Source organism: Periplaneta americana, chromosome 4 (genome assembly GCF_040183065.1).
Source record: "Periplaneta americana isolate PAMFEO1 chromosome 4, P.americana_PAMFEO1_priV1, whole genome shotgun sequence".
Taxonomy (NCBI): domain Eukaryota; kingdom Metazoa; phylum Arthropoda; class Insecta; order Blattodea; family Blattidae; genus Periplaneta; species Periplaneta americana.
In genome coordinates this window covers 164,360,700-164,419,264 of record NC_091120.1, presented here as the reverse complement: position 1 = coordinate 164,419,264, position 58,565 = coordinate 164,360,700, and the positions used below count along the sequence as shown (strand labels likewise).

General features: G+C 36.0%; 1 protein-coding gene across 2 annotated transcripts; it reads left to right on the top strand.

Moving 5' to 3' along the window:
• The first annotated feature begins 5,319 nt into the window (after nucleotides 1-5,319).
• LOC138698389 (lipase 3-like) lies at nucleotides 5,320-56,044 on the top strand. Of its 2 annotated transcripts, none has more exons than XM_069824260.1 (8): nucleotides 5,320-5,691; nucleotides 27,609-27,756; nucleotides 32,535-32,817; nucleotides 37,740-37,854; nucleotides 41,715-41,964; nucleotides 44,735-44,893; nucleotides 47,211-47,295; nucleotides 55,649-56,044. In XM_069824260.1, exons 2-8 carry the CDS (start codon nucleotides 27,652-27,654, stop codon nucleotides 55,798-55,800), a joined length of 1,149 nt encoding a protein of 382 aa, XP_069680361.1. In that variant the 5' UTR covers nucleotides 5,320-5,691; nucleotides 27,609-27,651; the 3' UTR covers nucleotides 55,801-56,044. The 2 variants fall into 2 exon arrangements, with proteins under 2 accessions (XP_069680361.1, XP_069680362.1); XM_069824261.1 differs by lacking the exon at nucleotides 5,320-5,691 and adding an exon at nucleotides 9,777-9,917.
• Nucleotides 56,045-58,565: the final 2,521 nt, after the last annotated feature.

The window sequence follows — 58,565 nt, the reverse complement described above, 5'->3', positions numbered from 1 at the left end:
ATTTAAAAATGGTCAGATATCAGTATTTTCTTCTAACACAAAATAAAAAAAAATATTTATTAAGGAATGTAGTTGAAGAGCATGATATTGTAAACATGAGTTTCAGCAATAAAATAAAAGAGAGAGAACATGAAAAAGTTAACAAGTTTATGAGTTATGAGGGAAACGCTTCATCACTGCATAGTAAACTGCCACCATTATGAATTTGGAAAATATATATATATAATTTTTTAAAATCGTAAAAGTATTTTTTCATATAGCAGAAGGACAGTGTTTTACACATACAAATTTTTATCATTGTACAATATACAGTAATGGAAGAAAAAAATGTTGAATATTTCCAAAAATGTTACTGCTGTAAGCTGTATCTAACTCCCTTAATGTTTCAATAAAAATCATAATCATTACAGTAAGTAATTGATGTTACCATCGTCATAATACTGACTATGGTCGATATTGCCATCAAAGTCACTAATGACGTCATGTCACGATCGACATCGTCAGTTTAGCCATTGTTAAGTTCAAAGTCATCTTTGACAACGTCATGTTTATCATCCTCTCCGTCATACTTATCGCTATCGTTACAGTCATCGTCGGCATAATTGTAGTTATCGCGGACATTGTTAAAGTGATCATTATTGTCACAATCATCGTCAGAATCGTCATAATCAACGTCCACGGTGTCAAAATCATAATCGATATTGAAGCAGTCAATATCGACAGAATTAACATCGTTATAGGCGCAGTCTTTGTCGTCATCATACAGATCGTCAAAGTCATTGTCAACATTAACATAATCATCGTTAGCATCATTACGATCACCTTCGACAATGTCAAAATAATGCCAACATTATCGGTCATCGTCAGCATTGTCACAGTCATCAACAAAATCTATTCATATTTGAATATTCAGCCAAAAAAATTAAGGCAAAACCACCACTTCTATATTCAACATTAAAACCAGAAACCAATTCAGATTCACCTTCAGCAAAATCAAGAGGAGTTCGATTGGTTTCAGCCAAACAGGTACAGTCGGTGACTCAGGAGAAGACGAGAGCGGACTGAGGAGGAAGGGATGTGAACAGATAACGTACGACAACAAATGAAATATTTGTACTGCAGTAAGCGGAAACATTAGGTCTCCTTCTGTTCAACGTAGCTTTAATTTCCATACGCATTGTTACTCATGTTTCCTGCACGAGTAATAACCTGGCTACTGGGATGCTTATCTGAGCGATGTTTATAATAATCAGCAGCATAGTCAACAAGGTCACATTCTTTCCGCTTGTCTTCTCCTGAGTAACGGACAGTAGTAAATCAAATTATTATGTCAAATTCATCCACATCGACACAGATATCGTCGATGTCGTCAAATTCATTGTCGACGTTGTCAATATCGCCACAGTCATAATTATTGGCATCATTACTACTACTGCTGCTGTTGCTGCCATTACTACTATACTCATAGGCGGATCCAGAGAAGGGCCAAGTCTTTAGCCCTCTCTTGAGTCAGTATGACAATTATATTTAAGTTTATGGAGTTATTTTATTTTTATGAAATTGAACCGAACAGTTTTATTTCAGCTTTACATATCGATGGCTGACAACCAGACTGTTCTAAGTCCAACTTTTTATAAGAAGTACTGTAAATCTGTGTTTCATTGTGTTCCAGTTCTTCTCTGCATATATGAATCGAACAAAATTGTAAATATTCCTCTCCATAAGGTTGCTATGAAGCTATTCCAAATTGTTTCATGAAGCTTTGAATGTCAGGAGCTTAAAATAGCTCTCCTGAAAAAAAAAAATAGTAAAATGGACTTGGAACAGTCTGGTTCTGGGCATCGATATATAGGTCACTAAAGCGTTCTCTAGGGGTGAGCGTACGAGCTATTCCATCTCAAATCGACCGAAATATAGAAAAAATTGATCTTACAATTTCTAAATACAATGAAACTTTTTTTATACGTAGAGAACTGTGGTACAATGTTTTGTGCAAAGTTTGAGGCATCAGAACTTCATAGTGCTTAAATTAAAAATATTTAAATTTATCGTATTTTCATAAAATTAGCAACTTTAAACTGTTGTAGCTCCGAAACCCTTTCACCCAATGATCAAAATCGTGGTTTATTTTGATGCTGAGAAATTAAAGTTTATATTGACATATAAACAGATTTTCTTACTTTTTATGGAAATGGAGAAATTGAGATTTTTCCTCATTGAGACGCCTTTGCCTAGGACAAAAATATTTTAAAAATATATAGTTAGATTCCGCATTGAAAGTACAAATAAACACATTTTTTACTGATGGTATGTTGATAAAGTATTGAAAATATCAAATAAAGAAAATAAATAGTACGCGCGTGAACTAACCAACTGACTGTGAGGCGGGAGCTAGCCGAGACAAGCAATGCCAGGAGACAAATACGTGATGTTTCGTCTAGTAGCGCATAGCTGGGCTAGCTTTATCACAAGTTTTCATAAACACAGAAGTAAAATGATTCCCAACGCTCGCTTATCTTCAGCTCTCGGCCAGTGCATGCAGTACTGCGCCGTTTAAGTCCAGGCGTGTGAAAATAATCTATTTAATATCCTCGAAATTATTGCCATACCACTAAGCAAACAATGCCGAATCCCTCTTAATAATGCAAGGTTTTTTCTCAATATTTTTTTACATTTTTAAAAATTGGCAAAAAGCCTAAAAGCAAGTAAAATCAGATTATCTGTCTCTCTGTAAACAATAAAAATAAGGATTACTTCTTAACATAACCAACCAAATGTCAGGTTTAAAATGAGCTCCCGTTCAATGTTCTGCAGTAAATGATTCCAGAGTTCTGAGCGCTGAAAGAGGCTTGTTTTTATAAAATACGCTAAATTTGTCGCTCAACAATACGAAAACCATTTGACTTTCGATAGTATATTTTTGAAAATACACTCCCCTCGGCACCTTGTATAAATAGAGAAAGGAGTATAAAAAATGCGAGGTTTTTTACTGATCGATTTCATATGGAATAGCCCGTACATCCCTTGTGAAACAAAATGTATGAGGTGTATAAACAATTTAATATCCTTTCAAATTTAAGCATGAGAGGTGACATTCGAAATTTTAATGGAGGTGGGGACTGCAGTATTGTAATATCTTTAAGTCAATATGCAATTACATAATCAAAGGTTTGGTTTATTGTTCTATAGCGCAAATTGACCGGTTATCCCAGACATCAAGGCTTGCATTTACCAAACTGAACGTTTCGAGACAAGGGTTTGTTCTGTATATAAAAATGGTTGATATCGATCACCTCTACGACCTCCAAAATTTGTAACACAGTCACGTTTACACCATATATATATATATAGATTCGTTTTTAGCGTGTACTATTTTGAAGACTTGGATTGGTGATTCTTCTGTAGAGTACACCAGAATAAATAAATAAATAAATAAATAAATAAATATTTATGGATTTGATTCATACTGGCCTCATTTAGTTATTTTCAAGGCCGAACTAAATGTTTGTTTATTTTCATCTTTATTTATTGACATATTATTATCTCTTAAGTAGAATGCTATCGCTACATTCTTGCTCTTCATAATTCATTGAATAATGCATGAAACAGTTCAGAATTAACACTGCAGCCAAATGTCCCACTAAAAGTGGATGCTGTACCATTAATACTGTCAGAGTTGTATTACATATTCTAGTAGAGCAAGTTTAGACTTGAGTTCTTGAAGCAAAGGATTTGAATGTTGTTTTAAAGAGATCAAGAATGTATCTCTTTTTTTTAGGTTTATATCTTCATAAAGCTTATCTTTCTGCTGAAGTAGTCTATACTGCTAATAGTAATACAAATTAGTCATTAAATATATTGAGGCATTGAATGTGGTTTCTGTGTGCCTGTGCAGTTCCCTTTCAGAAATGAAGGCAATGTGTTCTCGGATGCTATTTTTTATTTGTTTCAGGATATGTAGATTATTTTTATACAATTTACCTTTTAAAGTTCCCCTGAAAAAAAAGTCTCTGGGGGTTAGGTCTGGGAATCAAGAGGGCCATACATTCTTCTTGTTACTTCTACCCTCTAACACTATGAATTTAGTTCACGGATGCTATGTTTTATTTGTTTCAGGATATTTGGATTATTTTTATACAATTCACCCTTTAAAGTTCCCCTGAAATAAAAGTCTCTGGGGGTTAGGTCTGGGGATCAAGAGGGCCATACATTCTTCTTGTTACTTCTACCCTCTAACACTGTGAATTTAGTTCACGGATGCTATGTTTTATTTGTTTCAGGATATTTGGATTATTTTTATACAATTCACCCTTTAAAGTTCCCCTGAAATAAAAGTCTCTGGGGGTTAGGTCTGGGGATCAAGAGGGCCATACATTCTTCTTGTTACTTCTACCCTCTAACACTATGAATTTAGTTCACGGATGCTATGTTTTATTTGTTTCAGGAGATGTGGATTATTTTTATACAATTCACCTTTTAAAGTTCCCCTGAAATAAAAGACTCCGGGGGTTAGGTCTGGGGATCAAGAGGGCTATACATTCTTCTTGTTACTTCTACCCTCTAACACTATGAATTTATGCGATGAAAGAGTAATGGAACGGAGAAAAATTCTCTCCGGTGCTGGGATTTGAACCTGGGTTTTCAGCTCTACGTGCTGATGCTTTATCCACTAAGCCACACCGGATACCCACCCCGGCGTCGGACAGAATCGTCTCAGATTAAGTTCCAACTCTTGGGTTCCCTCTAGTGGCCGCCCTCTGCACTACGTCATAGATGTCTATGAACGTATGTCATATGTACTTCGGTACATTAAAATAATATATATGATATGCGTAAATCACTTCGTGATTTAAGACGGCGCTTATTCCGTCGGATCCCGGCCAACTAGTCACTCATAACGAGTGCACCTCAGTACATATGTGGACTTCAGTCCTACGTTCATAGACATCTATGACGTAGTGCAGAGGGCGGCCACTAGAGGGAACCCAAGAATTGGAACGTAATCTGAGACGATTCTGTCCGACGCCGGGGTTGGTATCCGGTGTGGCTTAGTGGATAAAGCATCAGCACGTAGAGCTGAAAACCCGGGTTCAAATCCCGGCGCCGGAGAGAATTTTTCTCCGTTCCATTACTCTTTCATCGCATGATGACGCAGAATATCTGCATGGAAATATCATATGTACTTCAGTACATTAAAATAATAACTATGAATTTAGTTCACGGATGCTATTTTTTATTTGTTTCAGGATATGTGGATTATTTTTATACAATTCACCTTTTAAAGTTCTCTGGGGGTTAGGTCGGGGGATCGAAAGGGCCATACATTTTTCTTGTTACTTCTGTCCTCTAATACTATGAATTTAGTTCACAGAATAGTTGACTACATGTGTTGTAGCAGAATCCTGTTGAAAAAAGACGAAAATTGTTCCCTCATCAGAACCACTTTCTAAGTCACTTATTTAACGACGCTGTATCAATTACTAGATTATTTAGCGTCCATGGAATTGGTATTCGGCGAGACGGGGCCGAGAATTCGCCATGCATTGCCTGACATTCGCTTTACGGTTGGAGGAAACCTCGGAAAAACTCAACCATGTAATCAGCCCAAGCGGGAATCGAATCCACATCAGAGAGCAGCTCCGGATCTACAGGCAAATCCTTTACGTCGGTGGCCCTCCTTTCTCAATTTGGGTAAGTAAATCATGTTTTACTTTCTTATATTTAGTTATCGTTTACGTTAATAGTTTGTGGTTTGTTGAATCACCGATACTGCGCCGTCTCCGTAAATGGCGTATGGGAGCGCGCTGCTCGTTAGCCGAAGTTGCCGCTTTCCGGTCGGGAGATAATTTGCGATTAGTGATTGTGTTTTATTTGTGTACTGTTTTCATATGATATGATAGGAAACTTATTTACTGTAGTATTAAATTGTAAAGTAATACAGCTTATCCAAATTAAACCCCAGTAGTTTTAATTCTGTGTAGCCTATATTATTTTTCTATGTTTGTACTAATTTTATTAAAATAAACATAATGTGATCTGAATCGTTAATTATGTAAATTCATTAAAATAGTATTAGAAGATGTAGGCCTACTATTAGAAATGTTTATACGAATGATATCAATATCGTTTAATATTTTTGTACGTAAATTAACACGAACGTTACTTAGCTATATTCCATTATATTTTAGCATTAAAAAAAATATTATTTTAGTTATGTTCGTATGTCATAATAAGTATTATAAAAACGATATAATACATATTGTATCTTAGATTTTCAGTAGTTACAATGTATATTCCAAAAAATGATTACACGCAGTTTTCTATAATTCCAAGATGCAATTTGAGTGCTTAAATAACACTGCTCAACAAATTTGAACTTTTTTTTCCATAACATTAATAAAATAGGCTGATCTTAACTAATTTGCATGCACTGAACACGAAAATGACAATGGAAAGTTCGTAACACGTCATGTTTTTGTGTTAAAGATACTTACTTGATACATTGAAAAATCAGGATTTTTTACCTATTAAAAATTACTTTGTTCTCATTTTTTGTGTTAAAATTTCCAAGGGCAGCTTAGATATGATGAAACTGATACATTGAGAACTGAGCAGCTATTAAGACTTATAGAAACCATTCTTCGTGCAATAAAATAGAGAACGATAAAAAAATACCTTCATGTTTTCTCTTTTGAGATCTGGAATCTTCCCTTTTTAAAAACTAGCAATAATCGCCCATCATCGCTGGATCCCATCTTCCTTGATACCGTTGCACCATTGTAGCAATTTCTTGGTGAAATTGGTCTCCCTGTTCATCACTTACAGTCCCCAAGTTCTCAGGAAAGCAGTCTAAATGTGAATGTAAGAAGTGGATCTTCAGTGACATACTGCAGGCCATTTTTTTGTAGTTTCTTAGTAACATCTCTATTAATTGGCGATAATTTTCTGCCTTGCGATCCCCTAAAAACTCTTTGATGTAAAAGATTTCCATGCTGGTAATTCCTTGGTGTTAAGTCTTTTCTCAAAAATGCTGTCGTTAAAGAGTTTTCTAATTTGTGGACCGACAAATATGCCTTATTTTAATGTAGCATCACTGATTTTAGGGAACAGAGTCTTTAAGTATTGAAAGGCTTCTCCACTCTTATCTAGAGCTTTCACAAAAATTTTTCCTTAGCCCTAGTTTTATATGAAGTGGAGGAAGAAGTACTTTTTCACGTTGCACTAGCGGAGGATATTTAATATTATGCTCACCAGGAATATAACCTTGTCTGATAGGCCAGTTCTTCACCACATAATGTTGTGCTGTTACTCGACTGTCCCACAAACATAAAATACAACATAACTTAGTAAACCCTCCTTGTAATCCAAGCAACAAAGCTATTACTTTCAAATCTCCACAGATTGCCAAGCGATGTTCATTACAATTTATTGCATTCAAAATTAGTGACATGTTTTCATACGTTTCTTTCATAGTGACTGAATGAGCCACTGATGGAAGGTTTTGTATTGCCATTGTGCAATAAAACTGCCTTTAAGCATAGTTTTGATGAACAGTCTCCATTCTTCTGGATTATATTCAATATCTAATTCATCCATAAGCCCGTTCACATTTTTGCAAGCACAAACATAATTTAGAATTACAAAATAACTAGTCAGTTTATCCTTTCGTTTTCTGAACACGGAAATCTTGGTATCTTTTGCTAATAAATCCCATTCTTGTAATCTAGAAGCTAATAGTTCAACGTGTTGCTTGGAAAGACCTAAATCCCTAACTAGGTCATTAAGTTCTGCCTGTCGTATCAGATGTGGTGTTTTATGATGTTCGGGGATGTGGGTGGGATCAGCGGAAGTTGAAGGGTAGTCTGAGGATTCTGATAGTTCGTGTTCCTCTGGAATGGCATAATCTTCCCCACTGGGCGGAGGGATAGGGACAGGAAGTTCAGGAAAATTTGGCACGTGTCTTATGGCTGGTGAGAGATTAGGATACACAATTTTATCTTATTTTTCTTTGAAAATCCCTATGGTTTAGTAATGCAGAAGTAACAATCTTCCAGATGACTGGTAGGCTGTCGCCAAATCATTGGAACAGCACAAGACATGTTGTTATTTTTCCCCCGCAACCACTCTGTTAACTTCACGTAACATGTTACAAAACACACGTATGGTGCGCAATTTATGTCTTGTTCACCCACTTTACAGCCAAAATACAAGCAATATGCCTTTTTTTACATTGTCTGTTATTGATCGGCGTTATGATTTCAAAGTTAATTCCCCACAAACATAGCAGAAACTATTTGGAAAATTTTTACGTGAACGACGATTGCGATCTATTTAACACTATTACAGGATAACTAGTACCGCTCACAATACTTCCACAATCAGAACTAATCGCTAAATTGTTCATTTCTTGTCTAACGATACAACAGCGACCGTATTTCCTCCTTTCCCTTAGTCCTTTATAGCCAGATGTAACCTACCCTCCATGCAGCTGCATAATAAGGGTAATAAAACAATAAACCACCGCGAAGGGTAACACTCATTCAACCCACAAAAGTGAAAGTATGTATCAAATGGTACTTTAAAAGAACGGAAATGATATGCAATTGTGTAAAAGATCTAAGTTAAGGACAAGAACCTCTTTCAAAGTGGCTAGGTTTTAACAAATTTTTATATGATTCGCTAACTAAAAAATATGTTTCTAAAAAAATGTCACGTGTAGGAACTTTTTCAATGCCATATTCGTAATCGGGACATACAAATTACATAAAAATAGTTATTTTTGTCCATGTTATGAAAACCTTGTTGAATAGTGTAATCAGGTAAAATCCAAATAGCTTTCCAGAATTCCTGTTAAGTAATGTATTTCTACAATATCTGTGTTGTATGAGTTATTGTTATAAAAATTTCATCCGCACATGCAATGGGAAAACCATTCGTGCTAAGATAAAGATACATTTATTGAAATACAATATACAGTACTTATATTAAACAAGATTATAATTAATTAATAAAACGCATTACAATTCAAATTTCTTCATGGGACCGCTTTTGCTCATTCGCTCATAGTGTTCTGCCCAAGGGTATGACTTTTTGCTCAGAATGTCTTCGGAAATAAGCTCCATAAGTGACGGTAAATTCTCGTGAATCACCCTGTATAATGTGACATATCTATTGAATAGTTCAATATAAATAATTTCAGTTTGTAACATTCTCCATACGTAGGGGATCATTTTGGCGAAAAAAGTTTTACCCTAGATCAATTTCTGATGGAGTTAGGTCGGTCCAAAATTGTATTAATGCGAGTAAAGCAAATTCTTTGGAGCCCCAATTCGATTTTAAATTTTGAATTACACACATTGCTTAGTTTACTCCCAAGAATTATGTCACTAAAGTATGAAAGACATTGAGGAAAAAAAGTGGATTTTTATCCTAAGAGCTGATTACCTTAACAGCACATCAGAGATGATCAAGTCACACTCAATCTAATGCGAACAAAATAAGTTCTCAATGGAATTGGATAGAGTAGCTTTATACTATCAAGGTAACATAGAGTTGAAACTAGTTAGGAATCTTAATGACGACAACCGGTCTGAAATATAATCAGGAATATTAATGGAGGAGACCGGTCGTTAACCACACTATCTTTGTAAGTCAATTAGACCTTCAGAATACAGATTTGGTATTTGGCATTGACACAATCGAAGGCTTTTTCTAAATCTATTACGATCACTTATAAATATCACACACAAACCAAACGTCCAGCGTTTTCACGTGTTGTAGCCTGATAGAACTAATTCGAAGGTTTTGTATGTATAAAACATACTCTTTAGTCTGCAGTCACTTCAGTACTACACGCAACGTTGCTAGGATACCAGAGCAACGCCAGAGGATCCAATACACGTCTACGATATCAGTCGGTGAGAAATTTTTTTTATATATTTGACCCAACTCACAACAGAACAACTTTCCCAAGTGTTTCAGTTCTTCAAGCCGGTGTCGTATTAGTGTGTAATTTTGTGGTGATTGCGTGTGAACGTTGGATAGATAATTTCATAATTTTAATGTCTCATTAGAATAAACGTTGTGATGAAGCTAAAAATCGATTTCGGAGTTACTACGGAAAAATACATCTTTTGCATTTCTGAAACATAAAAATATTCTGCTCTGTATCAGATACACCGGCACGTAGAATACGTCACGAAGTTTTGGGAATGAAACTACAGAATGTTTTAGTTTTGTTTCGGTTTACGAGTGGATAGAATGAGTCTGTGAGAAGAGATGTAATATATTAATGAAGGGCATACAATATAATCTATTTAAATACTATGTCTGTCTATGTGTCTATCTTTCTATACTATTCTATTCTGGCTACTCGATCTATTCCATTTTATCTATTCTATTCTACCCTGTTATATCCTATTTTATCCCATTCTACCTGTTGCATTGCGTTCTATTTATTCTGTTGTATTTAATTCTTTCTACCTATTTTGTTCTATCCTAATCTATTGTATCCGTTTTATGATATCTTGTTCTATCCTATTTAATTCTACGTATGTAATTCCATTATATTCTAATATATTCTGTCTATTCTATTATACCCTATTCTATTTTATTCCATTCTATTTGTTGCTTTATTTTATTGTATTCAATTCCATCTTTTCTATTCTACTTTATTCTATCACATATTTTATTCCATCTTAATCTTTTCTATCCATTTTATGATATCTTATTCTATTCTATTAAATTAAATTTTTCGATGTGGCAAAGTTGACTAAGCTAATGGATGTCACTACTAGTTATGTGTACGCTCTCTTTTCCAATGTCTCGTGACCAGAATATTGTACAAAATGGAAATATAAAAATTGGAGATTTATCCTTTGAAGTGGTGGAAAAATTAAAATATCTTGGAGCAACAGTAACAAATATAAATGACATTCGGGAGGAAATTAAAAGCAGAATAAATATGGGAAATGCGTGTTATTATTCGGTTGAGAAGTTTTTATCATCTAGTCTGCTGTCAAAAAATCTGAAAGTTAGAATTTATAAAACAGTTATATTACCGGTTGTTCTGTATGGTTGTGATACTTGGACTCTCACTCTGAGAGAGGAACATAGGTTAAGGGTGTTTGAGAATAAGGTGCTTAGGAAAGTATTTGGGGCTAAGAGGGATGAAGTTACAGGAGAATGGAGAAAGTTACACAACGCAGAACTGCACGCATTGTATTCTTCACCTGACATAAGTAGGAACATTAAATCCAGACGTTTGAGATGGGCAGGGCATGTAGCACGTATGGGCGAATCCAGAAATGCATATAGAGTGTTAGTTGGGAGACCGGAGGGAAAAAGACCTTTGGGGAGGCCGAGACGTAGATGGGAGGATAATATTAAAATGAATTTGAGAGAGGTGGGATATGATGATAGAGACTGGATTAATCTTGCACAGGATAGGGACCGATGGCGGGCTTATGTGAGGGCGGCAATGAACCTTCGGGTTCCTTAAAAGCCATTTGTAAGTAAGTAAGTATTCTATTCTATTTAATTCTGTATATGTATTTCATTATATTCTAATCTATTCTGTCTATTGTTTTCTATCCTATTCTATTTTATTTCATTCTATCTGTTGCATTTTATTCTATTTATTCTGTTGACCACCGCATAACTAGCCAGACGTTCGTAGAGAAAACTGCCTGGAAGTATTGACTAATCTAAAAACACGGTATTTTTTCATGTCTAAAAATAACTTCCAAATTGAGAAATGTTTTACATAATGTGATTCAGTACACTATACTCGATTATCTATAGTAATGCCACAAGAGGGACCTCGAGTGACATTTCTTAGGACTATTTCGTGAATAAGTCCCGCGCCGTGGCGTAGTGGTCTAAGGCATCCTGCCTAGGACTCGCGTTACGGAATGCGCGCTGGTTCGAGTCCTCGTGGGGGAAGAAATTTTCTCATGAAATTTCGGCCAGTGTATGGGACCGGTGCCCACCCAGCATCGTGATGCACTTGGGGAGCTACGACAGGTAGCGAAATTCGGTTGCGAATACCAGCTATAACGGCTGGGGGTATCATCGTGCTAACCACACGATACCTCCATTCTAGCTGGATGATCGTTCACCTCTGCTTCGGCATGTGGGCGTGAGGCCAGCAGCCGATGGTTGGTCTAGGCCCTTCACGGGCTGTAGCGCCACGGATTATTATATTATTTCGTGAATAAAATAATCCCAAAAATTCGCTCACAAAATGTTAATAATTGTATATTTATGAATACCTAACCTGTTCACACATCGTGAAGTTGAAATAGATGAATAACGATTACTACAATACTACAATAAGGAAATTGGATGTTATTCACTAATGCCAATTGAGAAAAGCGGAATACAGGTTTAACAATATTAATTACAGGTACTGCGCTTTTCTCTTGTTATTATAACATAAATACATTTTCATTATCTGCTGAAATCATAATTTAATTTAAACATTTTATAGTATATTACAAATAACCTGATTAATACATTAATTAAATGAACAGTTGTTATGAAGGAGTGTCATTTTCTTTAGATACAATGCACATGGAATTAGAAGAAGAAGAAGAAGAAGAAGAAGAAGAAGATGTAGATGTGGAAGTAGGATTTCGCACAATTTAGTACAATAGATTCATGCTCATCGATTTACGTGGGAACAGTTGGCGAGACTGACTAAACAAAAGAACGACCATGCGATAAATTCTTCTACTATGGCACCACAGCCCGCAATCGAGCCTTGGCCTCCTCTATCCTTTTGCTCCATTCTTCTCTATCCTTTGCCGTTCGCCTCCAACCTGCTGTCCCCAACAAGACCCTTGCATCCTCATTCACCGAATCAATCCATCTACTTTTTTGGTCTACCCTTAGGTCTTACACCATATATTCTTCCTTCGAGTATTCTCTTAGGCACCTGTAGTCATCCATCCTGTGTACGTGACCAGCCCATTTCAGTCTTCGAAGCTTGATAAAAGTGATTCTCCATTGTGCATTCTGCTGGACTGATCCGAAAATCCTTCTGAGGAATTTCCGTTCAAATGCTCCCAATGCCATTTCCATCTTTTTTGTCATGACCCAGGCTTCACTTCCATAATATAAGACACTTCTAATAATAGTTTTATAAATTTTCACTTTTGTTCTTCTACGTACACAATTAGCTTTCATTACTTCCAGTACCGCAAAATATAATGCGATAACTTAATAGTGATAAATTGAGCTGCAGAAATTATCGCGATGCATGACTGTGATTGGTTGGAATTCAAAATTTCATTACGCTTCATTGGCCGAAAATGGAATGACGTCATATAGTAAACTAAATAGTCTCTAAATATTTCCACGTATACTCCTAACACCTAGGGTGTAGTACTTACATTGCACTCAAAAAGTTATGTTCAAATCTAAGTATCAAGTACTGATTGAGACTCCCAAGTGAGAATTCATATGAAGTCACGAAGCGATCATGCAAAATTTGAATGTCATATTGCGTGTGAAGTGTAGGCCTACTGTAGAACAAAGAGCAATGTCCTTGCTATTTGAAATTGTGCTCATACCTGATGTGACGGGAAAGCTGTAATTATGGCAGTACAAAAAGAATTCTTGCACCAGCGCTCGCGAATTAGTTCGCCAGCTGTCATGAACAAAAACACCGCCAAGGCCCAACGCACAGCACTGGGCACTGGTTACAACCGGCCTGCGGTTTGTGGCGACGTCGGTAATTCGTATAGTACTTGATAATTTTTAATAATTTATTTCACAACGCTGTATCAACTATTACGTTAGCTAGCGAGGTGGCATTTAGTGAGATGAGACCGAGGATTCGCCGTGAGATTATCTCGCTGTTCTTCAGTTGGTTCCCAAACAGAATATCAACAACGTGAATAGGTTCCGCATGTTCAAATATCAACAACGCGAGTAGGTTCCCCATGCTCAAATATCAACAACGCGAGTAGGTTCCCCATGCTCAAATATCAACAACGCGAGTAGGTTCCCCATGCTCAAATATCAACAACGCGAGTAGGTTCCCCATGCTCAAATATCAACAACGCGAGTAGGTTCCCCATGCTCAAATATCAACAACGCGAGTAGGTTCCCCATGCTCAAATATCAACAACGCGAGTAGGTTCCCATGCTCAAATATCAACAACGCGAGTAGGTTCCCCATGCTCAAATATCAACAACGTGAATAGGTTCCGCATGTTCAAATATCAACAACGCGAGTAGGTTCCCCATGCTCAAATATCAACAACGCGAGTAGGTTCCCCATGCTCAAATATCAACAACGCGAGTAGGTTCCCCATGCTCAAATATCAACAACGCGAGTAGGTTCCCCATGCTCAAATATCAACAACGTGAATAGGTTCCGCATGTTCAAATATCAACAACGCGAGTAGGTTCCCCATGCTCAAATATCAACAACGCGAGTAGGTTCCCCATGCTCAAATATCAACAACGCGAGTAGGTTCCCATGCTCAAATATCAACAACGCGAGTAGGTTCCCCATGCTCAAATATCAACAACGTGAATAGGTTCCACATGTTCAAATATCAACAACGCGAGTAGGTTCCCCATGCTCAAATATCAACAACGCGAGTAGGTTCCCCATGCTCTAATATCAACAACGCGAGTAGGTTCCCCATGCTCAAATATCAACAACGCGAGTAGGTTCCCCATGCTCAAATATCAACAACGCGAGTAGGTTCCCCATGCTCAAATATCAACAACGCGAGTAGGTTCCCCATGCTCAAATATCAACAACGCGAGTAGGTTCCCCATGCTCAAATATCAACAACGCGAGTAGGTTCCCCATGCTCAAATATCAACAACGCGAGTAGGTTCCCCATGCTCAAATATCAACAACGCGAGTAGGTTCCCCATGCTCAAATATCAACAACGCGAGTAGGTTCCCCATGCTCAAATATCAACAACGCGAGTAGGTTCCCCATGCTCAAATATCAACAACGTGAATAGGTTCCGCATGTTCAAATATCAACAACGCGAGTAGGTTCCCCATGCTCAAATATCAACAACGCGAGTAGGTTCCCCATGCTCAAATATCAACAACGCGAGTAGGTTCCCCATGCTCAAATATCAACAACGCGAGTAGGTTCCCCATGCTCAAATATCAACAACGCGAGTAGGTTCCCCATGCTCAAATATCAACAACGCGAGTAGGTTCCCCATGCTCAAATATCAACAACGCGAGTAGGTTCCCCATGCTCAAATATCAACAACGCGAGTAGGTTCCCCATGCTCAAATATCAACAACGCGAGTAGGTTCCCCATGCTCAAATATCAACAACGTGAATAGGTTCCGCATGTTCAAATATCAACAACGCGAGTAGGTTCCCCATGCTCAAATATCAACAACGCGAGTAGGTTCCCCATGCTCAAATATCAACAACGCGAGTAGGTTCCAAGGCTGTATGGGAAGGGAATGTTTATCGATGATGTAGCAGAGTAGTAAAAGGAGTTAAAATATCAACAATGGGGATGAGGTAGTTGTTATTGCCTATAATGCCACCTATAATCGATCATGACCCGTGGTTCCACCTACGTTAAAATATAAATACCGATCATAAGTTTCAGTAATTAGCAGAGTAGTGGCAGTGGAAGTACAGGACAGCATGAATATCACTACTATGCTCAGTGAAAAGACGAAAAAACTCTCGTGGTCAAAGATCACAAGTTCGGTTTTCAGAAAACATTATCTGGTGGTGTGGAAATATATACTTGTGTTAAAAGAGGATACAAGTGTTTCGTGAAACTTTCTGATTCAGATATTATAATGGAATGCAACGTCGAACATAACCACTGCAAATTTAAATAACATTATTAAGTTTTTCGACGCAGCGTGTCCGCCAAGCTCAAAACATTTTAACTTACCTACTACCGTAGACAGTAGTTGACAGCTTTAAGTCTGTATAAAATGGGAAGAGAAATGTTTTCTGGCTTTGTCTAGTGCGGAAACCAATTGCGTACATAAATGAAATCAATCTGGAACCATCTCGAGTATAGCTCTGCGACGAAATGGGAACCGATTCACAGATTTGGGAACCAATTCCAGTACGCCCGATTATCTGATATTCGACTTTCAGGTAATTGGGCCAAACTCGATCCAAACCCATTTAACCTCGATACACGAGATGTACTCGTCACCCCGGTTAGGTCTACTTGGGTTATTCTTTCCTACCCTACCCTTTTCTATCTTGCCCTTATTTTACTTTCATGGATCGATACATTTTTTGTTTCTTTTCTTTATCTATTTTTCATTGAATCGTTATGTCATTTCCATCTCTTACGTTCTTTTCATATCGTCTTTTATTTGCATAATTTTGTATTCATTTTATTCTTTCCTTGCTTTCCTTACATTTTTACATTTATTTCATTTCCTTTTCTTATTTTCACATTTCTTTAATCTCTCTTATAAATTTTGATTTCTCTTCCTTAAACAATTTCTTACTTCCTTCATCGTTCATTTTTCCCTTTTACTTCCATAACTCCATGTCTTCGTTCATTAGGTGCAGTACAGCGATTTGTATATTACATTTGTAGCCTGTTGTGTGTAAGCTTAAATTGCGTAAGAACAAAATAAACCCAAAGGTAAGGTTAGGAAATTACTATTATTATTAATTACTTACTTATAAATGGTTTTTAGAGAACCCGAAGGTTCATTGTCGCCCTCACATAAGTCCGTCATCGGTCCCTATCCTAAGTAAGATTAATCCAGTCCCTACCATCATATCCAACCTCCCTCAAATTCATTTTAATATAATCCTCCCATCTACGTCTCGGCCTCCCCAAAGATCTTTTTCCCTCCGGCCTCCCAACTAACACTCTAGCCCAGCCGTGGCGAAAATGTGACTCGCGAATACATTGTGGCTCGCAATGATAGCTATGCATTTCTCTTGCTTCCTACCTCCCCCAACCCCCACCCTCTCACTCACTGAAGTCAAACTCCGTTCCATTTGTATTTGTCTCTGACCTGCGAGTGGCGTATCGTCGCAATGTCTCTCCCGAAACCACGTATCTCTACAAAAGCGAAAGTTTCAAGTAGAATGGGAGAACGCATTTTTTTGCTGCCAATATGATGAGAATATTAAATGCATGATTTGTTCACAAGTATTACGAGGAAACGGTTGCATAACATTATACGGCATTATACTACACGTTGCTCATGAAACATTGAAAGGTTAAGTGTTATTATTATTATTATTATTATTATTATTATTATTATTATTATTATTATTATTATTATTATTGTTATTATTAATATCCGAAGTTTCGTGCTTTCGCTTGCTCTGTTGAAGCCATTTTCGCTACAACCTACGTTTGTGAAAAATTATTTTCAACAATGAAAATAGTAAAAAACAAATTTAGGTCACGACTGACAGACAAATACCTTTGTGATCGTGACTGACAGTAAGTGACATAATTCCTGATTTTGAAACTCTGTCGCAGAGATATTCTGAAGACAATTAATGTTAGGTTGTGATAATGTGTTCTATGTTTTTATTATTCATTTCTTTCTTCATTAAACGTACTAAACATTAGTTTGTAACCTTACACTGTATAAAATTATATTTAAGTGTTTGACGTAAGGAAAATGAAAATCCGTTAATAAGTCAAACAGTTGCTTCACTTTCCCTTCGGGTGTCCGCCTACCTCCATAGGTGTTATGCACGTTGCAGGTTACACAGTGGCTCGGCGCACGATCACATTTTCGCCACGGCTGCTCTAGCCTATATGCATTTCTGGATTCGTCCATACATGTCACATGCCCTGTCCATCCCAAGAGTCTGAATTTAATGTTCATAATTATGTCAGGTGAAGAATACAATGCGTGCAGTTCTGTGTTGTGTAACTTTCTCCGTTCTCCTGTAACTTCATTCCTCTTATCCTCAAATATTTTTTACTACTAATACTGCTACAACTACTATTGTTAGTACTAATATTGCCGCCACTGCTACTACAACCAATACTACTACTGCTGCTGTTAGTAATACTATAACCTTTGGAGCGTTTGAGACTAATCTCTAGAACGCTTTCTTCTATCCAGGCGGTCCGAGTTCGATCGACAGCATGGTCATGTTGAAATTTGGGAGGTACTGCCGTTTCTCTCTTTAATTTCAGCAACTATCACTACATCCCATTCATTTCACCTATAATTTACAATAATCAGATCGTAGAAATTCTAGCTAGCCACTATTACCTTTAAACTTTTCCAAGCCATTGAAATGTATGGCTGTCGAATATGCTCATCTTAAGATTAACAGAGAGCAGCATTTTTGGGGTTGTTATTATGACATGCAGTCACCAAGTGAAAACTCACAAACATAAGTCAAGGGATTTTTTTTTTAGAAAGAATAGGCCTATGTCTCCATTTCTATTCTGAGATTCGAACCTTTGTTCACTGGATTTGTAGCTTGAAGTGATGTATTATATTACATTGTATCGTGCAATATTATATTTTGGCGTATTATGTTACATTATATTATGCAATATATTATGTTATGTTATATGATATTATAGATCTATATATGACATAATTATTATTTATATTATATTATATTATATTATATTATATTATATTATATTATATTATATTATATTATATTATATTGTATTGTATTGTATTGTGTTGTGTTGTGTTGTGTTGTGTTGTGTTGTGTTGTGTTGTGTTGTGTTGTGTTGTGTTGTGTTGTGTTATGTTATGTTATGTTATGTTATGTTATGTTATGTTATGTTATGTTATGTTATGTTATGTTATAACCTCCTGTAGGGAATATTTTTTACAATATAATATTCTCACTGTTTATGACATATATATTTTTAAATATTGCAATTAATTTATTCAAATCTTTCTAACTTTCACCAAAATAGTGACTTTCATTCTTATGATGCTCGTAATAAAAATAGTTTAAGTATTCCGGTACAGCACCTTACAAATATTAGCGGAACTTATATGGTTTCTGGTAGTCTACTAAAATTTACAATAGCTTGCCTGAGGATATTAAATATACAAATAATACTCTTAAATGCAGGAAATATATAAAAAGTAAATTAATACATTTGTGCCCTTACAGTCTAGAGGATGCACGTGTGGGCCTTTAAACTCTTGCATAATGTATTTTATTTTTGACTTATTGTAATTTTAATGTATTGGTGTATTTTATTGACAATGTCTATGCATATTTGCATCTGACAATAAAGTTGATCTATCTATCTAGATAGACAGACAGACAGACAGACAGACAGGCAGGCAGGCAGGCAGGCAGGCAGGCAGGCAGGCAGGCAGGCAGGCAGGCAGGCAGGCAGGCAGACAGACAGACAGACAGACAGACAGACAGACAGACAGACAGACAGACAGACAGACAGACAGACAGACAGACAGACAGACAGACAGACAGACAGACAGACAGACAGACAGACAGACAGACAGACAGACAGACAGACAGACAGACAGACAGACAGACAGACAGACAGACAGACAGACAGACAGACAGATAGATAGATAGATAGATAGATAGATAGATAGATAGATAGATAGATAGATAGATAGATAGATAGATAGATAGATAGATAGATAGATAGATGGACGGATGATGGATGGACGGACGGACACTTTATTAATGCTGAAGACATTACAAATAATGCATAGCAACAATAGCAATAAAAAATAAAAACAATATGATATCATGTGATAAAATATGATATGATATGATATACATACGATACGACACGACACGACACTATACTATACTATACTACACTACACTACACTACACTATACTATACTATACTATACTATACTATACTATACTACACTATACTATGTTATACTATATTACATTACATTATATTATATATTGAATTGTATTATTTCATATTACATTACATTATATTATATTATATTTACATTACATTGTATTATATTATATTATATTATATTATGTTATATTATATTATATTATATTATATTATATTATATTATATTATATTATATTATATTATATTATATTATATTATATTATATTAGTCGAGTGGTTGGCCATGGCCCCCAATAGGCTACGGTCCACGTCTTATGATATGAAATTTAGGCCTTGGAAATGACATGACGTAATGTTAATAAATTGTCGGGCATATTGCATATATTTCTGTTAATATCTGCGTTTAGTTAGCTGTTCCGTGGGAAGGCCACCCGGTGGCATACTTCCAACTCAATGTTACTAGATGGACAGTGTAAACATAACATTGACACTGTGTGGTGGATACTCACTTCCCTTGACCACGTGTCGAGGTGAACGTCATCCTAATAAGTTCACCCAGTTTGTTATCCTTGTATTACATTACGTTAGGAGTATCTTCCATTTATAGCCAGTTCTTACGCCATCGAAATCTTGATCAAATTGCATGGTACAATGACCTTTTCGCTATTTCTTTGTTCCTTAATAATGAATGGACGAGCTTAGTATTTCTTGAAAGTGCTAGGAGATCTGGGTTTGATTCTTGGCATTCATTCATTCATAGTGTTCTGTCAAGGGCAGGTCTTTCAATGCAAACTCAGCATTCTCCAGTCATTCCTATTTTCTATCTTCCTCTTAGTCTCTGCATATGATCCATATATCTTAATGTCATCTATTATTTGATATCTTCTTCTGACCCGAACTATTTTCCCGTCCACCATTCCTTCTAGTGCATCATTCAGAAGACAGTTTCTTCTTAGCTAGTGAGCCAGCCAATTCCTTTTTCTCTTCCTGATTAGTTTCAGTAGGCTATCATTCTTTCTTCAACCAGTCTTTCCAACACAGTTTCGTTTCCTAATTCTTGGCAAGAGACTAAAAATTTATCTTCCAGTGCACAGTCTCTCTTCTTGCTGACCGAGTTTATTTTCATATGAGAAGATATATGTTATGATAAGAACTTTACTGTTTATGTTTCTTCATAGGAATAAGTGTTTCGGAACAATTCAGTCTTTTTTTAATCAACATGTGAATGACATTTCGGTTTGTGTTTTATTTTTTGAACTATTATAGAAAACATAATTATATATTTACTTAATTATTTACAAATGGCTTTGAAAGAACTCGCAGGTTCATTGCCGCCCTCACATAAGCCCACCATCGGTCCGTATCATGTGCAAGATTAATCCAGTCTCCATCATCACATCCCACCTCCCTCAAATCCATTTTAATATTATCCTCCCATCTAGTCTCAGCCTCCCCAAACATCTTTTTCCTTCCGGCCTCCCAACTAACATTCTATATGCATTTCTGGATTCGCCCATACGTGATACAAGCCCTGCCCATCTCAAACGTCTGGATTTAATGTTCCTAATTATGTCAGGTGAAGAATACAATGCGTGCAGTTCTGCGTTGTGTAACTTTTTCCATTCTCCTGTAACTTCATCCCTCTTAGTCCCAAATATTTTTCTGAGAACTTTATTCTCAAACACTCTTAATCTCTGTTCCTCTCTTAAAGTGAGAGTTCAAGTTTCACAACCATACAGAACAACCGGTAATATAACTGTTCTATAAATTGTAACTTTCAGATTTTTTGACAGCAGACTATATGACAAAAACTTCTCAATCGAATAATAACAGGCATTTCCCATATTTATTCTGCGTTTAATTTCCTCCCGAGTGTCAGTTATATTTGTTACTGTTGCTCCAAAATATTTTAATATTTCCACTTCTTCGAAAGATAAATCTCCAATTTTTATATTTCCATTTCGTACAATATTCTGGTCACGAGACATAATCATATAGGCCTACTTTGTCTTTTCGGGATTTACTTCCAAATCTATCGCTTTACTTGCTTCAAGTAAAATTTCCATGTTTTCCCTAATCGTTTGTGGATTTTCTCCTAACATATTCACGTCATCCGCATAGACAAGAAGCTGATGTAACCCGTTCAATTTGAAACCCTCTCTGGTATCCTGAACTTTCCTAATGGCATATTCTAGAGCGAAGTTAAAAAGTAAAGGTGATAGTGCATCTCCTTGCTTTAGCCCGCAGTGAATTGGAAAAGCATCAGACAGAAGCTGGCCTATACGGATTCTGCTGTAAGTTTCACTGAGACACTTTAACTTAACCTCCTGTGCTGTCATGAAGTCTGTTCTATGATATCTAGCTAGTTCTTTTGCTACTAATGTTACCCCTCTTGTTCTACAAAAACTAGTTACATCCCAAGTACCAAATCTCATGATCTTATTCCTTTGCTGTGGTCGCGCCAAATAATCAGTCCCATTCCAAGGCTTACGTTGGGGTTTCGTAACAAGGTTTTTTTTTTTACGGTGATGGGTTGTTAGTCCTTCTCCCAACTCCAAGCTGGAGAACCACCACTTATCGGCTGTCCGCGTCTACTTATTCAAAACTACATTCGCAGCTGCACTCCATACTGGAGGCCGTCTTCTCTATCCCAATCTGAGGACGCGACATACTGTGGTGTTAGGGACCCACAATACATAGACAATTTATAAATGAAATCAATTTAATATGAACTCAAATAAGGATATTTACTTTCGTTTTCTGAATCAAACATAATACAGATTTCATACTATATAATTTCACACTCAATACATTAGACTTTATTTATACCTTATAGGCCTACCGGGTGATTGAAAAGGTAGTCTAATTGTGAAGTGCTAGGTGATGGAAGATAACGTTATTTGAAATTAATATTATAAATAAGCAAATCCGTAATTTTGAATGGTTCCGCATTAATTACATTTCAAATACGAGTGTTATAAAGACCTCGAATTTTTAGGCATTTAAAAACTAACTTTTAGGCACATAAACTAGACCATAAATTTATCAAAATAGACACTAAAAACATAGATTTTGGCACCTAAAAGTACAATTTAAAACAGCTAAAACGACTATTATTTTATGCAGCTAAAAATCCCGAACTACTGGGTGTTCAGTTCAAAATGTGTCATGGCTCGCTGTATGCCGTCATGTGGCTAGCTGATGAGCCTAGAGAATTTAATCTTCCTACACTTCCGCAGCTCAGGTGTATAATCTAAGAGGCAGAGAAGTTGGCTAGCAAGTACGGCGTTCATTCTGAAGAGTACGTGCCGATACGTACGGTAACGCCGGTAGTGGCAGGAATGTGAACTGTTTGGAAATACGTACTGTCGGGATATGGGGAGAGGGTTAAGACGATTACTTACGTATTTGTTGACATTAACTTCGACGGTCAACATGGACACGGAGCATTTGATTTGTGTTGTGTAATGTTATCGTACGCAACCGATGACAACAAATACCCTGCGTACGACTTGCTGGCGCAAAACACAGTTCGAAAGAGGTTATGGTAGCACAGACCGCCATCTGTTGCTACGACGTTCAAGTTATACCGTACACGTTCTCAAGTTCAGATTGAAGAACGCCTTAAATAATAGGCAACTTCTCTAACATTTAAGCTGAAACTCGCTTCAAATCGGTGACCCAACAACAGTGACGTCATGACACACTTTGAAATGAACACCCAGTAGTTCTCAGAACGTATTCAACTGGCGTATGCGTCGAAAAATGTTCAATATTAGCACACTCTAGTATATACAGTCACGAAGCTAAATGCGTAGTAAATATGCATCCATAAATAGTTGCTAACCACTAGACTCGCTAATATCGCCTCATTACAGACAATGCGAAATAGTACCAGCACAGTCTATTGTTCCTAGCACCCTCACAACTCAAGCTTCGTGACTGTATATACTAGACTGTGGTAGGCCTATTAGTTCGTAACGCGTTCTATATTGCTTGTTGGAACAAAATAATGTCGATAATCATATTTGTGCAGGGAGTAATATCCCTTTAAATCAATAGATACCTAGACTTTGATCCTGTTAGCTGTTGGCCTTTTCTCAGTCACGTATTTTGACGATCAATGACGTCTACAGTTGAGGCTATCATTAAATAAAATTGTTGTCGGTGGAGAAGCGGTTACCAAGGAGGTCATTGTGATCGAGTTTCCCGGGGTCATATTTGGCGAAAGGCGATGGATTATAAAGGACGATAAAATTCTTAGCAATGCTTACTCCGTGGAATACTGTAAAGCTGTGAGATCCTTTATTTTAATTATATGAAACTTTATTATATTATTAAGATATTTAGCCTATACTTTTGCAAATGGATGAGCATAACATATACAGGGTGATTAAAAATTCCGGCGACATAGATAAACTCCGTTACTAATGCAGCTAGCGAAAAATCGAAAGAGAGAAAAGTTGTTGGAAATATGTAGTTTTAAATCTAACGTGCTTAAATTTTCAACGCAGAATGCACTGATGAGGATGTACACCGGTCATATCAACTGATGCCCATAGGTGCAAGCGCGCGCTTTAGAGCTCAGGAGAGCCTGAGCGCTTTACAGCGGAAAGGAAAGAGACAGATGAAAGAGGTAGTATATGCCGCTTGGTCGAGTTATATACAGGGGTGGCCAGTACTGATTCAATGGATAAAATGAAGAGAACTCATTAAAACTGTATCAGTGTTCATTTTTAGATTTGTCTGAGAACTATAAGTGTATTATAAGAATGTAAGTTTTAATTTTAATGCTCATTTTTCATAAGTTTGCTTTTTTATTCAAAAGCAGTAATTTCTTAACTGTATTTTATACAAAAGTGAAATTTTAAGATATGTTTATTTAGCAGCCTTACAGGTACTGAAACAATGTTTTCGTAAATCTAATATATCGTAAATACGTATTACTGAAGATAAGGTAGGCCTATTGAAAGTTTTGAAAATATTTGCATGGAAAATGTGTGTAAGGATATTAATTAATAAAGCAACTACTGTTACATTATAAACAAAAGATAATGTATGTGTCCATGTGTTGTAAAAACGATAGTTCTATAGCTTCAGCAGATTTCGAGAAAATAATTTAATATTCTGATGATAGGAAGTTGCGCACCAGAATCAACTTAAAAGCATAATGCGATAAAAGTTTTGTTATGTAATATTAGTTACACTTAAAACATTTACAGTACCTAGCTAACTTTGGTTTGTGCTATAATATTGTTTTAATTAATTTATTGATTGCCTTTACAAAACTAAAGATACCATCAATATCAATTCCAACTTATCATGTCATACTAAATCTTTTTCTTTGGGATATCACTTTCTTTACGAATGATGTTTCATTCACTTAGTACAGTATAGTGGTACTACTAATATTCCTTCTTAACTCTTTATTATGTTATTAACGTTTAAAACATAACTGCAATATTAATAAATTGGTGTTAGTACTTTTGTTTTACAGACAATACAGATCATATTAAACAGAAAAAAACTATATAAAAATAACGACATAAAATTTCACGTTCCGTTTGAAGTTTGTACACCACTGTTCTTTTAATCCAACAGGCTGCTTATTCATAGAGTAAGGGAGGGGATTGTCGGATAGGTCTGGTGATGTCGGATAATCTCGGATAACATATTTCTTTTCCATCGAATGGTGCAATCTGATGTGAAAATACTGCATTACGTTCTCTACAAGTAGACGAACATCTGCATGAATAGCCATTACTGTTGAGTGCTTCACTATGTGTGAATAGCGTGTTCTGCAAAAAAAAAAAAAAAAAAAAACTTTTTGAGGGTAAGTAATGTGATTTATTCGTTACAAGTTATTCCTATATTTACACAACATGGTATGCACTGTTTGATATACCATAGATAAGGCTTCTTAATTCTCTAATTGCAGAAATGCTATCGACAACATGTTTCATGCAGCTGGCTTGTTTTACTGTTTGTGAAGAGTCGGTCAATGTCGGATACTAGCTGAGGGCAATGTCGGATACTAGCCGAGGGCATTGTCGGCTGTCTTTCAATGCTGCTCGCTACATAAAAGCTGCCTTAAACCCATTTATATGTTTTCTATAACAAACCTCTACATTTTTACTCATAGGTATTTTTAATTAATGTAAGTAATTAATCTTCTAATTAATCGAATATTATGAAGTTACGAATTGTTTCTTCTTCTGATATTTTTAGATGCCTAAAGTAAAAGAAAAAAGAGATTCAGTCTAAAGAAAATGGAAGTCTGAAGATATGGTAAATGCCATTGTCGCAGTACGGGAGAAAAGAATGGGCTATCTTGCTGCTTCCAAAAGGTTCAATGTATCTCGATCAACATTATTTGATTATGTACGGCCCAATTCTGAGTCCACCAAAGCCGTTAAATCGAAACTTGGACGAAAACCAATACTCCCAGCTTCACTTGAAGAGAAGCTAGTTGACTATGTGTTAATGATGGAGAGAAAATATTTTGGATGAACCAGAAATGATGTTAAAAGGCTTGCATATCAGTTGGCTAAACAGAACACTATTGTAATAGTTTCTTATATGGAATATATTATTTTAAATGCATTATCATACCTCTTACATAATAATGTCTCATGTATCCGACATTAGCTTCCCATTCTGTGAGTGATGATATTATTTCTGTTTTGTCTTTGAAAGTTATACAGCAAATACATATTATGTAAATTACCTAATACTTATGCACAATCTGCAGGAACCCCAAGAGGTTATTATAATACTAAGTAATTCCAGTTCTAACTTTTTTTAATTACCTTTATTTTGAAACATCAAAATGGTATCCGACAATACCCTCCTTTACCGTATACATAATTATTTCTCCTTCCATACCTAGCGCTTGATGCCCGCGCACGACGTCAAGGTCAGAAAAATGCGCTTGCTTTGACATCACTGCTGTACACTAATACGACACACCCGCCAGTCCTAATGTTGTCAAATCATTGGCTTTTCCGCTAGTTCTACCGGATTTTAGACATGTAGTATGTCGGTAATTTATGAAATGATGACGATAATTAGCAGTGTTGCCAATACAAGTTCAGGAAAAATCGCCATGCAAGAATGAAATTCCCCTCAATTCTTATGTTATCAATGAAATAAATGTTCATTTATACTGTGAAAAGTTAAATAACCGCTAAAGTCTGCATGTAAACTATTTTTATTAGTTAAACAATACGTATCTATACTCCACTAGAACTAGCGTAAAAGCCAAATAATTTGGCAGCATTGAGACTGGCGGGTGTGTCGCACTAATGTACAGCTTCAACGGTGTATTCTACGTTGAAAGTTGAAGCACATTAGAATGAAAACTAAATATTTCCAATAACTTTCCGATTTTCGCTATCTGCACTAATAGCGAAGTTTGTCTATATCGCCGGACTTTTGAATCACCCTGTATATATGTTCCAACAGGAGCATGTGTCCAAAAATAAACCCTCTAGTTATAAAAATTAAAGAAGTTAGAATTTTTACTTATCTGCTCTTTTAATTTAAATCATGTTCATTAAATATTAGTATGCACAACACATCTTTTGAAGTAAATAAAAATGATATTCTCACACAACGCAGCCTACATACTCGTATGCTGTTTAAAGTTCATTTTTGTGTCTCCTTTTTCTTTCTACATTTATAGTTCAGATACCTTTGAACTCTATTTCTTATTTGTAGTGCTTTCTTTTTTCATTTTTAATTCAGTTTTAGACGCCTGAAACCAATTTACAGTACCTTGACATCCATGACAAGCTATTACTCTCAATGTGCTTACAGAACAGGGTCGGCCCCTGCCCCGTGGGGGTAGCAATTATCCAGAATGTGCAACGACTTGAGCAAGGCCACTCTGTCCATTCTTCTTCTGTGCACGTGCTTCCAGTTGGCAGCCCTGATACGCTATAATCCAGACGCGCATCTGCAAACGGTAAGTGTTTCCAAACAAAATTGCTGTAGTTAGTGTTGTCAACATCAGAGTCATTGTTGCTAATTTATTGAATTTTTTATATATATTTTTATTTTTTATTTATTTATTTGTTATTGAACATAACAGGTAAAGTCCAATTACAATGTTCAAGACCGACAAACTAATTCATAAAATATAAACAAGGAAAAGGAAACATACATTTATTAAAAACTGAAACAAAATAGAAATAAGAGAAATAAAAAACAGAAATTGAAATAAGGTGTGAAAGTAGCTTCAAATTAACTAACAACAATATTCTGTAAAACATGATAACAAATAATTCTGAATCTAGAGAAATTCATATTCAAAACATCAACATTCGGATGAGGATATAATTTATTGTATAACTTAACATTTGGAAAACTGGGGAATTTTTGTGGGATTCAGTATTTTCCCTCGGTATGTAAAATAAATTTCGAAAATTTTGTATTAAACTTAGGTGTTTATAATGTTATATAATAAAATAAACCAACACAGTCCAACTTATTGTTAATAATTTTATAAAGAAAGTTTAAAGATTGACAATTTCGTCTAATTTGCAAACTAGTAAAATGGAAATGTTGAAGCATTGTAGCATAACTCTCATAAGTAGGATAATTATTATAAAGTATGTAATATAACCATTTTAGAAATTTATTTTGAATTTTTTCTAGTAACAGAATATATTTGTTAGTAACTGAGTTCCAGATAACCTTAGCATGCTCTAATTTAGATCGAACAATGGAATTATACAAAATTATTATAGTTTTGACTTTAAATTTACAAGAATTTCTCATAACAAAACCTAAACTTTTATAGGACAAATTATAATATTATTAATATGACAATGAAATGTAAAATGACTCCTGAATTATATATCTAAATCTTTATGTTCATTTTCTGCTGGTAAAACTGTTGCCTCTGTTTTTCCTGTCAAATCCGGTGAACTTGGAATATGGTTCAATGGGGAAAATTTCTGCCTAGTGGCCAGTGGTTTTGAAGTACTTTCTAGTAGAAATATTAGGCCTATGACAAAGAAATTACATATTCATTATTTTTTACTTCAAATACGAAACGATATAAATAAATCAAAGAGTTTAACAAGATTTGCCCTATTCACTCATTATTTTTATGTGTATTTGGACAAAGTCATAAGAATGTGGATGATGAAACTAAAATACAACATTGTATACAGAAAACAGAACACACTACAAAAACATCTTAACACACAGAGAAGACACACAAACAAATACCAACTTAACAGGTGTATAAAAACTATCATGCAATATTTGCAACGACTTCTACATTAGACAAACTGGAAGATCATTTCAAACACGTTACAAGGAACATGTCACAGCCATAACCAAACCACTTACGCAGAACTCATCATAAACTCCAACCACAACTACAACAACATAGACATAGGCCGGTTTCTTCAGCCTTCGTTAAATTATAGCAGTGTGTTATTCCATTTTAACTGTAAACTTAACAGTTGAAGCATTTCTTCAACTACTGTTAGTACTAACAGGCTGTTAAAACCCATGTTAATTTAACTGCCCAATTTCATGCAGTTAAATCATTTAACTCTCTGTTAGCATAGAAGTATCCAATATGGCTGGTGCGTTAGATGCTGAACTTATACATCTTGATTATTTAGAAAATGATATCCATGAATACATAAACAGAGTGGATAATTTATGTGATTTGACAGACCAGAAGTTCATACAAAGGTATAGGCTATTTTCTGCCAAGCCTCACTTTTCGCTTTCAACTTAGATCCGTTTGTTTGTTTATTCTCAATAATTGGTTTATACTGCGAAATAATTTCTAGCAGAAGGTTTTTTTCGAACGAAGAGAAATTAGTCCCACGATTTCTTTTTGTTCCAGTGTTTTCCATTTCACAACAGCAATTCCAATACGCCGCTCCACGCTATTGTGATACAGACGAGGAAAGAAGCAGAACTCAAACCTGAGAGAATAGAAAGACTTCTATCCTCTCTGAATCAAACAACGGAAACAAGCGAGAATCGCAATTGTCAGAGTTCAGAAAACAAAATTGAGCCTATACTTGGTTATAGGTTATGGTTAAACTCTAGAATCTCTGGTCCTAACAGAGAGTTAACAAACAGAATGTTAAAATGTGAAACGTAAAGTTGAAGAAACGCAATATTTTTAACAGCAATTCATACTTTTAACTTACAGTTAATTAACGCTATGTTAGGTGCATTTTAACAAAGGTTGAAGAAACCGGGGCACAGACATGAAAATACTACCCATCCAGCCAAAAAACCAGAAACTTGACAGTCTAGAACAATATGAAATTTGCAAACATACAAAAACATACGTTGGAATTGGAAAGCTTAAATGGAATTCAGATTTCAAATACCTTGGTCGTGGATAGACTCAAGCGGTAAGAGTCATATAGATTGTACAACGGAGAATAGGACAAGGAAGAGTTTGTACATGGATATTACATCTTGTTTTGTGAAGTCCAAGCAACTTCTGTACCACTCTTTATTTGAGAGCATCACACTGTATGGTGCAGAATTGTGGGAGATGACCAAAGCGCAAGAAAGACATATGAAAGCGGCAGAGTTGCACTTCTGGAGGAGGTGTATTAAAAAGACTGTTATGGATCGGGTGAGAACAGAGGACATCCGAATGGCTATTAGTAGAAATATTACCATCATGGATCGGATAGAAGAGAAACGTTTAACCTGGTATGGACACGTCTAGAGAATGGAAGGTCATAGTTTATCCCGGCAAATTCTTCAAGGACCCCTACCTAATTTGCGCTGCAATCTGTCGGCGGTGTAATGAAGTTATGACTTACATCATATTTTCCTTTAACAGTTTGTCATGTGTGGATTGCAGTTATACACATATGTCAAAATTTAAAAGAATACGACTTACACCACTGTAACTTTAACCCCCTCATATATAATATACAATGACATTGCAATAATTACAGCAATACAATAATTACAGGAATAAAATAACGTGTAAAATTAAGTCCAACTATGAATAAATAATTGCAATAAACCTTGTACTTATTAATAAAGACTAAATATAAAGCATAATTATGCAAAAGTAAACCTATTTGTATTAAATCCAACCATTAATGACTTAAGAAATTACAAGTCACCTTAATTAATTACATATCAACTTAATTACATGACACAACTTAAATAATTACATTTCACCTACTTTACTACTGTTAATTCTCAGCCTAATCTCCTCAACCTTTCCTTAAATGTATTGATTTTCAGAGAACCATCCTGAAAGATTGCCGCAGGTAAGCTGTTCCAGTCTACTATTGTGCAGTTTACAAAGGAAAATTTTGCCACGTCTGTTCTTTGTTTACAGCATTTAAATTTCATAATCTGTTCAGTCATGCCTAAGTATGATGGTGTTACTAATCTGGCATTGATGTCGGTCTATGCTTTGTGTCCCATCCGTGCCTTAAACAATGCTCTCAGTCTGGCTTTTCGTAGTCTTGATTCGAGCAATTTCCACCCTAATGGCGAAGTGCATCAACCTCGGTTAAAACGCAGTAATCGTAGGTTACGAAACGACGGTTAAACAGTAGCCATGGTTAAAATGTAATTTCTGTGCACCATTCAAAATCACCGATTACTTAAACATGGTTAGCTAACACCTAATTTAACAAGAGTAAAGTCTATGATATTACACTCTTTCCACAATATGGCTAAAGGAAAGCATCCATACCTGTACAAAGATAATAGTCAACGTCTAAAAACGACTACGCTTACTCCGTTCTACATCGAAAAGAACGTGACCTACATTTTCGCGTTGCATTTGTTTGCCTTTGGGCGCTGTTATGTTGCATTTCTTTGTTTTTCAGTGCTGTTAGGTTAAAATCGTACAAAATGTAAAATTAAATGCAAGAATGATTATATACCAATGTGACATTGAAGTATCGATAAACTTAATTACTATATTTAAACATATTATATTTGAAAAAGATGGAATACACATAAAGGAAAAGGTTGCAGAAGATTAGTACGAATGTATGTACGATCCAGGACCCCATTCATATCAGGGAACTGTGCATTATCATAAGATCCATCCATAACCTCTCTTCGTTCAGCCAGTGACGTAGAGAAAGGGATATTCGAGTATTCTCTCTTAAAACACAGAAAACAGTTACATAGAATCGTAATATGAGCAGCCGATCCACAGGAGAAATATGACTGTTTTTGTGTTATTTAAAACGACCCATTTGTTGCAGCAGAAATGATACTGTAGATTTTGATCAACGAAATCTCTCCTGAAATTTTCTGTCACCTAATTCCTCTTCAGAATTCTCTCTTTCCACTAAAGAAACTTCACGCTCACCATCGTCTCTATCCAAGTAATTCAAGTACTGTACAATAACAATCGTCGTCGAAATAATCAGATATTGCATCTGGCCGCCATTTTGTTTTACTTGTCTTACTAATCACTGGTTATCTCCTTTAACCGCTTGAATATGGCCGGTTAGAAATTACCGTGGTTAACCTCCTATTTAATTCCTAACCGAGGTTGAGGCACCGTAAAAATGCTTAACCAGGGGTTAGGTGGCAATTTTAACTGGTGGTTACACTAACCGACGTTGATGCACGTGGACATACGTAAGTCTTTTATTATCTCTTCGCCATGTCTCTTCCCCATTTTGACATTTCCGCATTGAACAATATTAGGCACAGACTCGTAGATGAACGCTATTCAAAGCGAACAATCTTTTACTGTGTTTGCAGCCGCAGTTGGTAGTGAAGTATGGGTACCCGATGGAGACTCACACTGTGCTAACCGCGGACGGATATTTCCTCACACTTCACCGCATCCCTCACGGTCGCAGCAACGTCACAACAACTGACGAGCTCAACGCAACGGAGTCAGAAGTGGACAGCAACTCTACGGAGACGGCCTGGCAGAGTAATGAAGTGGAGACTGAGGAACGCAGACCCGTCGTGTTTGTGCAGCACGGCCTGTTGTCCAGCTCCGCGGACTGGGTGGTAATGGGCCCTGGTAAAGCCCTGGGTACGTGTGCACTGATGGAAAACCAGATATTAACCTTGTACCACAGTCTAGTATATACAGTCACGAAGCTCAATACGTAGTAAATATGCATCCCTAGATAGTTGCTAACCAATAGGATCGCTAATATCGCCTCATTACAGATAATGCGAAATAGTACCTGCACAGTCGATTGTTTCTAGTACCCTCATAAACTCATGCTTCGTGACTGTATACTGGATGTTCATTTCAAAGTGTGTCATGACGTCACTGTTGTGAGTCAGCGATTTGAAGCGAGTTTCAGCTTTTATGTCAGAGAAGTTGCCTATTAATCAAGGCGTTCAATCTGAACTTGAGAACGTGTACGGTATAACTTCAACGTCGTAGCAACAGATGGCGGTCTGTACGGTCTATGTGCTACCATAACTTCTTTCGAACTATGTTTTGCGCGGGAAAGTCGTACGCAGGGTATTTGTTATCATCGGTTGCCTACTGCAACATTCCACAACACAAATCAAATGCTCCGTGTCCATGTTGACCGTCCAAGTTAATGTCAACAAATACGTAAGTAATCATCTTAACCCTCTCCCCATATCCCGACAGTAAGAAAAAACTCACCTCAGTACGTGTTTCCAAACAGTTCACATTCCTGCCACTACAGACGTTACCGTACGTATCGGTAAGTACTCTTCAGAATGAACGCCGTACTTCCTAGGCAACTTCTCTGGCACATAGGTAATACGCCTCTGCGGAAGTGTAGGAAGATTGAATTCTCTAGGCTCATCGGCTAGCCACATGACGGCATACAGCGAGCCATGACACGCTTTGAACTGAACACGCAGTACTAGACTGTGCTTGTACTACGTGGTACATCATTAAGTTTTAAGACTGGGCGCATAGTGGCGGTGTGGTGCACTAGAGCGGATAGGTTGCGCCGTGGTATGGTACCTTGTCAGTTAGTCTCTCGTCCCAGTAAGAGACAGTAGTAGGTTAAACATTGGTAATTTCGTGACAATTTTATGAAAACTAATTTAAAATGCAAATATGTAAATATATCCTTATTCTGATTTTTTCATCTAAAAGATGATAACTTCCTGCACAAATCTGGAGACATAAAAGATTGGATACGTTCTTGAATATGTGTCAAAACCCACTTTTACAACTTAAGCTGAAAGGTTGGTTATTTCGTGATAACTTTGGTAATTTCGTGATATTGCATTAATAATTTCGTGAGAGGTATAAGAATTGTATAAAAATTCATTAAAGTCAAATGAAATTCTCATTTATTGTTACAAGATTTCAAACATAGTAATTCCGTCTAATATTCATAGCAAGAAAACATAGAAATACATATCAACACATAATAAGAATGAAATCAAAGTAAACATTGAAATTGAAAAGGGATCTTCTTCGCCCTGAAAGGGTGAACACTTTTATTACGGACTTTACTATAGCCTATATTACTAGGGTAACTCCAAAAGTGATGCATAACGTTTGTTTAAAAATTATATTTTTATCCTACAGCTTTGCTATTTTCACAGAATGTAGATACATCCTTAAGGAACAAAATGTCACTTTTCCACATAATCCCTGTCCGTTTCAACTGCCTTACGTAACCTAGGAACGAGGGCCTGTAGACCAGCACGGTAAAAGTCTGGACCAACACGTCTGAGCCACTCTTTAGCAGCGTGCACAAGGGAGTCATCATCTAACCTCGTTCCGCGAAAGGATCCTTCAGTTTACCAAAGAGATGGTAATCGCACGGTGCCAGTTCAGGACTGTAAGGCGGATGTTTCAGTGTTGTCTATCCGAATTTTCTGATCTGGTCTGTGGTCTTGTGACTGACATATGGTTGTGCGTTGTCGTGCAATAGCAGAACATCCTGCTTCTCCCGATGTCTTCGAACACGACTCAGTCGAACTTGAAGTTTTTGAGAGTTGTAACATACCCGTCAGAATTAATGGTGGTTCCGTGTGGCATGATGTCCACAAGCAAGAGTCCTTCTGAATCGAAAAACACAGTAGCCATAACGTTTCCTGCCGAAGGTGTACTTTTTAATGTCTATTTCTTCTGTGAATTTGCATGATGCCACTCCATTGTCTGCCTCTGTCTCCGGTCCAAAATGGTGGAGCCATGTTCCATCTTCTGTCACAATTCTTGCAAGTAAGTCATCTAGCACTTATCATTGACACTTAGCATGATAACAAATCAAACAGAAGCTGCACTGAACCCATTGCGTCTCCGTTTTCTTTTTTATTGTCACATCTTGTCTTCAGATTTCTAAAATTCCTATTGTAATACATTTTATACTATTTTAAAAATTGTAACGCTTAATGCTCAACAAAATTTCGCCTCAATCAGCTAAGATTTGTATCAGTAAAGCTAAGCCTACATGGCGACTACAGATGTATCTAAAATTCCAAAAACATTTCCTAAAATTTCATGAAGATACAATAAATCTTTGTACCAAATATCATATGCTTACCTTTAGTAATAAGCCTGTAATGTAATTACAAACATCCACAAAATTTGTATGCCTGAGAAGTCGACGCAAACTTGCTCTCTCCAAACATAAAAGCTCACTGAAGCAACTACAATAGTCACATAAAGCTTAGCTGTATGTTTCTGGAAACTGGACAACATATGCAATCCCTTGGCGGAAATTTGGATCTCGTAACACCATTGGTTAGTTCACAAAAGAGCAAAGAAAAAGTATCACGAAATAACCACTGCCACGAAATTACCAATGTTTACCCTACAGTGTAAGCAGAACTACGGTATTTGTTGTGACGGTGATTTGAATGCGCGCATCGGAACTCCAGTACGTCGCAGTCAAGTTCTCCCAGAAATCAGACAAAACCGTTACCAAATTGTTTCAAATGATGCAGAAAGTTTACGGTGACGACGCATTGAGTCGCAGTGCTGTGTTTAGGTGGTTTCCTTTACGATCCGCAACTGAAGCGACAATCCGTCACCTGGAAAACGCCATTATCGCCACGACAGAAAAAACCGTGAGATGACGGGTCAAAAGGCAAGGTGGTGCTTAAACTATTTTTTTATTCAAATGGAATTGTTCACATGGAATTCATTCCACAAGGTGCAAGTGTAAACAAGACCCGCTACAAGCAGATCCTTGGCCGTTTCCGCGATTTAATTCGCTGTAAGCGTCCTGAGCTTTGGCGTAGGAAGAATATTGGCTGTTGCTACACGACAACATCCTGCACATCGCTCTGTCCTTGTCCAAGAGGAACTTGCCAGGTAACAAGTCGCTGTTTTGCTATACCCTCCGTACTCACCTGATCTCGCACCATGCGATTTTTTTCTCTTTCCCTTAATGAAAACAATCCTACATGAGCGTAGATTTCATCCGGTCGAAGAGGTCATGACTGCCACAAGAGAAGCCATACGGGACCTTCCTGCCAACATCTTTCAGCGGTGCTTCCAGCAGCTATACCAACGTTGGCAGACGTGCATAGCGGCCAACGGCGACTGTTTTGAGGGAGGATGAGGATCTGTTTAAGTGTACGCCGTGTTACGCGGCATCTTGTGAGACATCCAGATTCTTGTGGTTGCCTACTCTCCAGGCGTCAGTCCAAGAACTTAATGACTGTACCATGTAGTAATACTAAAGTACTTCTTACGCTGTAGACAAAATCAAATAGTTTTAGGTAATTTTATTATACTCGTATGAAGTTATAAAGTGAAAGTATTTTGGCAATGGAGGATTAATTAATAGTTAACCTAGGTCATGACCTCTGGGGGTGGCTGCTCAGCATTGTCGTAGATTACAGTATGTTCCGAAATTACGAAAAAATTTCCCAGTTTAAGTTATAAATATTGCAATGAAAACCATGCTCTGGTTACCATTCGACTTCCCGTGACTAAAACATCAACATCTTACAATTTTATTTAGGCCTACGTGTTTATTGTTATAAATGTCCGTGTTATAACCAGGGTTAGGATGTTTAGGTACGCATGCTGGGTAACTTCCGGTGCTGGACCCCGGACTCATTTCACCGGCATTATCACCTTCATTTCATTCAGACGCTAAATAACTTAGATGTTGATACAGCGTCGTAAAATAACCCAATAAAATACAAAATAAAAATTTAGGTGCGCACCTTTTTTAGAGTAAATTAGAGCTCTTTGAAAGAAACTAGTGTGTGAATTGTTGGGTCCTTTATCCCTTTTTCACTCTGCCCATAAATACCTTTTTCCCCCCATTTTTTAATCTTTCATTGCTATTTTTTATATTTTCCACAGCACATTTTATCATTTAATTTACTTTTGAATTTCACTGCGTTGCAATTTGTAATACGTATTAGAGTCGTGCATAACCGGTTACGGCAAATAGAAATTATATATTGCTATTGAACGCCTGGCGCTGTAGTCAATATGCAAAGCTCTCCCATCTAGCGGAGTGTCTCAGGTTCGGTTTAATGAATATTCGAGTTGTTCCTCATTCTTTGTGGGTGGACGGCAAAGACAGACCACATTGAGCCATGCAGGAGTTACAAGAGCCCTTGTAAGGACGCGATTATCATCGTGTAGGCCTAGTATTTAATTAATAATTCTTTCTGTCTCACTACATTCAATTAGTCATCCATCGATCCATCCATTCACCCATCCATCAACTCATTGATTCATTCTTCCATCGATTCATTGATTCATTCATCCATGAATTTATCGATTGATTCATTGACTGATTTATTAATTCACTGATTGGCTCATTAATTCATTAATTGATTCATTCATTGATTGAATCTTTAGTTGATCCTTTGACGATTAATTGATTGATTAATTCGTCCAGGTATCACATTAGAGCTTGAGAATACTTTTATTTTTCTTAATAACACTTTATCTTCTTAATACAGTGTTGGCACCTGTTAGTTTGTCGTTGACAATGCAATACTCAACTTCCCTAACTTACACCCGTCTTTTCGTAGCTTACGTTCTGGCTGATGCTGGATACGACGTGTGGTTGGGAAATGCCCGCGGCAACACTTACTCCAGGATACACGCCAACTACACCACGCAGAACAGCAAGTACTGGGATTTCAGGTGAGAGCTATGTCCGAAGTAACAGCGAATATTATACTACAGTCTCTTTCTAGCAGTTTAGCTCGTTTTTAATTTCCTAGGGACATTCCATGTAAAATCGGACACAGAGCCATCTTCAGTTACAAGCCGGAGCGTGGGTAGGTTTGGCAACGCTGAATGGAGGCGGCCGTAGGCGAAATAAAGGCATGACGTTTGACGTTTTAGTGCTTTGATTTCGTTGTCACATGTACATTTTCGACATTAATTGATACAAAACTAAGTGCATATGATCAAGATTCAATGTATTGATGTACGTAATTTATTACGGAATCCGAAATGGTATTTTATTTGAGTTTCAGAATACCGCGTAAGTACTTGCATACAGCCACTTGTAACTTTAAAAAAATAAAAGTATACGTGTTTTTTATTGATGGTACAAGGGAAAATAAATAAATACTTAAAGAAATGTTACTTGTACCAAAAATAAATAAAATGACGACGTACTTTCGCAGTACCCTATTCCAATCAATTAACCATTATGTGGGTAGTAAATTGACAATGTTTTGCCACTTTATGTTGTTTCACCTCTGACGTGAAAGGTCTAGAATATCATATACATTTTAATTTCATGTGATTATCTGTCGTGCTTTTCTATAAATATTTCACATGCCCAGGAAGCCAGTTTTAGTTTCAATCTCGACAGTCACCATAACAATACTGTTATCCTAAATTATTTGTTACATATTTTCTAAAATATAATTTTAAATAGGCCAAGGCCAAGTATAAAAATCTATGAAAAAATGAAGAAACATACCTTCAACATAATACGTAACAAAACACATCATTATCTATTAAGTCTGTGTCAATTAGCGTAAACTCGGTGAACTTTAAATCCTGTAAATACGAAGTGAAAAGAAACACGTTTATAACTAATTTATTACAAAATAAATAATATTAATAAATAAACCTTGAAAACCAACAAAGTGAGTGTATGCATCTACAAATATAGACAGTTCTGACGTATAACAGACATTCCGAATCTTTAACAAAACTGCAACATTTATGGGATCACAAAACAGCTGTTTACAATGAACTTGAAAATCAACGGCGTAACTTTAATGATATAGCAGGCGAGATTAAAAAATTTGGCTAGAATTCTGATACACCACAAACCACAAATAAGACTATAAAAATGCAGTTTATACAAAATTTAATATTTAGAAGAATTGTCAATCACTTTGTCAATAATAACCGTAAAAATTGCTAAAGACTGCAGCCATATTTTCATTATTTTATTGTTTTGTTTTTATAGCCAACACGCACATAGTTTATATTACATCAACAATTAACATTTGGTAAGACCGCGAACATAATTCCATCGACACACACTTATATTGTAACATTAATTTACATTGAAAATCGGCATTAGCACAAACACGTGTTCTGGACAGTAGGCCTCCGTTTGACAGTTAATTACAGTGTTGCCAACGTATGGCTCCGGCTAGTAATTGAAGAAGGCTCTGATCGGACAGCAAAATACCTTATAACTGTGTAATTCTGTGTAGTTTGGTAACAGCGCGTCCCCGATTCACGTAGGAAAACACAACACACACTGTCTGAATAGCTGAGTTGCTTCCTATAGTCACTTAGTACTATGGCAGACGTGCTAATGGCAGGAAATAACGATGCGTTTTAATCTTTTTATTTAATTTGCAAGAAAACCGTTCATTTTATTTAAAAAACTACAAAGGGGTAAGTAATTCCTTAACAGTTTCTGTAATAATAAGAGTAAACATCAGAATCGTACGGATAGTAGACTTATTTATCGAGTAAAACAATATTAACATTAAGGGAAAAATAATTTTTTTCTGAGAAAAGTATTAATTTAGGACTGCCCAAATTCAATCTCGCAATTTTCAAGCACAATAATTAACAATAGATCCCTAATAGAAACAACAATAACAACCAAATTTCTAGGCTTACAAATGGATAATAAGTCAAATTGGAAAAATCTTATTAGATCTATGCAAGAGATAATGAATATCAATACCTTAAAAAATTATACTTTGCATACTTCCACTCGGTAATGAGTTATGAAATAATATTCTGGGGAAATTCTATATTTGTACAACAAAAAAAGAGTAATTTGAATAATAGTACGTGCCAAATACAGAGAATTGTGTAGAACCATATTAAGAAAATACAAATAATGCCCATGGCTTGTCAGTATATTTTTTCATTAACATATTTCTCGTATGTAATCGTGAAAACTTTGTAACTAATTCAACAGTTCGTAGCATAAATACTCGTAAAAATGACTGTCATACTGTATCGACAAATATATCGTGCTATCACAAGGAGTGCGTTATATGGCAGTAAACAATTTTAATAGTCTCCCTATGGATATAAAAAATCAAACTCAAAACATAAGATTATTTAGGACCAAGTTAAAGAAGTACCTAATTTCTCACGCCTTCTATTTTGTAGATGAATTTATGACATTCAACAAAGGTGCATGAATATTTCTGTCTTGTATTAAGTATCGATACTAACCCCTTGTGTCCTACTTACTTACTGGCTTTTAAGGAATTCGCAGGTTCATCGCCGCCCTCACATAAGCCCGCCATCGGTCCCTATCCTGTGTAAGATTAATCCAGTCTCCATCATCATATCCCACCTCCTTAAAATCCATTTTAATATTATCCTCCCATCTACGTCTCGGCCTCCCCAAAGGTCTTTTTTCCTCCGGCCTCCCAACTAACACTCTATATGCATTCCTGGATTCGCCCAAACGGTCTACATGCCCTGCCTATCTCAAACGTCTGAATTTAATGTTCCTAATTATGTCAGGTGAAGAATACAATGTGTGCAGTTCTACGTTGTGTAACTTTCTCCATTCTCCTGTAACTTCATCCCTCGTAGCACCAAATATTTTCCTAAGAAACTTATTCTCTAAAACCCTTAATCTCTGTCTCTCTCTCAAAGTGAGAGTCCAAGTTTCACAACCATACAGAACAATCGGTAATATAACTGTTTTATAAATTCTAATTTTCAGATTTTTGACAGCAGACTGGATGATAAAAGCTTCTCCACCGAATAATAACAGGAATTTCCCATATTTATTCTGTGTTTAATTTCCTCCCGAGTGTGATTTATATTTGTTACTGTTGCTCCAAGTTATTTTAATTTTTCCACCTGTTCGAAAGATAAATCTCCAATTTTTAAATTTCCATTTCGTAGCATATTCTGGTCACGAGACATAATCATATACTTCGTCTTTTCGGGGTTTACTTCCAACCCTATCGCTTTACTTGCTTCAAGTAAAATTTCCGTGTTTTCAGTAATCGTTTGCTTCACAACAATAAACTACCATACAGCCTGCGTGGATTAGAACCCTATATCCCTAAACCCTTTAATATAATCCTGTCAGCTACCTGATCTATTACTTGTGTTGATAGAACATTGCATAAGCTGCATGTGTTTAGAAATTTCTCACAAAACATTTTGAACCTCTAACAAGATTCTGAAATTATTTGTGTTTATATACTCCGTGCCCGGAATCTATAGAGTTAGTCTGCGCATTTGGGTGGAGACGGAGAGAAGCGAATGGGCGGAACCTACCAGTGCGGGAGTGTGTTGCGGGTAACATCGGCTCGAAGCCGCTAAGGGGTAAGATGCGCGTGTTCGAAAGTGATGGTAGTGTGCATCTTAATCGCAGTTTAGTTCAGATAGAAATGATCCCCTCTCCCTTCAAGCAGTGCCTTTCATTGGACTAGCTCCATCCGCTCACCACTTGCGCAGAGGACGTGTTTCGTCTCCTATACTCTACAGATTTCAGAAACAGAGTATACTAAATAAACGTCGTAACTTGATCTGCTCAGCTTCCAAGAGATGGGTGTGTTCGACCTGCCCGCCGTGCTGGACTACGTGTTGGCAGCGACCCGTCAACCCCGGCTGTACTACATCGGCCACTCGATGGGCACCACCATGTTCTACATCCTGCTGTCAGAGCGCCCGCAATACAACGACAAGGTGCGCGCCATGATAAGCCTCTCGCCCGTTGCGTTCCTTAGCCATATAACGACTCCGCTGAGAGAGTTCACTGTCACTTCAGGATCAGAAGGCGTCATGGTAAGAGTTTTGATTGTTCTTATAGATTTATAAAAATTGGTATCTTATTACACGAAACATAAAAGATAATGTGGAGAGAGTATCAAAAATAACTTTACAAGGAGTGTAATGTCGCGTCGGTAAAATTGAAGGTTAATCCATAAAAAAAAAGTACTCGTAGGTTGTCAGATGAGAAGAGAAGATTAACTCCATATGAAGATGAAATTATTGGGGATCATCAGTGTGGTTTTAGGCGTAATAAATCAGCTATTGATCAGATATTTTATATTCGACAGATAATGGAGAAAAAATGGGATTATAGGGGCACAGTGCATCAGTTATTCATAGATTTAAAAAATGCATATGACTCGGTTAAGAGAGAAGTTATATATGATATTCTTATTGAAATTGGTATTCCCAAGAAACTAGTTCGATTAATTAAAATGTGTCTCAGTGAAACGTACAGCAGAGTTCGTATAGGTCAGTTTCTGCCAGATGCGTTTTCAATTCACTGTGGGCTAAAGCAAGGAGATGCACTATCACCTTTACTTTTTAACTTTGTTCTATAGTATGCCATTAGGAAAGTCCAAGATAACAGAGAGGGTTTAGAATTGAACGGGTTACATCAGATGCTTGTCTATGCGGATAACGTGAATATGTTAGAAAAAAATCCACAAACGATTAGGGAAAATACGGGAATTTTACTTGAAGCAAGTAAAGAGATAGGTTTGGAAGTAAATCCCGAAAAGACAAAGTATATGATTTCGTCTCGTGACGAGAATATTGTACGAAATGGAAATATAAAACTTGGAAATTTATCTTTTGAAGAGGTGTAAAAATTAAAATATCTTGGAGCAACAGTAACAAATATAAATGATGCTCAGGAAGAAATTAAACACAGAATAAATATGGGAAATGCGTGTTATTATTCGGTTGAGAAGCTTTCATCATCCAGTCTGCTGTCAAAAATCTCAAAGTTAGAATTTATAAAATAGTTATATTACCGGTTGTTCTTTATGGTTGAGAAACTTGGAGTCTCACTTTGAGAGAGGAACAAAGGTTAAGGGTGTTTGAGAATAAGGTGTTTAGAAAAATATTTGGGGCTAGGACGGATGAAGTTACAGGAGAATGGAGAAAGTTACACAACGCAGAACTGCACGCATTGTATTCTTCACCTGACATACTTAGGAACATTAAATCCAGACGTTTGAGATGGGCAGGGCATGTAGCACGTATGGTCGAATCCAGAAATACATATAGAGTGTTAGTTGGGAGGCCGGAGGGAAAAGATCTTTGGGAAGGCCGAGACGTAGATGGGAAGATAAAATTAAAATGAATTTGAGGGAGGTGGGATATGATGGTAGAGACTGGATTAATCTTGCTCAGGATAAGGACCAATGGCGGGCTTATGTGAGGGCGGCAATGAACCTCCGGGTTCCTTGAAAGCCTGTAAGTAAGTAAGTAAGTAAGTAAGTAAGTAAGTTAGTGAGTAAGTAGGTAGGTAAGTAAGTAAGGTTGTCAGATGACCTCATTTCTTCAAAAAATACAACACATCTCCACATTAAGTATCTTATCACCAGTCCCATTGGCGATAGATTTATCAGTAGAATTGTCACATGTGATGAAAAATATTTACATTACCGCAACCCTAACACATCAAAACAGTGGCTCGATTCCCATCCACCATCCAAAGTGATAGTTAAAATCAGTTCGATTCTAAAGTAATGTTATGTGTTTGGTAGAATTTTGAAGGTGTTATTCACTGGGAGTTTGTTCTAAATGGACATGCAGTAGAATACGGGTCTTTATTCTCAACAGCTATGATGAGTTCATGAAGTTTTAAGAGAGAGGTACCCGGTATTATCTAATCAAGTAGAATTCTCTTGCAACAGACCAATGCGAGACTACATATCGCTCGAACAACCATGAAAAAACCCAAGAATTGGGAGCAATCCAACTACTTCCATACCCGGCATAAAGCCCAGATCTTGCGCCTTCAGATTACCATAGGCTATGTTTCGATCCATGGCTCATTTTCTGCATAGAAGAAATTTAAAAAACTCGGATGTCATTGAAAAGGGTATCACAGATTTCTTAGCATCAAATACTAGAAACTGGTACAACAAACCTCGCTGAAAGGTGGCTCAATACCATACAATCTAATGACATTTTCGTTCAAGATTAGATTAATTTCTTGTCACATAATTACTTACAAATGGCTTTTAGAGAACCCGTAGATTTCATTGCTGCTCTACATAAACCCATCATCTGTCCCTGTCCTGAGCAAGATTAATCCAGTCTCTACAATCATATCCCACCTCCCTCAAATCCATTTATTATTATCCTCCCATCTGTGCCTCGGCTTCCCCAAAGGTCTTTTTCCTTCAGGTCTCCCAACTAACACTCTATACGCGTTTCTATATTCACCCATTCGTGCTACATGCCATGCTCGTCACAAACGTCTGGATTTAATGTTCCTAAATATCTTAGGTGAAGAACATTATGTGTGCAGTTCTGCGTTGTGTAACTTTTCCATTCTCCTGTAACTTCATCCATCTTAGTCCGAATATTTTCCTAAGAATCTTATTATCGAACACTTCTCTTAAAGTGAGAGTCCAAGTTTGACAGCCATACAGAACAACCGACAGCACATGTGAATGAAATGTTGCTCCAAAACCGATATTACTTTTATGAGACAGTATCTGTGTAACCTCTACAGTTTCACAGATCTTTTATATGAACAGTAAAATTCGTTTAAAATGAATATTTCTTGTTTTTTTTTTTTTAACAGAGAACGTTCAACACTTTCGGGCTGTTTAACTTCATGCCCAACAATTTCCCATTCGTCGGTATTAGCCGCGCTCTTTGCAGGCACTGGATCTTCGCCAAATTGTTTTGCGAGACTATGTTCTTGTACATCGGAGGATTTGATACGACGCAGATGAATACGGTAAGTGCCTCTCTGTTGTGCACTTAGATAATTAGCTACAATATCGACCTTCACCCCTGCACTATTGACGTGATTGACGTCTATGTCCCCCGTGCACTGGAGAAACTTGTCACGAAACTCTCGTCATACGCATTCAACAGGTCAGACGCCTTGACCGCAACCAGAATGATTAGTAAGTATACTGGTAAGAGTTACGTTATACATAAAAATATGATATAGGTATTGCATGAAATACGTTTAAAGAATAAAGAAATTAATACTGTGGTCATTGTTTCATCGTACTTCTTTTAATTTTATGCATTTTGGCAGATAAAACAGAAAAATGCGTCACGTATAAATTTTACACTTCCGTTACTATGAATGTTATTAAAGATAGCTCTACATTGCAGTATAAAAATACGTCACATTCAACGAGCTTTCAAATGCTGTAATCAGAATCAAAACTCCTCAAATAAATTTCGAGCTTTATTGATTTTACTTAATATCCATAGTCTGGAGTCAATGAGAGAACTGTTTTATGAATCACGATAGAACTGTTTTCTGAATCACACTTCGCCGGAGCACGGTATATAAAAGTTTGGAAAGTAAAAAGATTCCATCCTTAGAAGTTATAGATTCTCCAATATGTAACGGAGGACGAACCAGCGCCCAAAGTTTTTGAGGGGACCGGGAATCTCCTATCTTAACACATGTTTAATTATTGATGTTTACTGTACCTTTTCTGTAAAGCTGTTTGGTGTAGAACAATGAACATTTTACAGCTTATTTCTAATACTTTTATAAATAATCTGATGGAAGCATTTTCAAAAATAACAATATTTTATAAATTTATGATTTTTTTTGAACATGTAAATTTTTACCCCATTTCTTGCTACATATTTTTAAGAAATATGCTTTAAAAACCATTATTAAAAAAAAACCTGTGTAAATGTACGCTACAATATCAACTAATTATACACAGCAAATTTGAAATAAATCTAAGCACTAGAAGCTGAGCTATGGTACACTTTATAGAGAAAAATGCAAAATTGCGGAAAATGGCTGCCAAAGTTATCAGAACACCCCAGCTGCATGTACCTCATCGTAGATAAAAATTTTTTTAATGTATTTCCATAACTTATTATAATGTGCATAAATGATATAACGTTGGAAAAATAATTTTTCAGAGAATATGAATCAATAAAAAAAACAAAAATTGAAATTTTGAGCATATTACAGGATCCCGGTCCCCTAATGTGTGAATGGTTGCTGCACCAAATTCAAAGAAATCCATCTTTCTTGTTGTGATGTTCTCCGACAAGGCGAATTTTTATGTTCCTGGGGAGGTAGATCTACTGCATAGCTGCACAAACAGCGCTCCGGAGCGGGAGAGCTGTGTTTACCGCTCGCCGAAACGGAGAGGTAGATACGTCAGAATGACATAGACTTGCTGTAGGTAGAGGAGAGGGAAACGACCACTCAGCTATCTAGTGAAGTGCAGTGTGTAGGCCTATTCTCAGTAATTATTTCATGTTGCTTACCTACTGCTACAGTACAGTATGGAGGAATCTAAAAGACGGAACATAACATTTAACATTTAACGATTTACAGCTCGAACTTATTGATCTTCAATGTGACCTAAGGGCTAAAGATCGTTTGAATAATACTACTAGCCTGGTTGAGTTTTACAAGACTAAACATTTGCAATAATATCCACGACTACACAGGCTGGCTGTGAAAATGATTGCAATGTTTGGCTCAACATTTATATTTGTGAGCAACTGTTTTCTATAATCAACTTTAATAAAGGCAGACATCGAACATCTGTAATTGATGTTTCATTACGATCAGTAGACTACTGTTCCTTTCAGCTGCCAACAGCATAAAACCTCGTTTTGATGTACTGATAATTAAAAATATAACAAAATGATATTGTACATTTAAGTAGCTGTAGATTTCTATTATTTCTATAAAATAAATATTTCTTTATTATTTAATAATAGTCCAAGATAGTTTTGCAAACACTGAACGGGAATTCATTCCATAAACACTCGTATTAGTACTTCCTTTTGTGTATATTTTGTACGAGATCACCCCTTCTTCCAGTCCACCCTTATACAGAGCGCAGCTAATATCTGCATTCCGCTCATGAGCTGTGAGCCGGCTCGGAGAGCGCAAACCTTTGTGCAGGCCTGGTCTACTGTTATATAGGCCTATACCCACAGATCTTAGACACGCGATATGACCACAGATGTTAAAGCGTGTATAAATAAACTAAAAAAAAAAGATTCTCTTAAAAATTTAATCTGAATAGTTTTCTCGAATTTTTTTTTTCCAGTCTATGATTCCGGTTTTTCTGGGGCACACTCCTGCAGGCAGTTCCACCAAGGTTATTAATCACTATTCACAAATGGTAAAGTCAGGTGAGTCAAGAAAATTTTTTTCCCTATAAAAAACTGACGGAAGTACGTAATTGATAAATAAAGTCTGCAACAGACATCTATGAGTGTTGTGTAGAACTATGTGAAAGTATAGACTGAAGAAAAACTCTTTCATGTTACAAAACAATGCAAAAACTTAAAAGAACAACTACTTTTGTTGATAGTTTGCTAAACAGTAAACAAGTACCAATAATAACAATAGTAATAAGTAGGAACCATACACCTTTTGATGGAGAAGTAAGAGCCTTATGTACTGCTGTGAAACAACTGTTGTGCAGGTCCTTCCCATTTCCAAACATTGTCCTCAGTAACTCAAAAGCAGCGATATCTGCAATTGGAAACTACTTACTACAACCAGCTAATAATGACATTCAACAATGCAGAGAAGACATCAAGAAACTAAATAAAATTGTACATCTGCAATGGATACCTTATCACTGCGGTATTGCCGGGATTGAAGCAGCAGACTTTCTGGCAAAGAAAGGAACAACTATCCCCCTTTCATTTTCTAACATGCTGCCATTCCACAGAGCATCTACAAATATAAGCAGTCGAGTGAGACAATGTTTCCATAAAAGTTTGGAGGACCAAATTAAAGATAAACACTGGAAGGACGCACTAAACTCCACTCTCCCCGAATGGCCCAGAAGAGAAGCTGTTGCGACGTTCATGACTGTCTGGCTAATCACCTCCACCGCCTGGCTGTATTATCCAGCCCCCACTGCATGCTCTGTGGATGTTCCGACACCATGGACTCAAACCACATTAAGACTTGTCCAGCACTTTCATCTGTCGGCTTTGTGGATAGGTACTGGGAGGCCAGAGACAGAATGCAGCAGTGCTGAATCCATTCCTTCATAGTTTCCTTGCACATTGTTCACTTTATTTCGTTTTCATTCCTTTTAGTTTTTATCGCCATTGTACGGCCAATGACTCTAGTCAAGTGCCACTGCATTGAATAAAAAAAAAAAAAAAAGTAGGAACCGTATTCTATCCAGGACGTACGGAAATAAGGTTAGTTATTCATAGACTATATTGGCGTGACATTTGGCGCGTGGTACAGGTACTATAAGGAAACACTTGCATCTCGTTTTTGATAAAGCCGCGAATAACGTGTGGCCAGGGTGTGAATTAACGGGGGATGGGGGGGATTTCCCCCCTGTTGCAAAGTTACCCCCCTCTCATAAGTGCATATTAACATCCCTGCCAGGGATAACTTCTATCCCCCCTTCACAAAATATAATTTTATTATTTTAACACGAGTATACTTTATAAAGTCTAAGGTAAGCAAAGAAAATAATATTGATGTATTATAATCACCGACAAGCTGACAACAATCAATAACTTAGGAATTACACATCTTATCTTAAGCCTGCTCATGGATATAATAATAATAATAATAATAATAATAATAATAATAATAATAATAATAATAATAATAATAATAATAATAATAATAATAATAATAATAATATTATTATTATTATTATTATTATTATTATTATTATTATTATTATTATTATCAAGCTGCAAGACAAGCAACTCAGTGCGACCAAGCGTTGAGCCGTATCGAATGAGGATGATAATAATTTTATGTATGGCTTTCTCTATCTAGAATTCTATCCCCCTCATCAGAAATCTTAGTTCGTACCCTGCATGTGGCCTTCATCATTTATCATAGGCTGTAGTTTTATCTCAGCCGTGGTGGAGGTCTTTCGTCTGAATATAATGAGCATACTGAAATTGGAAAGTGGTTACAGTGGACGTTTGGTTTAACATTCTTCGATCCTGCTGAAGTTGGAGATATCTTTTCTGAATTGATAAGCATTCAACCAGACGGTACAAAACTAACAGACTTCACCAGATTATTTGGTTACGAAATTTATGTAATCTGATTCACCTTTTTCGAACTCTATTACTTCTGAAAGAATTACAAATGCATGTGAGGCATTTCATAGAGATTTCTCACTGCATTTTAACAGTGTATACCTACATATTTACAAATTTGCAGACGGTATCATTGAAATAGTAATCAGTAACTTACATTTATATTAAATTTAATGATATAGAAAATTAACATAAGGGAGTCAATCCGAAATATAAAAAACGCAAACAGTACGTTGAAGAGCTGATTTCTTAACGTAGACTAGAAAATATTAGTACATTACATTTCCTCCAAAGCATTAGTTATTATTATAAACATTAAGAATAAATTTGAAAGTTACTGGTACAAGATTATTATTTTGAACTCTCTGACGAATATAAATTTAATGATACCATCATTTTAAACACTTAGACGAGTACAAATTTAATGGTGCGATTATTTTAAACACTTTGACGAGTTCAAATTTAATGATGCGATTATTTTGAACACTTTGACGAGTTCCAATTTAATGGTACGAATATTTTAAACACTTTGACGAGTACTAATAGTGTAATGGTACGATTATTTTAAGCACTTTGACGAGTACCAATTTAACGGTGCGATTATTTTAAACACTTTGACGAGTTCCAATTTAATGGTACGATTATTTGAAACACTTTGACGAGTTCCAATTTAATGGTACGATTATTTTAAACACTTTGACGAGTTCCAATTTAATGATTCGATTATTTGAAAGACTTTGACGAGTTCCAATTTAGTGGTACGATTATCTGAAACAACTTGACAAGTACCAATTTAATGGTGCGATTATTTTAAACAATTTAACGAGTTCCAATTTAATGGTAAGATTATTTTAAACACTTTGACAAGTACCAATTTAGAGGTTCGATTATTTGAAAGACTTTGACAATTACCAATTTAATGGTTCGATTATTTTAAACACTTTGACGAATTCCAATTTAATGGTGCGATTATTTGAAAGACTCTGACGAGTTCCAATTTAGTGGTACGATTATTTGAAACACTTCGACTAGTACCAATTTAATAGTGCGATTATTTTAAACACTTTAACGAGTTCAAGTTTAATGGTACGATTATTTTAAACACTTTGACGAGTGCCAATTTAATGGTGCGATTATTTTAAACTCTTTAACGAGTATCAATAGTGTAATGGTACGATTATTTTAAACACTTTGACGAGTTCCAATTTAATGGTACAATTATTTTAAACACTTTGACGAGTTCCAATTTAATGGTACGATTATTTTAAACATTTTAACGAGTTCCAATTTAATGGTACGATTATTTGAAACACTTTGACGAGTTCCAATTTAATGGTACGATTATTTTAAACACTTTAACGAGTACCAATTTAATGGTGCCATTATTTTAAACAATTTAACGAGTTCCAATTTAACGGTAAGATTATTTTAAACACTTTGACGAGTGCCAATTTAATGGTGCGATTATTTTAAACTCTTTAACGAGTATCAATAGTGTAATGGTACGATTATTTTAAACACTTTGACGAGTTCCAATTTAATGGTACGATTATTTTAAATACTTTGACGAGTTCCAATTTAATGGTACGATTATTTTAAACATTTTAACGAGTTCCAATTTAATGGTACGATTATTTGAAACACTTTGACGAGTTCCAATTTAATGGTACGATTATTTTAAACACTTTGACGAGTTCCAATTTAATGATTCGATTATTTGAAAGACTTTGACGAGTTCCAATTTAGTGGTACGATTATCTGAAACAACTTGACAAGTACCAATTTAATGGTGCGATTATTTTAAACAATTTAACGAGTTCCAATTTAATGGTAAGATTATTTTAAACACTTTGACGAGTACCAATTTAGTGGTTCGATTATTTGAAAGACTTTGACGATTACCAATTTAATGGTTCGATTATTTTAAACACTTTGACGAGTTCCAATTTAATGGTGCGATTATTTGAAAGACTCTGACGAGTTCCAATTTAGTGGTACGATTATTTGAAACACTTCGACTAGTACCAATTTAATAGTGCGATTATTTTAAACACTTTAACGAGTTCAAGTTTAATGGTACGATTATTTTAAACACTTTGACGAGTGCCAATTTAATGGTGCGATTATTTTAAACTCTTTAACGAGTACCAATAGTGTAATGGTACGATTATTTTAAACACTTTGACGAGTTCCAATTTAATGGTACGATTATTTTAAACACTTAAACGAGTACAAATTTAATGGTGCGATTATTTTAAACACTTTGACGAGTTCAAATTTAATGATGCGATTATTTTGAACACTTTGACGAGTTCCAATTTAATGGTACGAATATTTTAAACACTTTGACGAGTACTAATAGTGTAATGGTACGATTATTTTAAGCACTTTGACGAGTACCAATTTAACGGTGCGATTATTTTAAACACTTTGACGAGTTCCAATTTAATGGTACGATTATTTGAAACACTTTGACGAGTTCCAATTTAATGGTACGATTATTTTAAACACTTTGACGAGTTCCAATTTAATGATTCGATTATTTGAAAGACTTTGACGAGTTCCAATTTAGTGGTACGATTATCTGAAACAACTTGACAAGTACCAATTTAATGGTGCGATTATTTTAAACAATTTAACGAGTTCCAATTTAATGGTAAGATTATTTTAAACACTTTGACGAGTACCAATTTAGAGGTTCGATTATTTGAAAGACTTTGACGATTACCAATTTAATGGTTCGATTATTTTAAACACTTTGACGAGTTCCAATTTAATGGTGCGATTATTTGAAAGACTCTGACGAGTTCCAATTTAGTGGTACGATTATTTGAAACACTTCGACTAGTACCAATTTAATAGTGCGATTATTTTAAACACTTTAACGAGTTCAAGTTTAATGGTACGATTATTTTAAACACTTTGACGAGTGCCAATTTAATGGTGCGATTATTTTAAACTCTTTAACGAGTACCAATAGTGTAATGGTACGATTATTTTAAACACTTTGACGAGTTCCAATTTAATGGTACGATTATTTTAAACACTTAGACGAGTACAAATTTAATGGTGCGATTATTTTAAACACTTTGACGAGTTCAAATTTAATGATGCGATTATTTTGAACACTTTGACGAGTTCCAATTTAATGGTACGAATATTTTAAACACTTTGACGAGTACTAATAGTGTAATGGTACGATTATTTTAAGCACTTTGACGAGTGCCAATTTAATGGTGCGATTATTTTAAACTCTTTAACGAGTACCAATAGTGTAATGGTACGATTATTTTAAACACTTTGACGAGTTCCAATTTAATGGTACGATTATTTTAAACACTTAGACGAGTACAAATTTAATGGTGCGATTATTTTAAACACTTTGACGAGTTCAAATTTAATGATGCGATTATTTTGAACACTTTGACGAGTTCCAATTTAATGGTACGAATATTTTAAACACTTTGACGAGTACTAATAGTGTAATGGTACGATTATTTTAAGCACTTTGACGAGTACCAATTTAACGGTGCGATTATTTTAAACACTTTGACGAGTTCCAATTTAATGGTACGATTATTTGAAACACTTTGACGAGTTCCAATTTAATGGTACGATTATTTTAAACACTTTGACGAGTTCCAATTTAATGATTCGATTATTTGAAAGACTTTGACGAGTTCCAATTTAGTGGTACGATTATCTGAAACAACTTGACAAGTACCAATTTAATGGTGCGATTATTTTAAACAATTTAACGAGTTCCAATTTAATGGTAAGATTATTTTAAACACTTTGACGAGTACCAATTTAGAGGTTCGATTATTTGAAAGACTTTGACGATTACCAATTTAATGGTTCGATTATTTTAAACACTTTGACGAGTTGCAATTTAATGGTGCGATTATTTGAAAGACTCTGACGAGTTCCAATTTAGTCGTACGATTATTTGAAACACTTCGACTAGTACCAATTTAATAGTGCGATTATTTTAAACACTTTAACGAGTTCAAGTTTAATGGTACGATTATTTTAAACACATTGACGAGTGCCAATTTAATGGTGCGATTATTTTAAACTCTTTAACGAGTATCAATAGTGTAATGGTACGATTATTTTAAACACTTTGACGAGTTCCAATTTAATGGTACGATTATTTTAAACACTTTGACGAGTTCCAATTTAATGGTACGATTATTTTAAACATTTTAACGAGTTCCAATTTAATGGTACGATTATTTGAAACACTTTGACGGGTTCCAATTTAATGGTACGATTATTTTAAACACTTTGACGAGTACCAATTTAATGGTGCCATTATTTTAAACAATTTAACGAGTTCCAATTTAACGGTAAGATTATTTTAAACACTTTGACGAGTGCCAATTTAATGGTGCGATTATTTTAAACTCTTTAACGAGTATCAATAGTGTAATGGTACGATTATTTTAAACACTTTGACGAGTTCCAATTTGATGGTACGATTATTTTAAATACTTTGACGAGTTCCAATTTAATGGTACGATTATTTTAAACATTTTAACGAGTTCCAATTTAATGGTACGATTATTTGAAACACTTTGACGAGTTCCAGTTTAATGGTACAATTATTTTAAACACTTTGACGAGTTCCAATTTAATGATTCGATTATTTGAAAGACTTTGACGAGTTCCAATTTAGTTGTACGATTATCTGAAACAACTTGACAAGTACCAATTTAATGGTGCGATTATTTTAAACAATTTAACGAGTTCCAATTTAATGGTAAGATTATTTTAAACACTTTGACGAGTACCAATTTAGTGGTTCGATTATTTGAAAGACTTTGACGATTACCAATTTAATGGTTCGATTATTTTAAACACTTTGACGAGTTCCAATTTAATGGTGCGATTATTTGAAAGACTCTGACGAGTTCCAATTTAGTGGTACGATTATTTGAAACACTTCGACTAGTACCAATTTAATAGTGCGATTATTTTAAACACTTTAACGAGTTCAAGTTTAATGGTACGATTATTTTAAACACTTTGACGAGTGCCAATTTAATGGTGCGATTATTTTAAACTCTTTAACGAGTACCAATAGTGTAATGGTACGATTATTTTAAACACTTTGACGAGTTCCAATTTAATGGTACGATTATTTTAAACACTTAGACGAGTACAAATTTAATGGTGCGATTATTTTAAACACTTTGACGAGTTCAAATTTAATGATGCGATTATTTTGATCACTTTGACGAGTTCCAATTTAATGGTACGATTATTTTAAACACTTTGACGAGTTCCAATTTAATGGTACGATTATTTTAAACATTTTAACGAGTTCCAATTTAATGGTACGATTATTTGAAACACTTTGACGAGTTCCAATTTAATGGTACGATTATTTTAAACACTTTGACGAGTTCCAATTTAATGATTCGATTATTTGAAAGACTTTGACGAGTTCCAATTTAGTGGTACGATTATCTGAAACAACTTGACAAGTACCAATTTAATGGTGCGATTATTTTAAACAATTTAACGAGTTCCAATTTAATGGTAAGATTATTTTAAACACTTTGACGAGTACCAATTTAGTGGTTCGATTATTTGAAAGACTTTGACGATTACCAATTTAATGGTTCGATTATTTTAAACACTTTGACGAGTTCCAATTTAATGGTGCGATTATTTGAAAGACTCTGACGAGTTCCAATTTAGTGGTACGATTATTTGAAACACTTCGACTAGTACCAATTTAATAGTGCGATTATTTTAAACACTTTAACGAGTTCAAGTTTAATGGTACGATTATTTTAAACACTTTGACGAGTGCCAATTTAATGGTGCGATTATTTTAAACTCTTTAACGAGTACCAATAGTGTAATGGTACGATTATTTTAAACACTTTGACGAGTTCCAATTTAATGGTACGATTATTTTAAACACTTTGACGAGTTCCAATTTAATGGTACGATTATTTTAAACATTTTAACGAGTTCCAATTTAATGGTACGATTATTTGAAACACTTTAACGAGTTCCAATGTAATGGTACGATTATTTTAAACACTTTAACGAGTTCCAATTTAATGGTACGATTATTTGAAACACTTTGACGAGTACCAATTTGATGATGCGATTATTTTAAACACTGACGAGTACCAATTTAATGATACGATTATTTTAAACACTGACGAGTACCGATACCAATTTAATGATACGATTACGGAGAGTTCTAAGTCTCTATAAAATGCTGCATCGGGGAAATTGATCGCCGAGCGCAACTGATACGTTCCGATTAGGTAAAATTTTACTTTGAGTGCAACTGATGAACATCGCTTGCGTCGTCCACTTAAAAACTCCAGTAATAAGCCTACTTAAACATGTAGCCATCTGGTAAAAGTACAGTCCCTAGTAATATATTTTGCTCACAATTTATTGTATGTATTTTATGTAGGTCGATTCCGCCAGTACGACTACGGCAAAATGGAGAACAAGCGACGCTACGGCTCGGCGTCACCCCCTGAGTACAAGCTGCACAACGTGAAGGTACCTGTGTCACTGCACTACAGCGACCACGACGCTCTGTCGCCGCGAACGGTGAGTTGATTTACCAGATCAACTGTTTTGAATCGTCCCTTGTAACGCATCGTTTTTATCTAGTAATTCTCACTGCCGTGACACAATAATAATCTTATTCGGGATATGTATGATAAGAACTTCCTTGTGTTAAATTTTAACCTACCTTGTTAACATGTTTCGACCTATTTTCGGTCATCTTCGGAACTGGTCGTTGTTGGTCTTGGCGCCTCTTGTTTCCTATGTGGGTGCGTTCGTAGTGTAGAGTCAAAGAGTGTATGTGTTTTGAAATTGAGTTGTGTGTTGAGAATACCGTTGGGGTGTGTTTTAGTGTGTGTGTATATTTCATATTGTTCTAGTGTGTTGAGTTTCTGGCTTTTTGGTTGGATGTGCAGTATTTCCATGTCTGTGTTGATGTCTCTGTAGGTGTGGTTGGCATTTGTGATGTGTTCTGCATATGTGGAGGTGTTTTGTAATTTTGTTATGGCTGTGATGTGTTCTTTGTAACGTGTTTGAAATGATCTGCCTGTCTGTCCTATGTAGAAGTTGTTGCAGGTGTTACATTTGAGTTTGTATACGCCTGTGTGGTTGCAGAACACATCACAAATGCCAACCACACCTACAGAGACATCAACACAGACATGGAAATACTGCACATCCAACCAAAAAGCCAGAAACTCAACACACTAGAACAATATGAAAAATACTGACACACGAAAATACACCCCAACGATATTCTCAACACACAACTCAATATCAAAATATATATACACTCTTTGACTCTACACTACGAACGCACCCACATAGGAAACAAGAGGCGCCAAGACCAACAACGACCAGTTCCGAAGATAACCGAAAATAGGTCGAAACATGTTAACAAGGTACGTTAAAATGTAACACAAGAAAGTACTTATCATACATATTCCGAAGTGATACAGTGTTAAAAGTTGTGTAATCAAGATGAATAATCTTATTCTCTATATCTATGCTCCCATATCTTGTCTTCCTCATTTTCTTATTGTTTTTTTCCTACACACTCCTCCTCGCTGTCTTTGATTTCATTTCCCTCTTCATTATACAGTAGAGCCTCTATTATCCGTGGTGATGGAGTGAGTGGACTGAATGGTTAATCGAAACAATCGGATAATCCATACCATAAAATATTTTCAAAAATTAAGTGCATAATGCATACAGTTTCATAATTTCCTCCGTGGTGTTGTTTTTAACAAGCTAGAAAATGGGTCACAACTTAAGTAATGTAAATCCTGGTTCAGACGGTGCTAGTTTCTGTGATGGATTCCAAGGTGGCTGCACTGATGGCTGCCCTGCGTGCTCACTTGGTGGCTTCGTGTTGGCTAGAGTGATGGAAGTTGTTCACACGGAGCTGGCGCTTTTCACAGTTCAAATTGGAAAACGATCTGCAGTTTCATCTGTTGCCAACACCCATGATCAAAAAGAAACTAAACCGTGAGTGGAAAACAACCGAAGTCTTACATTAACAGTAGTAAATGTCGTAATAAAGTAATTAAGCCATAAGTGCAAAACAGCTAAAGTCCGATATTTAATTGTTGTTTCTTAGAAACTAAGGAATACAGAAAAAATAGGTTTAGTTGGAAAACAACGAATATGGCGACATGGTTTCAGTGGTGATATTATATGATCATCTTTGGTTCCAGCCTGCAAACCATCACGAAAAATAGCAAGGAACCTACTGTACTACAAGCAATAGTTTTATTTCCATATCTTATAAACTTTATAATTCTTTACCATTGCATATAAGAAACACGTCATATTTTACTTTCAGAAGGATGGTGAGAAGGACTTTGATGGCAAATCCAATCTACAGTGTCAATGATTTTAGCAATATTACTTTTTAGATACTATTTGTTTCAACCTTATGTAATTGACAAATCTGTACATTTTAACCTGATTTTATACCGGTACTATTTTCTTTTAAAACTTTTAACCTGTTTTTGTGAATGTCTGGTGATTATATATTTATTTTTTTATTCTTAAATTTTATTCATATTGTAGTAGCCATGTATTATATGCATCTACTCTGACGTTGTCTATGGCTGTAAATCGCTGGATGACATTAAATTCATCTATCTATCTATCTATCTATCTATCTATCTATCTATCTATCTATCTATCTATCTATCTATCTATCTATCTATCTATCTATCTATCTGTCTGTCTGTCTGTCTGTCTGTCTGTCTGTCTGTCTGTCTGTCTGTCTGTCTGTCTGCCTCCCTGCCTGTCTGCCTGCCTGCCTGTGTGTCTGTCTGTGTGCCTGCCTGCCTGCCTATCCGCCTGCCTGCCCGCCCGCCTTCGAAATCCAGCAAGCTAGCCATCCAAGGAGCCACCAGAGCGCATTACTTCCGGCAAGTGAGCACGCAGGCTACCCATCCGCGCAGCCACCTTGGAATCCATCACAGAAACACGCACCGTCTGAACCGGGCTTTAGTCTGGTTGTCAATAATGGATTTTTAAGGGCCAAGGAAATTCCTCGTTATGGCTATCTGCGGAAAGACAGCTGTGCTGTGGGTTTACATACTTCATATACTTTGTCCTTTTTCATTAAGTTACACACAGTTGTAACGCCAATATCGTATTCTGATGAGAGACGAGTCACGGTTTTCCTTTTTCCCAAACTGGTCAATTATTTGTATTTTTTTTTTTTTCTATATTTATCAACAAATTTTCTTTTACACTTGTGAAGAAATTTTGCGTAGAAGTTTCACACTACGACCATAGGAACAGTAGGACAAGGGCTGAATGGTGCACAGGTTTGC

Coding starts and splice junctions, on each gene's coding strand:
- LOC138698389 (XM_069824260.1), top strand. CDS start 27,652: ATGTGCAACGACTTGAGCAAGGCCACTCTGTCCATTCTTCTTCTGTGC. Junction 27,757..32,534: donor CAGACGCGCATCTGCAAACG/GTAAGTGTTTCC, acceptor CTGTGTTTGCAG/CCGCAGTTGGTAGTGAAGTA. Junction 41,965..44,734: donor CAGGATCAGAAGGCGTCATG/GTAAGAGTTTTG, acceptor TTTTTTTAACAG/AGAACGTTCAACACTTTCGG.